This window comes from Anomaloglossus baeobatrachus, chromosome 4 (assembly GCF_048569485.1).
Source record: "Anomaloglossus baeobatrachus isolate aAnoBae1 chromosome 4, aAnoBae1.hap1, whole genome shotgun sequence".
NCBI classification, from domain to species: Eukaryota; Metazoa; Chordata; class Amphibia; order Anura; family Aromobatidae; genus Anomaloglossus; species Anomaloglossus baeobatrachus.
The window spans coordinates 588663321-588735409 of NC_134356.1; positions in this window are offsets into that span (position 1 = coordinate 588663321).

The following is a 72089-nucleotide window of genomic DNA, read 5'->3' on the forward strand; positions in this document are numbered from 1 at the left end:
CTCGTCCGCCGACACCTCCTGTGACTTTTCCTCTCCCAGGGGCGGTGTTGGATGGGAATGGGGAATGCTTTGCAGCGCCACTCATGATGTACGGCCAGGAATTAGCCGCCGCTGTGAGATGTTGCTCTCCTCCTGGGCTGGTATTATTGCAGCACAGATAGTCCAGCTCCAAACAGCCCCAGGGAGGCTGAGGACAATGGGGACAGCTGATGGCGCCGAAGCGCGGGGCGGCGGCGCCGGCAATGACAAGGACGACACAGGGGGCTGCGGTTAAAAGATCCGTTTACTCACAGTTCTTAAAACTCCCCGGAGGTGCCGTTTTCCGCCGCCATGGATGGACTCCAGCCTGTCCCGGGTGGTTCGGAGGCAATCACCGGTGTCTGTGGAAATGTGTGAGACCTTCCTTCTTGCACTGACTCGCGGCTACCCGTGGCCTGAAGCAACTTGGGGGCTCTGCTGTCTGTGTTAAGTGTCCCGTCCCATATGCAGGTGGTCCTACCAGTGGGGCCTGGCTGTACACCCGACCCCGGATCTTTATGTGACTGAGTTCTAGGAAAGTGGGTGGTGAGTGATGGGACATGAAATCCCCATCCACTACAGATTTGTTAGAATCAATGAAGGTTTCCCCAACTTAAGGACTGCAAGTGGGAGGGGGAAGCACTACATATGCATGAGGGATAATGAGCAGTCCTGGAAATAGCATTAGAGCTGCATGGGAAACTCAGTAAGTATAACGCACTTGCTCCAATCCCCCATCCCTTCTACCACCATTTTTAAGCACCGGATTCTGGTCCCCATAGACGTATAAGCATATTGAAGTCCGGCCAGATATCTGGGATGAATTCTGAGCCCAAACCAGGTTTGCTTTTTAAAACTGCCCATCTTATATCACTGACCACTAAAACTCCTAAAGGATCGTGCTTTTACATATAATGAAATATATAAGTAATTGCATACATGTGTGGAATCCCAATAACAGGCATTTTCTTCTTTTTCAAGCTTTCTAGCCTCTAATTTATCAAGCCACCACAAGTAAATATGATACTGATGGTCGACGACTCATGGGCCATTACTGTGTGCTTCCCCCTAGACTAACATTTTCCAGCCAGCCCCTGATTATCATTATACTGTGACATCACTGTGTTTATTTCCGTACAGTGACATCACTGTGTGTATCATACCTGTAATGTGACATCACTGTGTGTATTATCCCTATACTGTGACATCACTGTGTGTATTATCTCTGTACTGTGACATCACTGTGTGTATTATTCCTGTACTGTTAAATCACTGTGTTTATTATCCCTGTACTGTGACATCTCTGTGTGTATTATCCCTGTACTGTGACATCACTGTGTATTATCCCTGCACTGTGACATCACTGTGTGTATTATCCCTGTACTATGACATCACTGTGTTTATTATCCCTGTACTGTGACATCACTGTGTGTATTATATCCCTGTACTGTGACATCACTATTATTATTTATTATTATAGCGCCATCAATTCCATGGCGCTTTACATGTGAAAGGGGTATACATAATAGGGCAAGTACAATAATCATAAACAATACAAGACACAGACAGGTACAGGAGGATAGAGGTTCCTGCCCGCGAGGGCTCACAGTCTACAAGGGATAGGTGAGGATACAGTAGGTGAGGGTAGAGCTGATTATGCGGCGCTATATCAGACTGTGGGTTACGGCAGGTTGTAGGCTTGTCGGAAGAGGTGGGTCTTCAGGTTCCTTTTGAAACTTGTCAAGGTAGGCAAGAGTCTGATGTGTTGTGGCAGAGCATTCCAGAGTATGGGGGAGGCACGGGAGAAATCTTGGATGCGATGGTGGGAAGAGGAGATGAGAGGGGAGCAGAGAAGGAGATCTTGTGAGGATCGAAGGTTACATGCAGGTAAGTACCGGGATACTAGGTCAGAGATGTAAGGAGGAGATAGGTTGTGGATGGCTTTGTAGGTCATGGTTAGGGTTTTGAAGTGGAGTCGTTGGGCAATGGGAAGCCAGTGAAGGGATTGGCAGAGAGGAGAGGTCAGGGAGTAGCGTGGGGACAGGTGAATTAGTCGGGCAGCATAGGTTAGAATAGATTGGTGGGGTGCGAGACTGTTAGAAGGTATTATCCCTGTACTATGACATCACTGTGTGTATTATATCCCTGTACTGTGACATCACTATGTGTATTACCCCTGTACTGTGACATCACTGTGTGTATTACCCCTGTACTGTGACATCACTTTGTGTATTATCCCTGTACTGTAACATCACTGTGTGTATTATCCCAGTACTGTGACATCACTTTGTGTATTAACCCTGTACTGTGTCAGCACTTTGTGTAGTATCCCTGTTCTGTGACATCACTGTGTTTGTTATCCCTGCACTGTGACATCACTGTGTTTGTTATCCCTGTACTGTGACATCACTGTGTTTGTTATCCCTGTACTGTGACATCACTGTGTTTGTTATCCCTGTACTGTGACATCACTGTGTTTGTTATCCCTGTACTGTGACATCACTGTGTTTGTTATCCCTGTATTGTGACATCACTGTGTTTGTTATCCCTGTATTGTGACATCACTGTGTTTGTTATCCCTGCACTGTGACATCACTGTGTTTGTTATCCCTGTACTGTGACATCACTGTGTTTGTTATCCCTGTATTGTGACATCACTGTGTTTGTTATCCCTGTACTATGACATCACTATTTAGCATCCTTGTACTGTGACATCACTATTTAGCATCCCTCTGGTGATACATAATTATGTGAATTGTCCAGGTTCTGTGATGTGACTGTAAGAACTATTCCTGGGATATCATTGCATCATTGAATCTTTCTTACTGTATTAGAAGACATTCTCTCATTGTACACAAACTATTCTGAATAACTTGCTTCTGTGACAGGACAATTATATGACCATACTAATATGTCTGTTGACAACGCTCAGACATTTCTACTATGAAGGACAGGCTGGTGTCAGAAGAAATCAGGACTTGTAATTAGTAGGTGGTGCCTTCCCTGTTTAATGTGATATTATGTGATCTGGCAGCTACTTGGATGAAGAGAAATGAGGAGCGGAGCTAAACTGAGAAATGAAATCCTCACAAAGAAGCAAATGCATTCATGAATAATATTGGGAACAGAGCAGATGATAAGAAGGTTCGTGGCTATCTACTGTGCTACAGCCCGAAGCCGGATTCTAGACTCAAAGCTCCTGCAAATTTAAGTGTCCATCTACATCCTCCTGGGTAAAATTCATAGAAAGTGAATTTGTGTTCGCGTAATATGAATGGAACTCACTACTGAGATTTGCAGTACTGGGGTCCTGGGTTTAAATCTCCCAAGGACAACATCTGCAAGAAGTTTATGTGTTCTTATGTGTGGGTTTCCTGCAGGCTCTCCAGTTTCCTCTGTGATGTTCTGACTCGCTCGGTTGCGGGTTGGAGGCAAGCACAGGAACAGTTTTCATTTATGTCCAGAAGGTTTATTATATCCTCATAAACCGCTCCAGGAAAATTGAAAACAAAGCAGCCTTTTTGAGCTCAAAGTAATCAACCGAAAGTAAATAGTCCGTATGTATCTCTGTTGGTTTGCCCGCACAGGATGTCCCAAACACATAGGAGTAGCTCCAACCTCCCCACGCAGACCATGTGTGTGTTGCGGGGGTGGTGAGGGTCTGTTGTAGTCGCGGGCAAGGGTGAATCCTGGCTGCTGAGCAGCCCTGCAGTATCAGTCCACGCCCCGGCCACACCTCCATTGTGCAAGGGATCAGATTTGGGGACGTGTGGTGCATGGTACTCGCACATGGGCCAGAAGCCTCCGCTGTCTCCATCTCCTTGACCACTTTTAGGCTTCCGGTTGCAGCTGTCTTCCATTCCTTAGCTTCGGTAGCTGTTGCACAAAATTCAGCAGGCACCAAACACTTCTCTTCAACTAGAACTTTACGAAACATTCCTGTTTCATCTATCTTCACAGCATATGAGGCATAACATCTTCCAGCAACAAAGTTCATGGTGCAGTGAATGTTCATATTGTTCCTGCTTACTACCTGAACTATTCCTGCTGCTGAGAGAGAGAGATCCTAACCAGAAAGGAGTTTATGACTCGCCCACCCCAGGGCTATGGGACACCCGGTGCCGGGCCGGACTAGTTCGGTGGTAGTCAGTGGTGGCTGGGCCCGGCTCCGTGGCCCTGGTGGGTGTCAGTAAAATATGTGGCTAGATGAATAAAGTTTGTGTTTGTGACGCCACCTGTGGTATGCGGCTAATAGGCCGCCGCTGCTGTATGAGGCCTCCGGGGGATGTTATAGCAGCAATGGTGGTACTGCTCCCCACAGGTGGAGCAATGCCCGGGGCACTGTTGGTGCTTGTGAATGTCTATGCAGCTGAAATGACTGAGACCACTCCAAGGGTGCAGTTCAAGTTCTTTACTCACAATTCTTGTCGGGTCCCGGGAACCCTTGGACTGCTGGGACCACTGTCAGGGACCTCCACCGTTTCTGAGTGATTCTGAGAGTAAAAGCCGGTACCCTTCTCTTAGTGTCTCTATCTTCTGCTGTCTTCCTTAGCCTTGCCTTTGATAGGATAAACCTGGCTTGGCCTCCACTACAGCCTCCAGGCTGGGGGGTCACCTGTCGGCTGATTACCCCTTTTCTGGAAGTTCTGCTATGGGTTCTGGCCCGGGGAGCCTGCAACGTTCCCTGGGCCTCGGTTTTTACTGTTTGGAGATGATCTTTGCACTCCTCCAGTCTCTAGGGACCGTCCCCTGTAGCAGCTTAATCCCTCCACCGATGTTCTTGTGGACCAGGCCACCGCAGCTCTAAACTGCCCTGGACAGCTATACAGACTGCCCGTGGCCCTGCGGCTCCTTCTGTTTTCTACGTGGTGTCACCTGGACATCTGGGTCCCAGGGTCTTCACCAAGAAGCGTCTCTTTTCTTCTTTCTAGCCCCTGACTGACTTGGGGCTTTTCTCTCCTCTTTACTTCTCCTCCTTGCCTGCCTCCAGCAGGCCTCCTTCTCCTTCCCCTCCCTCTCTTCGACTAACTACACTTGACCTTCCTCTCTGTGTCTGCTCTCAGATGGCTCCTCCCACCTCCCCAGTTGCTCTGATCTACCCTATAGGAGCAGGGATGGGTCTTATGACCCCCCTCCCAGCATGCAGCATGGGAGGGTTGTCTGCCACTTTCCCTGGTCCCAGTGTGTTCCTAGCAATGGGTGTAGTGTGGATTTACCAGGGGACCGGAGTTCACTCTCTTCCTCTCTCAGAATGGGGCATCACACCACTGGATGGGGTGCAATGGCCTGTGGCGACGGAAGCCTCAGGGGCGCCACATTTACACATCTGAGCATGCTCGGTTGCTAAAAGACGGATCCGTCACTGGAATCAGTCATTTCACAGATTCCAATGGATCCGTCGCCCATAGGCCTCCATTACAATAGACAATAGAGGCCGACGCATTCGTCGCTGTCCATTTTTTGCCGCACACAAAAAACGTTAGATTTTGCGCTGCTTCCGCCCAACGGTCAGTCACTTCACGACTGATCCGTCGCGCGGTGGGTGCAAAATAATTTACAGGATACCGTATTTTCTCAAGGCGACGGATTGTGACTGATGGAAAAAGACGGAAGTGTGAAAGTAACCTTATCCGGCAACCTCTGGTTTCACTACCAGTGTACAGAAGGGGGTTATCAGGTGACCTTCTAACACCAGCCCCGAGCCCTACGCTCCAATCATCCAAAAGTTTTCACACCCAGGAATTTCAGGGTCCAGTCCACCAGAATCGGACACACCCGGCACGACAAGCCAGTTTCATAATTCTCTCCTTCCCAGGCCCGACAAGCCTGTCTCTGCATCTACTCCATACACTAACAAATTTTCTAAGATGGCTGCTGCCTGCAGCCTCTGCTCTGTCTACACCCTCATTGACTATTTGTCATCCTATAAGAATACCCGAAATACAATAACCGACCACTGGATGGCGACATTACCATGCTAAACACTCTAAAGCCTTATCTCACACTATAGCCTTCATAACATATACTCTTATGTTTCTATGCAAACATGACTGACTCTGCCACATTAATACATACTGTACATTCTTATGCTCTATAATCTTATTACTCTATGCAAGATATTAACATAACCAGCTCTGTTGGTGTATTGGGGCAGGAGCTTGTAGTACCGACCACCCCCTTACATGTGAGAAAAAACAGTTGATAAGTCTTTGGCTTTACCCAGAAAGAAACAAGATAGGATGATGAAACTTTACATTAATTGCACATACTCTCCACTGATGTCAACACACTTCTTACATCGGTATTCCAAGTTCTGTAAGCCTAGCAAAAAGAAGGATTTCGGTTGTGCCTCAAACCAGGCATCCATAGCAGTCAAGGCATCAGAAATTGTGTGACATTTGGTACACTTGAGGTGTTTCTTCAGGTTTGGAAACAGATGATAGTCGGGGGGGCGCTAGATCTGGTGAATAAGATGGGTGGGCAACCAGCTGAAAGCCCAGCTCTGCCAGTTTTCCCATGGTCGCTTGTGCAGTGTGAGCGGAAGCGTTGTCCTGCAGGAACAAGATTCCTTTAGACAGCTTGCCGTGCCTTTTGGCCTTCAGTGCTGTCTTCAATTGGTCCAAAAGTTCAATGTACAGTCCCTGACAGAAGTTCTGTCGCTTATCCATGTTATGTAAATAAAAGCTTATAACCTGACTTTAAATTCATCCATTGGTTTTATAAATTACTCTTTTGAAAGCTGAAACTCTCCCAAATTTGGTTTAGGTTATAAAAATAAAGTTGCTACAAAGCTGAAATATTGATCATGTAATGAACACAGAAAGGTCAGATTTTTGGCAAGACAAAAGTTTTGTCTCCCACAGAAAGTAATGTGAAATTCAAACAAATTATTAACTTCTAAATATAAAGGTATGTTGCATAACAATGGTGAATGAAGTTGTGGTGCTATTAGAGCCATATTTAATATTTTGTGTGACTTCCATGAGCTTGAAGGACTGCATCCATGCGGTTCAACAATGATTCTTACAATTTATTGATGAGGTCATCAGGAATAGCAAAGAATGCCGTCTTACATGCCTCCCAGAATTCATCTAGATGCTTTGGTTTTGTCTTCCAAACTTCCTCTTTCATCCTACCCCAAACATGCTCAATGACATTCATTAGAAAAACCACAAAGAACTATATCAAAAAACACCAAAAAGGAGCCAAGACAAATGATATGTGCACACACAGAATGTGGTGAGCCTTCCTCATAAAGATGGCTGCAGCCAAGGTGCAAGATGCTGATGTCACAGCCACTCAGCCTCCACACTAGAGGGGAGGGGCTGCTGCTTAGCATAAGACATGCACACTAAGAAGGCTTGCACTGGGAGCGTCTCGTGTATCCATGCAAGATGCACCTATATAGTGCTGTTTAGCCCGCCTGACCTGGGTTTCTGGCGTCATTTATAGGTTACAGTTCAGACACTGTGCATTTCACTCATTATATGATGGGCTCCCAGTGCAAGCCTTCTTAGTGTGCATGTCTTATTTATTATTATGTTTTTCTAACTAATTCAGTGTAGGGATTCGCAAGTGTGAGAATCCTTGACGAACGGATTGCGAGCTTACATATTTTGGGCCAAAATATAAACTAATATCTCACTATTTGAGGTATGGCACATTTTATCCATTTTTGCAGGATGTGTGTGGACCTTTTGAATTCAGGTGGTTAAATGGTGAGCCTGTCATGTGTTATGTACTCATATAGTGCTAACTGACCCGCCTGGACCTGGTGTTGTGCGTCATTTATAGGCCTTAATTCAGACACTGTGCGTCTCGTGTATCCGTGCGAGATGCACCTATATAGTGCTGTTTAGCCCACCTGACCTGGGTTTCTGGCGTCATTTATAGGTTACAGTTCAGACACTGTGCATTTCACTCATTATATGATGGGCTCCCAGTGCAAGCCTTATTAGTGTGCATGTCTTATGCTAAGCAGCCGCCCCTCCCCCCTAGTGTGGAGTTAGAGTGGCTGTGACATCAGCATCTTGCACCTTGGCTGCAGCCATCTTTATGAGGAAGGCTTACCACATTCTGTGTGTGCACATATCATTTGTCTTGGCTCCTTTTTGGTGTTTTTTTCAATGACATTCATGTCTGGTGACTGGGCTGGCCAGACCTTGAGCACCTTGATCTTCTTTGCCAGGAGGAACTTTATTGTAGAGATGGATGTATGAGATGGAGCACCATCCTGCTGCAGAATTTGACCCCTTATGATTGAGAATGTAAGAGGTAGCTAATAATTCTTGATATTTTAGGCTATTGATATTGCCTTCCACCTTGGAAATGTTTCGCACACCCCCATACTGAATGTAACCCCAGACCATGATCTTTCCAGCACCAAACTTAACTGTTTCCTAGAACCATACGGGCTCCAGTAGGCTCCTGCAGTATTTTCGGTGGCTTTGGTGTTATTAAGCTGAATATTCATCAGAGAAATCCATCTTCTGCCACTTTTTCAGCGTCTATCTGTTTAGCAGGCTGTGGGACTTGGCAAATGCCACACGTTTTTTTAATTGCCTTTTGTTTAGTGCTGGCTTCTGGGCACTGATTCGACCATGGAGGCCATTTTGAGACGGAATCCTACAAACTGTTCTAGTTGACACAGGGACTTGAGGTGACCAAGCCTTTTGGAGCTCTGCTGCAGTGGAAGAGGGGTTGGCTTTGGATTTTCTAACCAACAAACGTTTCTCCTGAGCAGTTGTCTTGCGGGGTCTGCCGAACCTGGGCTTGTCAAAAACATCTCCAGTCTCTTCAAATTTTTTTTAATTCTTTGTACTTAACGCTGAGACACATTAAACGTGCCAGCCACCTCTGCAGTGGATCTGGTCTTCAGCCTCTTGATAATCAAGGCTTTGGGAGCAGGGTGGATTTTTGGCATGTTTTCAGGGGTCAAGTTGTAGTTCAGCTGAAGGTCTGGGGTGCTGGATTTCTTTTTATATACACCCACTAATTAACCGATCATTTAGTGAGCACAGGTGAGGATGTAAACTAGGATTGGGTGCATTATATGACAAGGCGATAAAACTTGTGTCTTGCCAAAATCTGACCTTTCTGTGTTCATTAAATTATCAATATTTCAGCTTTGCAGCAACTTTATTTTCATAACCTAAACCAAATTTGAGAGGGTTTCAGCTTTCAAAAGAGTAATTTATGAAACCAATGGATGAATTTAAAGTCAGGTTATAAGCTTTTATTTACATAACATGGATAAGCGACAGAACTTCTTTCAGGGACTGTAATACCTTGCATTGATGGTGGAACCCATTTTGAAGGTAGTCTACTAGCAGCACGCCCTCATCATCCCAGAACACAGACGCCATCACCTTAGTGGCTGAATTTTACCCCTTAACTTCTTTGAATGAGAAGAACCACTGTGCCTCCACTTTTTTGACGGCTCCTTGGTTTTCAGGGTCATACAAATAATTCCAGGCTCATCCATTGTGACCGGTCGATCCATGAAGTTCTTATTAGTTCAGAAACACTGACAAATGGACTGGGAAGTTTTCATTCGCATGCTTCTCTGATCTGTTGTCAACCATTGGGGGTCCACTTTGCAGATAGTTTGGGGGTAAGTGACATATATAACTGCAAAGGGGCCCACCGGAGGATTCTCCAGTTCTCCTGTGGGCCAGTTGCAGTCCAGTGTACCACCCCAGCAGAGGTCGAACCACTTGGATCCGGGTGTCACTACTTGTTGGATCGAGGGTCTCCCGACTGGAGGCTCAGGGTCACTCTAAAATGTAATGGGGGAATTATTTACAGGGGATTAGATAGTTTATGACGCCACCCGTGGTGTACGGTAACGGGGAGTACCATCGCTGCCGTTGGGAATACCCGGGGTGATTGAATGGGGGCAGCCAGATGACGTTACCCTCCACGGATAGGGAAGGCCCTGGGACTCTGGATGGTGAGGTGGGATTGCAGGAAAGCGCAGGCTCGCTGGGAGCAGGGGGTGATCAGGTACTTACTCAAAAGGAAAGCAGACTCTGACAACGTAGTAAACCAAGTCTCTGGGTGCTGATACCCTCCTGGGGGAGCCCGTCCGGGTCTCCGTTTCCTACAGTACTGCCTGATGGTCCGGAGCCTGCCTCAGTGCACAAATTTTAGTAGTGTCCAAGTGGCCCGTAAGCTTGAAGCTGTCCAGGCCCCAAGCCCCAGTCCCCACTTTTTGTGTGAAGGAGCCGTGCTCTCAGGAGCTCACGCTTGGGATTTTAGTGGGCTGCTTTGGTTGAAAAGCCCTATCCCCCTCGTTGCACTAGTGCCCCCGATCTCTGAGCTTCGTGGGGACAGTCCATAAAGGCCTTATCCTCCACAGGTTAACTGCTGGGTTGCTTGAAGCCTCTCCCCGACCTAGGATCCAGTACCCCGACGTGCATTCGGTCCCAGACCGGCTATTGTACTTGCTGCTGACCGTCCTCCGAGACAAAAGGGTGCTTTACATGCTGCGACATCGCTACCGATATATCATCGAGGTCACGTCGTTAGTGACGCACATCCGGCGCCGGTAGCGACAACGCAGCGCGTGACACCAAGGAGCGACGATCAACAATCGCAAAATCATTCAAAAACGAGGATTGTTGCCATGTCGCTCCTTTCCTTAATATCGCTGCTGCCACAGGTACGATGTTGTTCGTCGTTCCTGCAGCATCACACATTGCTATGTGTGACACCGCAGGAACGATGAACATCTCCTTACCTGCTGTCCACTGGCAATGCGGAAGGAAGGAGGTGGGCGGGATGTTACATCCTGCTCATCTTCGCCCCTCCGCTTCTATTGGCCGGCCGCTTAGTGACACCCCAGTGACGTCGCTGTCAAGGTATGTGCGTGTGACGCTGCCGTAGTGATAATGTTCGCTATGGCAGCAATCACCAAATGTTGCACGAGCGACGGGGGAGGGTGCTATCGCGCACGACATCGCTAGCTATTGCTAGCGATGTTGCAGTGTGTAAAGCACCCTTAAGCCAGGCACCCAGTCCCAATATCCCGCAACCGGGTCTCCGACTCCTCCAGGTCTAGACCACTGTCTGCAACCCAATCTTCTCCTCCCCGGGAGCTACAAGCTCCCTCCTAGCTCCTCGCTGCTTGAGGGCTACCACTCAACTGACTTGTCACCTCCCACCTCCCTGTCTGACCCCTAGGTGGGCGGCCATATTCCAGCTTAGCAACCCACTGGTGTGCCTGACAGGGTGTGGTGCGAGGTGTGATTGGGATTTTTGGATGCTGATGGAGGCAGTGCTGCAAGTTGGGAACCCAGAACCAAGAGGGGTTGAGTCCTGCACTGAGAGATAAAGAGCGTGCAGTACCCTGTGACAACCTGACTAGTCCAGGGGCATCACATTAGCAAGTGTATTGTGCCAAGTACTCATAATGTTTAAGGGTAAGTAACATATCTTCAAAGGGGCTCACCGGAGCATTCTCCAGTTCTCCTGTGGTCAAGTCCCAAGTCCCAGCCTGATAGCAGGAAAACAATCCCTTGTGGCATGTTCAGCTGAAAGTAAAGTCTTCCACCAAGCAAACAAACCCAGACTAACGGGTACTTTACACGCTGCGACATCGCTAGCGATTGCTAGCGATGTTGAGCGCGATAGCACCCGCCCTTGTCGTTCCAACGATATGTGGTGATTGCTGCCGTAGCGAACATTATCGCTACGGCAGCGTCACGCGCACATACCTTGCCAGCGACGTCGCTGTGACCGCCGAATAATCCCTCCCTCAAGGGGGAGGTGCATTTGGCGTCATAGCGACGTCACTGTGGCGTCACTAAGTGGCCAGCCAATAGAAGCGGAGGGGCGGAGATGAGCGGGATGTAACATCCCGCCCACCTCCTTCCTTCCGCATTGCCAGTGGAGGCAGGTAGGGAGATGTTCGTTGCTCCTGTGGTGTCACACATAGCGATGTGTGATGCCGCAGGAACAAGAAACAACATCACTACGTACGAGAAAACGATTTTTGGTATTTGGACGACCTCTCCAAAACCAACGATTTTTTGTCTCTTTTACCATCATTTAAGGTCGCTCGTACGTGTTACATGCTGCAATGTCGCTAACGACGCCGGATGTGCGTCACTAACACCGTGACCCCGACGATAAATCGTTAGCGATGTTGCAGCGTGTAAAGTACCCCTAAGAGAAGCTAACACCACCCAAAGATGAGTAAGCAGGGTTTAAGCAACATTTAAATGAAAAAGTACAAGTAAATCAAATATACATAGCTAACTAAATACCTGCAATTTCAGCAATAAAGTGGAATTTATCTTATTATAGCAATTAAGCAGCGACAGTACCATTATTTCAGGAGACTAACCATAGAAGCTTCTCCACACTGTCATCACTGAGATCACACAGCCAGTACCTGATACTTGCTGCCTGTGGATCGGGCAGCATGTTTCAGCTTTCACGGTGTATTTACATATGAAATGCCTTCCAAGTATTTTTCCTAAACCCTCAAGTTTTCTCAGGAAGAATCCAGCACCTCGGCAGAGATTATACAAGTGGAAGTGGGTTCTATTCATTGCCAGCAAGCGGAATTGTTTCTCGTTTTTTGCAATCCATTACTATCAGCCAGCATCAACACACAATTATGTGTTCCTGTAAGCTCCATTGTTTAAAGTCTGCTAACTATACCATATTTTGTTTGCTTCATAAACAGAGCTCTTCTCTTTTCAGTTTATCACGCTAATTGGGTAGAGGCTCCACAGAATTTTTTCAGCTGGGTAATGGCCTCATGAAAAGGCTTTAAATAGCAGCCCGCGAGTGTTCATGCCAGTCAGTAAATGGGCAAAGTGTTTGCTAGTCTCAACGCCCAGGTGATAATATGTACTCCTACATTGGAGTGCTTCTGGAATAGAAATGTAAGGTCCTGGCGGATTCCATAGCGGAATTTAACAGCTTGTGTGCTGCTACCATCTAGTGGTTCCCTTAGGGTATGACAGCCATACAAAACGTCAAAGGTCAAACAATAATTTCTTTGAAATAAAGTGTACTTTTTGACAGACAAGCAGGATAAAATATTAGATTTAAAAAATATGTAATATTAGATGTAAAAAATATTCGCTGCATTTTACAGCTTGACAGTTTCTTTCATTTTCAAGAGGATGCGACAAATAAATGAATGGTAATATTGCCAAAGATGTGTTAGGTTAATGCCACATCAGGCTCAGCAGTGGAGGAGAGTGACATGAGAGGAACACAGCGGGGCTTGTTAAATGTTAACATCTCAGGTGCGGCACACAATCGGCTGTTTATCTCATTTAAGCAGAGCTTGTCTTTTAGAAAGGGGGCAAAGTATAAAGCAAGCTGTTTAATGAAATGATGTGATCCTCAATAAGATAAGCCGGATAAACAGGATGCCTCATCTAGTACAATCTGTAAAAAAACAACCAAATATAGATCGGTGCTATTCACACTGCATGGATTATGATAGGAAACAAGACTGAACCCTCTGTAAGGGATTAGGTTCTTGAGATCGTTGTCAATGGTCAAGTAATAAGAGTCATCCGTGCTGTCTATACACAGGGTTTCTTCATTTATAAAGGTTAAAAAAGAGACAAAACAGAACCAAAAGGACTGAGGACTGAAGGCATTTTATATTCATACTATACATAAAAATAGAAAATCCAAAACTGCTATGATGTTCCTCCATGCTCAGGAGCACTGCACCGCAGCCCAAGTCCAATATTCTGTACACTCAATGACCCAGAAAAGGGTTGTGATCAGTGTCCGGGATGATTTCCCCATGTTGTCCCATCCTCAATACTGTACTTTGATCAATTTTCTGCTTAGCATGTGAAATGAGAGGTGATAACACAGTTACATAGGTTGAAAGAAGACCTAGGCCCATCTAGTTCAACCTTCCTTCACCAATTCTACCTTTTTGTCACTAAATCATTTGTAACTGACAATGATTTTTGTACTGAGGAAATCATCCAGCTCTTTTTTAAAAGTTGTTATAGTGTCGGCCATTATTTCCTCATGTGGTAGGTGTCACGCTCCCCGGGTCCCCTGCCCTGCTCCCCGGCTCACCTGCCACGCTCCTCGGCTCCCCTGCTTCGCTCCCCGGTTCTTCGGTCCGGTCTCCGCCGCTCCCCGCTCTCCAGCCTCCATTGCCTGCGCTTCCCAGGCGTCCTGGTCCCCGCTCCCGGCGCCCGTCGGCTTCTCAGCCCCAGCCCGGCTCTGCTGCTTCCTCCTCACAGCTTCCTGCTCTGGCTTCTGGCACCCGGGCCGCGCGCATGCGCATTAGGGCGCGCGCGCGGTCATTGACCCTTTCTTAAAGGGCCAGCGTCCACTGACAGGAAATGAAGCACACAGGTACAGGGTATAAAGGGGTTTAGTGTCCAAGTGGGCGGGGCCTGTTCTTCGTGTTTCCCAAGCTAGGAGTCAGGTCTCCTTGTGTTCCTGTGAGATACTCACCTCTCTCTCTTCTAGAGCCGATCCTGCCTTGCCATCCGGTCCTGCCGAATCCCGCACCCCGAACGCTGCCTATCTGCCATCCTGACAGTCCGTACCATCTCTGATCCCTGTGGTGACCCGTCATCTCGCTCCAACGGTTCCGGACTCCGCCTGACATTATCTCGGCTTCCGAACCTGAGCTCCGTCACCCGGACTACCATCAGTGACTCCGTGGTTCCAGGGACTTCTCCATTATACTCTTGTGCACGGACTGTCCTGCTACCTGTAGTGCTCCAGCTACCGGACCCCTTACCATCATCAAGGAGTTCGGCCCAGTGGATCCACCTCCTGGGTCTGCCCGTCCACCTGGCCCTAACAGTAAGAACAGGCCATGGATCCCGCTGAAGCACTAGCGGCCTTGCAGGAGGAACTCCAACGCCAGCATGAGACCCAGACCCGCATGCTGAACTTCATGACTTCGGTGGACGCCCGCCTGAACACGCTACAAGCGTCAATTACATCTTCTGCATCTCGGGCTTCCACTAGCCAATCCACGGCTCCAGCCCCCGTGGCAGCCTCTTCGGGTGCTTCCAGACTTCGTTTGGCCTCACCACCCCGGTACGCCGGAGATCCCAAGACCTGCAGGGGTTTCATAAACCAATGCTCCCTCCATTTCACGCAGCTGCCGCATTTGTTTGTCTCCGACCAAGCCAAGGTCGCGTTCATCATGTCCCATCTAGAGGGTGAGGCACTGGCGTGGATGAACCCCTTGTGGGAAAAGGAGGATCCTGTGACCACAAACATCCAGGAGTTCCTGCAGGCATTTCGTGGCACCTTTGACGAGCCCGGACGCGGCTCCGCGTCTGCCTCTTCTCTTTTCCGGTTACGTCAGGGGACTCTGACGGTGGGTCAATACGCCATCCGTTTTCGCACCTTGGCTTCGGAACTCGGGTGGAACAACGAGGCTCTAACCGCCGCCTTCTGGGAAGGACTCTCGGGTCGAATTAAAGATGAGCTGGCTGGCCGTGACGTACCGTCCACCCTGGATGCCCTGATTACCCTAGCGACTCGAGTGGACATTCGCTTTCAGGAGCGATCCAAAGAAGTGTCCCGTGAGAGACGTCCGGTACGGCATTCCTCTCCTCCGCAGAAGCCCGCCGTACTTCAGTCAACGGCATCTGGTGTCTCCGTCCACGAGCCCATGCAGATCGACCGTGTGCGGCAGTCTGAACAACGCCGAGCAGAGCGGCTCGCCAAGGGCCTCTGCTGCTACTGTGGAGAGGGCACACACCTGCTACGCTCCTGTCCAGAAAGGCCGGGAAACTCCAAAGCCTAGGGTTGGTAGGAGAGGCCACCCTAGGTGCTGGGACTCTCTCAGACCCGGTTATGTGGACTGTACAAGTGACAACGGGAGAGACGCGGTTCACGGCTGAGGCGTACCTCGATTCTGGGGCAGCAGGCAATTTCATCCAGCAAGCCACGGTGGACAAGTACCAGGTGCCTGTTACTCCACTCGACAAACCCCTCGTGATTGCCTCTGTGGATGGGAGACCCCTCTCTGACACCATCTCATGGATCACCAAGCCGGTCGAACTGCGTATCGGTGCCCTGCACACCGAGACCATCGCTCTCTACGTCCTTCCACACATGTCCCATCAAATCCTGCTGGGACTTCCCTGGTTACGGACACACGAGCCATCAGTCAGCTGGGGCACTGGTGAAATCACCCGATGGGGCTCTTCTTGCCATGAAAACTGTCTGAAGACCATACAACCCATCCGACGACCTCCGGTTCCAGAGTCCCTACCAGGACTGCCCTCGGCCTATTGGTCCTTCGCGGATGTCTTCGATAAAAAGGAATCAGAGGTACTTCCGCCACATCGTCCATACGATTGTGCCATCGACCTGCTCCCGGGAACTACACCTCCTCGAGGACGGATATATCCGCTGTCTCCAGCCGAGACAAGGGCTATGTCTACCTACATCACAGAGAGCCTGGCAAGGGGATTCATTCGGAAATCCTCCTCTCTTGCTGGAGCAGGCTTCTTCTTCGTTAAGAAGAAAGAAGGCGACTTACGCCCATGCATAGACTACCGGGGATTGAACCAAATCACCATGAAAAACAAGTATCCCCTGCCGCTCATCCCCGAATTGTTTGATCGGCTTAGGCAAGCTTTGCACACTACGACATCGCAGGCCGATGCTGCGATGCCGAGTGCGATAGTGCCCGCCCCCGTCGCAGCAGCGATATGTGGTGATAGCTGGCGTAGCGAAAGTTATCGCTACGCCAGCTTCACACACACACTCACCTGCCGTGCGACGTCCCTGTGGCCGGCGACCCGCCTCCTTGTTAAGGGGGCGGGTCGTGCGGCGTCACTGCGACGTCACACGGCAGGCGGCCAATCAGAGCGGAGGGGCGGAGATGAGCAGGATGTAAACATCCTGCCCACCTCCTTCCTTCCGCATATCCTACGGAAGCCGCAGTGAGGCCGGTAGGAGACGTTCCTCGCTCCTGCGACTTCACACACAGCGATGTGTGCTGCCGCAGGAGCGAGGAACAACATCGGACCATTGCGTCAGCGTAATTATGAATTACGCCGACGCTATACCGATGATACGATTACGACGCTTTTGCGCTCGTTAATCGTATCATCCAGCCTTTACACACTGCGATGTCGCATGCGATGCCGGAAGTGCGTCATTTTCAATTTGACCCCACCGACATCGCACCTGCGATGTCGCAGTGTGCAAAGTGCCTCTTAGAGGAGCTCGTGTGTTCACCAAGTTGGATCTTCGGGGTGCCTACAACCTGGTCCGCATCCGCTCTGGGGACAAATGGAAGACCGCGTTCAATACTCGCGATGGGCACTATGAATACTGCGTGATGCCCTTCGGCCTGTGTAACGCACCAGCAGTCTTTCAGGAATTGGTGAACGACGTTTTCCGGGACCTTTTCTACGTCTGTGTGGTGGTGTATCTGGATGATATCCTTGTCTTCTCTCCGGACCTCAAGACCCACAGAGAGAACGTGCAGCTGGTTCTACAAAGACTGAGAGAGAATCGTCTGTACGCCAAGTACGAGAAGTGTGTCTTTGAGCAGTCTTCTCTCCCCTTCCTGGGTTACATCATCTCCGATACCGGACTGCAGATGGATCCAAAGAAGGTCTCCTCCATTCTCAACTGGCCTCCTCCTTCTGGACTGAAGGCAATCCAACGCTTTCTGGGTTTCGCCAACTACTACCGCCAGTTCATCCCTCACTTCTCTGCTCTGACAGCTCCTCTCTCCGCCTTGACCAAGAAGGGGGCTAATCCAAAGGACTGGTCACCTGCGGCCGACGCCGCGTTTGGCTCTCTGAAGCGGGCATTTGCCTCCTCTCCTGTACTCCACCGTCCGGAGTTAAACCACCAGTTCACCTTGGAGGTGGATGCCTCCTCCTCGGGAGCCGGAGCAGTGCTCATGCAGAAGTCCTCCTCCGGGAAGATGGTGACTTGCGTTTTTTTCTCCAAGAGCTTCTCAGCGCCTGAACGCAACTACACCATCGGTGACCGAGAACTATTGGCAGTCAAACTGGCTCTGGAGGAATGGCGCTACCTTCTGGAAGGAGCAGTGTACCCCGTGATTATTTACACAGACCACAAGAACCTGGAATACCTGCGGTCTGCTCAGCGACTGAACCCACGGCAAGCCAGGTGGTCCTTGTTCTTTGCCAGATTCGATTTCCAGCTCCATTTCCGACCCACGGACAAGAATGTACGCGCTGATGCCTTGTCCAGGTCTTTCATGCCCATGGAGCAGGAGGAGGAGACATCTCAACCCATCATCTGTCCTAGTAAAAATCATTCCGGTGGCTCCTGTCACCCTGGCCCAGATACCGCCCGGGAAGACCTATGTCTCTGAGACTGACAGGCAAAAAGTGTTACACTGGGGCCATGCCTCGAAAACAGCCGGTCATGCTGGTCAGAAGAGAACATGGAGTGCGATTGTACATCATTACTGGTGGCCATCCCTTCGCACGGACGTCGCTTCTTTTGTCTCTGCCTGCTCCTCTTGTGCCAGGAACAAGACGCCCAAACACCTGCCATATGGCCGTCTTCTGCCTCTGCCTATACCCTCAGTTCCGTGGCAACACATTGCGATGGACTTTATTACGGACTTGCCATTGTCCTCCGGACACACAGTCATATGGGTCGTGGTGGATCGATTCTCTAAAATGGCTCATTTCGTCCCTATGACTGGACTGCCCTCTGCCCAAGAACTCGCGGACGCCTATATACTTCACATCTTCCGCTTGCATGGCTTTCCATCACACATTGTGTCCGACAGAGGAACTCAGTTCACCTCCCGCTTCTGGAGGGCTCTCTGCAAACATCTGGGAGTGACTCTGGACTTTTCTTCAGCTTACCATCCTCAGTCGAACGGCCAAGTGGAACGGGTCAATCAGATCTTGACCTCCTTCTTACGTCACTACGTCAACGCCCATCATGACGACTGGTCCACGCTTCTTCCTTGGGCTGAATTCTCCCATAACCACCACGTCAGTGAGTCCTCCTCCAGCTCTCCCTTCCATGTCGTTTACGGACTTCAGCCTTCCGTCCCTTTACCTGTATCCTCTTCCTCGGATGTTCCTGCTGCTGATGCTGTAGTCCGTGACTTTTCTACGATTTGGGACTCTGTCAAGACGTCCCTTGAACGTGCTTCCCTGCGGATGAAGAGACACGCGGACAAGAGACGTCTGGACCCTCCGTGTTTCTCTCCTGGAGATCTCGTCTGGCTTGCCTCCAAGTACGTCCGATTGAAGCTACCATCCTACAAGCTGGGTCCTCGCTACATCGGGCCGTTTAAAGTCCTCAGCAAGATCAATGAGGTCTCCTACAAGCTACAGCTCTCGGCCACGATGAGGATACTCAACTCCTTCCACGTCTCCCTGCTCAAGCCGGTTGTCCTTGGTCCCTTCTCCGCTGCTGCCAGTTCGGCTCCTCCTCCTATTGCCGATGACGACATCTATGCGGTAAGGGATATCGTGGCCATGAAGACCGTACGGGGTCGACAGTTCTTCCTGGTGGACTGGGCAGGGTATGGTCCTGAGGATAGGTCCTGGGAGCCTCGGGAGAATGTGGGCACTCCTCTGATCCGTGCCTTCCTGTCCCGGTTGCGGGGATGGGGGTGGGGGGGGGGGGGGTACTGTCACGCTCCCCGGGTCCCCTGCCCTGCTCCCCGGCTCACCTGCCACGCTCCTCGGCTCCCCTGCTTCGCTCCCCGGTTCTTCGGTCCGGTCTCCGCCGCTCCCCGCTCTCCAGCCTCCATTGCCTGCGCTTCCCAGGCGTCCTGGTCCCCGCTCCCGGCGCCCGTCGGCTTCTCAGCCCCAGCCCGGCTCTGCTGCTTCCTCCTCACAGCTTCCTGCTCTGGCTTCTGGCACCCGGGCCGCGCGCATGCGCATTAGGGCGCGCGCGCGGTCATTGACCCTTTCTTAAAGGGCCAGCGTCCACTGACAGGAAATGAAGCACACAGGTACAGGGTATAAAGGGGTTTAGTGTCCAAGTGGGTGGGGCCTGTTCTTCGTGTTTCCCAAGCTAGGAGTCAGGTCTCCTTGTGTTCCTGTGAGATACTCACCTCTCTCTCTTCTAGAGCCGATCCTGCCTTGCCATCCGGTCCTGCCGAATCCCGCACCCCGAACGCTGCCTATCTGCCATCCTGACAGTCCGTACCATCTCTGATCCCTGTGGTGACCCGTCATCTCGCTCCAACGGTTCCGTACTCCGCCTGACATCATCTCGGCTTCCGAACCTGAGCTCCGTCACCCGGACTACCATCAGTGACTCCGTGGTCCCAGGGACTTCTCCATTATACTCTTGTGCACGGACTGTCTTGCTACCTGTAGTGCTCCAGCTACCAGACCCCTTACCATCATCAAGGAGTTCGGCCCAGTGGATCCACCTCCTGGGTCTGCCCGTCCACCTGGCCCTAACAGTAGGGCATTCCACAGTCTGACTGCTCTAACTGTAAAGAACCCTTTCCTATTTAGCTGCCGGAATCATCTTTCTTCCACTCGCAGTGAGTGCCCCCTGGTCTTTAGTATTGTCTTTGGAAGGAATATCTATATATATAATTGCCTTATTCTGTCTGTCTGTCTGTCTGTCTGTCTGTCATGCTCCAAAATTGTGTCCTTACGGTGACACAAAGCTGATTGGCCGCTGGGCTCGCCATGGCCCCGCCCCCCCCACACGGATTGGCCTCTCGCCCCGGCTCTCTGCAGGCCCCGCCCCCCTCACGCAATCCACGCTCGCTCTTGCCCAACTGACACGTAGCTCCGACTCCCAGGTGAGTACACACACACACATCAAATCACACTCACTCTCACACACACCTCACACATCACATCCACACACTCACAACATCCTGGGATATCGCTTGCTTCTACACCGGCTCCGTCACGATCCCAGCAGCGCCAGACATAACCTTGCGATGCTGGGATCTTCACGGAGCCCGTGAACGCTGTTAACCATTATACACATCGGGTAACTAAGGTCCCTTGGTTACCCGATGTGTATCATAGTTAACAGTGTACACCGGCTCACACTCACTCTCACACACACCTCACACATACATCACATCGCATCCACACACTCACAGCATCCGGCGATATCGCTTGCTTCTCGGCCTCGATACTGTGCTGTTGTGACCTTCCAGGACCTGTCGGAGGATCACATGGCCAGAAGCATGTGGTATCTCCGGATGTTGTGAGTATGAGCGCGTATGTGCAATATCGTCAATGTGTGTGTGCGTGAGTGTATGCGATCGGGTGTGTGTGGGTGTGTGTGAGTGTATGTGATCGGGTGTGTGAGTGTCGGCAGAGGAGCATGACGTGCTGGAGAAGGCTGGGAGGAGAGAGGCTGATCCTGGGGAAGGCTGGGATGGAGAGGCTGATGCTGGGGACAGAGAGGCTGATGCTGGGATGAGAGAGGCTGATGCTGGGATGAGAGAGGCTGATGCTGGGGACAGAGAGGCTGATGCTGGGGACAGAGAGGCTGATGCTGGGGACAGAGAGGCTGATGCTGGGGACAGAGAGGCTGATGCTGGGATGAGAGAGGCTGATGCTGGGGACAGAGAGGCTGATGCTGGGGACAGAGAGGCTGATGCTGGGGACAGAGGGGCTGATGCTGCGGGGAGAGAGGCTGATGCTGGGAGGAGAGAGGCTGATGCTGCGGGCAGAGAGGCTGATGCTGCGGGTAGAGAGGCTGATGCTGGCGCAGCATGGCGGATAGAGCACGTTTGGGAGTGCGCAGCATGGTGGATGGAGCACGTTTGGGAGTGCGCAGCATGGTGGATGGAGCACGTTTGGGAGTGCGCAGCATGGCGGATGGAGCACGTTTGGGAGTGCACAGCATGGTGGATGGAGCACGTTTGGGAGTGCGCAGCATGACGGATGGAGCACGTTTGGGAGTGCGCAGCATGGAGCAGGATGGGGAGTGCGCAGCGTGGCGGATGGAGCACGTCTGGGAGTGCGCAGCATGGGGGATGGAGTACGATGGGGAGTGCGCAGCATGGCGGATGGAGCACGTTTGGGAGTGCGCAGCATGGCGGATGGAGCACGTTTGGGAGTGCGCAGCATGGCGGATGGAGCACGTTTGGGAGTGCGCAGCATGGCGGATGGAGCACGTTTAGGAGTGCGCAGCATGGGGGATGCAGCACGTTGGGGAGTGCGGAGTATGGCGGATGGAGCACGTTTGGGAGTGCGCAGCATGGCGGATGGACCACGTTTGGGAGTGCGCAGCATGGCGGATGGAGCACATTTGGGAGTGCGCAGCATGGGAGATGGAGCACGATGGGGGGTGCGCAGCATAGGGGATAGAGCACGATGGGGAGTGCGCTGCATGGGGGATGGAGCACGATGGGAGTGCGGAGTATGGTGGATGGAGCACGTTTGGGAGTGCGCAGCATGGTGGATGGAGCACGTTTGGGAGTGCGCAGCATGGCGGATGGAGCACGTTTGGGAGTGCGCAGCATGGGAGATGGAGCACGATGGGGAGTGCGCAGCGTGGTGGATGGAGCACGTTTGGGAGTGCGCAGCATGGGGGATGGAGCACGATGGGGAGTGCGCAGCATGGCGGATGGAGCACGTTTGGGAGTGCGCAGCATGGCGGATGGAGCACGTTTGGGAGTGCGCAGCATGGCGGATGGAGCACGTTTGGGAGTGCGCAGGATGGGAGATGTAGCACGATGGGGGGTGCACACCTCCCCCCAACACACACACACGCGCGCGCGCACTGCACAACACACCACACACACACACACACACACACTGGGAACCACAAACAACTGCCCTACACAGACACCCACACACAGACAACGCTGCACACACAAATATACGCACATACCGCACAACACACACATTGCACAAAACATACCTCCCCCCAAAACACACCACACACACACAAACCGCGCAACACACACACACAACGCTACAGACACACAGCGCTCAACAAACAACGCAACACACAAACAACACCGCTCTCACCCCCCGCCACACCCAGACAAGGCTGGGATGGAGAGGCTGATGCTGGGGACAGAGAGGCTGATGCTGGGATGAGAGAGGCTGATGCTGGGATGAGAGAGGCTCAAGGGGATGCAGCACGATGGGGAGTGCGGAGTATGGCGAATGGAGCATGTTTGGGAGTGCGCAGCATGGCGGATGGACCACGTTTGGGAGTGCGCAGCATGGCGGATGGAGCACGTTTGGGAGTGCGCAGCATGGGAGATGGAGCACGATGGGGGGTGCGCAGCATAGGGGATGGAGCACGATGGGGAGTGCGCTGCATGGGGGATGGAGCACGATGGGGAGTGCGGAGTATGGCGGATGGAGCACGTTTGGTAGTGCGCAGCATAGCGGATGGAGCACGTTTGGGAGTGCGCAGCATGGCGGATGGAGCACGTTTTGGAGTGCGCAGCATTGGAGATGGAGCACGATGGGGAGTGCGCAGCATGGCGGATGGAGCACGTTTGGGAGTGCGCAGCATGGGGGATGGAGCACGATGTGGAGTGCGCAGCATGGCGGATGGAGCACGTTTGGGAGTGCGCAGCATGGCGGATGGAGCACGTTTGGGAGTGCGGAGCATGGCGGATGGAGCACGTTTAGGAGTGCGCAGCATGGGGGATGCAGCACGTTGGGGAGTGCGGAGTATGGCGGATGGAGCACGTTTGGGAGTGCGCAGCATGGCGGATCGACCACGTTTGGGAGTGCGCAGCATGGCGGATGGAGCACGTTTGGGAGTGCGCAGCATGGGAGATGGAGCACGATGGGGGGTGCGCAGCATAGGGGATAGAGCACGATGGGGAGTGCGCTGCATGGGGGATGGAGCACGATGGGGAGTGCGGAGTATGGTGGATGGAGCACGTTTAAGAGTGCGCAGCATGGTGGATGGAGCACGTTTGGGAGTGCACAGCATGGCGGATGGAGCACGTTTGGGAGTGCGCAGCATGGGAGATGGAGCAGGATGGGGAGTGCGCAGCGTGGCGGATGGAGCACGTCTGGGAGTGCGCAGCATGGGGGATGGAGTACGATGGGGAGTGCTCAGCATGGCGGATGGAGCACGTTTGGGAGTGCGCAGCATGGCGGATGGAGCACGTTTGGGAGTGCGCAGCATGGCGGATGGAGCACGTTTGGGAGTGCGCAGCATGGCGGATGGACCACGTTTGGGAGTGCGCAGCATGGGGGATGCAGCACGTTGGGGAGTGCGGAGTATGGCGGATGGAGCACGTTTGGGAGTGCGCAGCATGGCGGATGGACCACGTTTGGGAGTGCGCAGCATGGCGGATGGAGCACATTTGGGAGTGCGCAGCATGGGAGATGGAGCACGATGGGGGGTGCGCAGCATAGGGGATATAGCACGATGGGGAGTGCGCTGCATGGGGGATGGAGCATGATGGGAGTGCGGAGTATGGTGGATGGAGCACGTTTGGGAGTGCGCAGCATGGTGGATGGAGCACGTTTGGGAGTGCGCAGCATGGCGGATGGAGCACGTTTGGGAGTGCGCAGCATGGGAGATGGAGCACGATGGGGAGTGTGCAGCGTGGCGGATGGAGCACGTTTGGGAGTGCGCAGCATGGGGGATGGAGCACGATGGGGAGTGCGCAGCATGGCGGATGGAGAACGTTTGGGAGTGCGCAGCATGGCGGATGGAGCACGTTTGGGAGTTCGCAGCATGGCGGATGGAGCACGTTTGGGAGTGCGCAGGATGGGAGATGTAGCACGATGGGGGGTGCACACCTCCCCCCAACACACACACACGCGCGCGCACTGCACAACACACCACACACACACACACACACACACTGGGAACCACAAACAACTGCCCTACACAGACACCCACACACAGACAACGCTGCACACACAAATATACGCACATACCGCACAACACACACATTGCACAAAACATACCTCCCCCCAAAACACACCACACACACACAAACCGCGCAACACACACACACAACGCTACAGACACACAGCGCTCAACAAACAACGCAACACACAAACAACACCGCTCTCACCCCCCGCCACACCCAGACAACACCCAGAACATGTACAGCGCCCTACACAAACACTTGGTAACTACACACAACAATATCTATATATATATACATATATATATATAACAAAAATCATACATTAACTACACAATACGTAAATTCTAGAATACCCGATGCGTAGAATCGGGCCACCTTCTAGTGGTTACATATCACCTGTCTCCAGATTCCTCTTTTCCAATAGAAAAGTGTTCATGGTGTTCAAACGATGATATTTAGTAAACTGATGAATACATTTAAAGAAGTAAGTGAGTGTTATTCTATGAAAACTTTCAGCCATTCAAGTGAACATGAAAGCGGGCTTTACACGCTACGATATCGGTAATGAATTATTGTCAGGGTCACGTTGTTTGTGACGCACATCCAGCTTCATTAACGATATCGCAGTGTGTGACACTTATGAGCGACCTTAAACGATCGCAAAAGTGGTCAAAATCGTTTGCCGCGGAGTGGTCGTCCTGAAACAAAAAATCGTTTTCTGTTTATTAGCGATGTTGTTCCTCGTTCCTGCGGCACCACACATCGCTATGTGTGACACCGCAGGAGCGACGAACATCTCCTTACCTGCCTCCACCGACAATGCGGAAGGAAGGAGGTGGGCGGGATGTTATGTCCCACTCATCTCCGCCCCTCCGCTTCTATTGGATGCCTGCCGTGTGACTTCGCTGTGACGCCGCACAAACCGCCCCCTTAGAAAGGAGGTGGTTCGCCGGCCAGAGCGATGTCGCAGAGCAGGTATGTGCGTGTGACGCTGCCATAGTGATAATGTTCTCTACGGTAGCGATCACCACATATCGGCCGTACGACGGGGGCGGGTGCTATCGCGCTTGACATCGCCAACAAATGCTAGCGATGTCGCAACGTGTAAATGCCGCTGAAGTCTGTGGAAATGCCTCTGAGATGAGCCGAAGCCTGGACAGACAAGTCAATACTGACAAAGTAGAAAGGATGATAAAGCCACCACAAGCAAGATGAAGCCTGGAGAGAATAATACTACAAGATGATTGAGAATGATCGAGAAACAGGAGAACTATAGTATCTCTCCATGTATAAAAGTGCTTTCAGGCAGCTCCTCTTCCTTTCACATAGTGTCTCTACAGTTCTATACTATAGAGGAAAAACCCAAGGTCACAAGAAAAATCCATCAGCTCATTGGATCCAAGGAATTACTGGGTGCGGTGCATAAAGAAAAGCTGTGAGACGTAGCTAAAATGATAAGTAGGCATTGCAATACAGTCAGCAAGAGACGTAAAGGGGGGCTCAGAATAAATGTTTGGACGATTTTAAAAAGATTGTGACTCCGAGACTGGGTATTATCTGCCATCCAACTGGAAACCTCTTTGCACTGTTCGGCCTTCAGGAGTGGTGTCGCGCCCCCCTGCAAAGTGGGACAGGAAGCTACCGTATTTTTCGGACTATAAGACGCACCCTGGTTTTAGAGGAGGAAAATAGGAAAATAAAATTTTAAGCAAAAAATGTGGTCATGACACACTTATGGGGCGAGGATCTGCTGCTGACACTGTTATGGGGGTAATATCCCCAAATTCTCTTCTCCTGATAATGATCCTCCTGCCTTGTATATGATCCCCATCCTTGTATATATGTCGCTCATCCTGGTATATATTCCTATCTTGCTATATACCGTCATCATGGTATAGCCCCCATCCTGCTACATAGTGACATTCTGGTATATGCCCTTATCCTGCTATATACTGCCATCCTGCTATATACTGCCATCCTGCTATATACTGCTATCCTGCTATATACCACCATCCTGCTATATACCACCATCCTACTATATACCGCCATCCTGGTAAATGCCCTCATCATGCTATATACCCCCATCCTATTATATACTGCCATCCTGGAATATACACCCATCCATCCTGCTATATACTCCCATTCATCCTGCTATATACCCCCATCCTGCTATATACTCCTATCCATCCTGCTATATACCCCTATCCTGCTATATACCCCATCCATCCTGCTATATACCTCCATCCATCATGCTATATACCCCCATCCATCCTGCTATATACCCCCATCCATCCTGCTATATACCCCCATCCATACTATTATATACCCTCATCCATCCTGCTTTATATACCTTCATCCTGCTATATGACCCGCTACAGGTGGCACACAAAAAAAAAAAATGTTTATACTCACCTTTCCTCGCTCCATGCAGCATCGCTCTTCCTCCTGTCTGTGCCGGCAGTAGCGCTGCTGGAGTGTGGAGCCGTCCCCGTTCCCCTGCAGCATCGCAATCTCCTCCTGTCTGCCAGTCAGCTGACCTGTGTGGAGACTAGTGGTGCACACAGGAATTACGTAAATCGCTGTGCTCCCCGATTCTACACAGATCAGCTGGCCGGCAGAAAAGAGGAGATCGTGATGCTGCAGGGGAACAGTGACAGGTGAGTATACTGATTCACTGCCCCCCGAGCTGATGATCATGTGCAGGGAGTAGTGAATACAGCCGCACATGATCACTTCAGGTTGTAATTGCCAGGGGTGATCATGCGGGCCAGCTCTTTACTATGCGCGTGTGCCGCCCCCACATTAGTAGCAGCTGGGCTTCTCGGATCCGGACCCGCAGTGTGGCTCGAGGGATTCTCCGGACCCGGGGGTCACGCGGACACTCCAAATAAAAGGGGGATGTATTTGTACAGGATTTGCCGTAATCAGTCTGTGACGCCACCCACGGTGTGTGGTGAAGTATGGCACCACAACTGCTGCTGTGGGACACCCGGGGCGATAGGATGGCAGCTGGTTGTTAACCCCTCCGTGGATAGGGATGGTTGCCCCGGGACCCGGTGACTTGGTGCAGGGGACGGTGATGGCAGGGGTGTGGTGGACTTCCCGGTGTCGGTACCGGCGGGCTCCAACCCTGCCCTGGTCCACCTCGGATCTCCGGCTGCCGTCTTCCCGTCTCCTGCTAGACACGGACCACCATCTGCCACCTAGCCAATTCACCAAGGCTCCAACCCCGGCGCCTGTCAAATTCAACCTCCTATTACTCCACTCCACTCTCAACTTGACTCCAAACTAGACTGACTGTTTTCCCGCCCCGGGCTCTCCAGACCCCTAGGTGAGCATTCTCCATCCGCCTGGTCATGCCCACTGGTGTGCCTGTCTTTCCCGGGGGAGGTGACTAGGGTTTCAGGTCGGCTGGTGTAACCCTGTGAGGGAAGGTGTTATGCAGGGGCCTATGTGTGACTATCTGGTTTTGCCATGGCATCACACGCGCACCCCCACCCATCATTCCGCCCACCTGTCAGCACCGGCTTCAGCGCTGAGGGATGATGGGTGGAAGGATGGGCGTACATATGAAATGAGCGGGCCCACGTGGTCCTACAGCCTGCTCATGCCACAGATGACCCACTCCACCGCAGCACCCTCATTCCCCGCAGCCACATTCAGACTATAAGACGCACCTCCCACTTTCCCCCAATATTTGGGGGAAAAAAGTGTGTCTTATAGTCCGAAAAGTACGGTAGGTCTCGTAGATGAGTGTGTTTGTTGTGCTCATGCAGCAGGCACAGTTTCACCTGGCCAACGACCTCAACCTGTCCGTAGCCTGTCTTGAGCCTTGTGACGCCACATGCTCTTCTCACACGTGCGCGTCCGGGTATCCAGGGAAGCCACTGGCTGGGGCCCCTGGATACAGACACCAGCTCCTGACTGCACTACGTTCTTCCTACGGGGTTAGCATTTACCCCTTGAAGCCCGCCCCGCAGAACACCGAGAACGTACCGGTACTAACTAAATCATCAAGGGGTAATCCCCTTCGGCTGCTGCGATCCACCCATGCCTTTTAACCCCTTAAATCACGCTGTCAAAATGTGACAGCGCAATTTAAATGCCCGCAGCGGTAAATGCGCACTTACCCGCCTCCATTGATGGCACCATTGCCATGGTAGCGCAGGGTCATGTGATGACTCCTGTAGCTATCATGACTCATTTCCTGAAACAGCCAGCAGAGCAGTCTCTGTTACACTAGATGAGCATTTCTGGTGATCTGAGTTGTGTAGCTGTGATCAACAGAAATGAATGAGCGATCATACTGCTGATTCCTATTGCCTCCTAGGGATACTAGTAAATTTAAAAAAAAGTAAAAAAAAAAGTTTTAAAAATTAAAAAAAAAAACTAAAAGTGCAATTCTTCCCCCTTTTGCCCAATTGAAAATTAAAGGGTTAAAAAAAATAAAACATATACACACATTTGGTATCGCTGCATTGAGAAATGCCCAATCTATCAAAATGTAAAATCAATCAATCTGAATGGTAAACAGCATAGCGGCAAAAAAGTTCCAAATGCCAAAATTACATTTTTTTGGTCGCAGCAAAATTTGTGCAAAATGCAATAACAGGCGATCAAAACGTAGCACCTGTGCTAAAATGAGACCATTAAAAATGTCAGCTCAAGACGCAAAAAAATAAGCTATCAATGAGCCATAGATCCTTTAAAATGAGAACACTATGGGGTACTTTGCACGATGTGACATCGCTACTGCGATCTTGTCGGGGTCAAATCGAAAGTGACGCACATCCGGCGCCAGTAACGACGTCGCAATGTGTAAAGCCTAGAAGCACCGATAAACAATCGAAAAAGCGCCGAAAATCGGTAATCTGTGTAGTGTCGGTCATTTCCATAATTTTGCTGCAGCGACAGGTACGATGTAATTCCTCGTTCCTGCGGCAGCACACATCGCTGTGTATGAAGCCGCAGGAGCAAGGAACATCTCCTTACCTGTGTCCCGCCTGCAATGAGGAAGGAAGGAGGTGGAGGAGGATGATTACATCCCGCTCATCTCCGCCCCTCCGCTTCTATTGGCCGCCTGCCGTGTGACGTCGCTGTGACGCCGCACGACCCGCCCCCTTAGAAAGGAGGCAGGTCACCGGCCAGAGCGATGTCGCAGGGCAGGTAAGTGCGTGTGAAGCTGCCATAGCGGTAATGTTCGCTACGGCAGCTATCACAAGATATCGCATCTGCAAGGGGGCGGGGACTATCGCGCTCGGCATCGCTACAATCGGCTAGCGATGTTGCAGTGTGCACAGTACCCCTATGAGATGCAGAATATGGCACAAAAAGTGAATCACTTGTTTTGGACAAACATCTGATTTTTTTTTAACCTTAGGTAAAAGTAAACCTATACATGTTTGGTGTTTACAAACTCATACTGACCTGAGGCATCACACCAACAGATCAGTTCTACCATATAGTAAACACAGTAAATAAAATATCCCCAAAACAATCATGCAATTGCACTTTTTTGCAATTTTTCAACACTTGGAATTTTTTTTTCTGTTTTTCAATACAATGTATGGTAAAATGTATGGTTTTATTTAAAAGTACAACTTGTCCCACAAAAAAACAAGCCCTCATATCGTAAGATTGACGGAAAAATAAAGTTATGGCTTTCGGAAGAAAGGGGAAAAAAAAAGAAAAACAAAAAATTATCTGGGAGTGAAGGGGCTAAAGAAACAATAAAAAATAATGACGTGACCGCATTCACAGTAACTAATGAAGAACAGAGGATCAGAGCTCTTCAGTTGAAGACTGTGAATGTCAGTGCATTCGCGGACTGGCACAAAAATAAGGAGGACCTACACCAGCAAGAAGTGTGTGGTGATTCACTGTCAATGGAGATTTTTTCAAAGACTCATGTCCGGAGAGTGAAGTTTAAAAACATTGAGTCTCCTACACTGCTAAAGTCTAGGTAATTAGTGCAAGGCCTAGGAAATATCTAAAGGAGGCATTGCAGTGCACCCTGGAAGAGACATAGAGGAGGGTCACAAAAAATAATAATAATTCTTATTTATATAGCATCAACATATTCCGCAGTGCTTTACAATTCAGAAGGGAAATGTACAGACAATATGAGACAATACAGAATAACAAAATTCAGGTACTAAGAGGAGTGAGGACCCTTATTGTAAGTTTACAGTTTATGAGGAATTAGGGAAGGCACAAAAGGTGCCTATATATGACAGGCCCGCACGGGGGCCATGGGGCACTCGTTACCAGGCCGCAGTGCTGTTTCTAGGATGCTGCGGTGACAAGGTCCGGTTCCGTGAGCCCGGGGGTGTCAGTTAAAAGGGGAGTAGTAGGGATGGTAATTCGTGACACCACCTGTGGTACTCGGCCAGTGTTAGCCGACGCTGCGAGATGGGACCTCTGGGGCAGATGGTGATGCAGTTTGGTTGGTATAGCTCTCCACAGGTAGAGATGGGCCCCAGGGCGGATGGGAGTAGTAGTAGGTGATGGCGGGGGTGCAGGTCCGGAGGCGCAGGCAAATAACGGAGCGGCACAGGGATGCAGTTGCAAGGTTTTTACTCACTGTAGCAGGTTCTAAGGTAACACGACTAATCAGTGACCGCCTTTGGAGTGCTGGGTTCCACTGTGATGGGCTCCAGTCTAACCCGGGAAGTTCAATAGTCAAGACCGGTGCACCTTTCTTATGTTCCTTCCCTGGTCATCTTCCCGTGCTAACTTCTCTCCCGCCTGTCCCGCACCTACACACACAGTGCCCTCAGCCAATGCCCACGGACCCTGTCGGGTGGCTTGGTAGCTCTATCCCTTGGCCCTATGTGGACACCTTCCAGCGGATTCGTGTACGGGTTTCGCTTCGGCCCTTGTAGTGACCTAAGCCTCCAGTTTAACTAGATGAGCACGTTGGTTCTTCTCCTCTAGTCTAGGGACTGAATTCCCATCTGCGGATAAGTCCCCCCACTCCAATATGTCGTATGTGGAACGAAACCATGGGTATATGGCGTACTTTCCCATGGACTCTAGGACCCCTTCTGTCTTGTGCCTGTGTTGAGCTGCACTCCACTGCTCCTTCTCAACTCCGCTCTGTCACTACAGTGTCCCCTACTAACTAGACTCCACCCCCCAGTTTGGTCAGATTAGGGGGAGTGAGATGCCATCACCAGTGGTGGCTATACATAGCTTTAATGACACCAAGCCCTAACCCTGACCCGGTGGGGAGCTGCTAATTCAGAGTGTTGTGTGTTTTGTGTGCATACCGGTGGATGACCTCTTCCTTACCCAGGATGGGGCACTCTGGCTGAGATGCAGTACCTCTGTGGTGACTGAAGCCTCAGGGGCGCTACATATACATCACAGGGGAGGCTGGGGCTAGAGTATATACAGTACATCACAAGGGAGACTGGGGTCACAGTATATGCATCACAGGAGGAACTGGGGGCTACAGTATATTCATCCCAGGAGGGGCTGAGGCTACAGTATATACAGTGCCTTGCGAAAGTATTCATCTCCCTTGAATTTTTCAACCTTTTCCCACATTTCAGATTTCAAACATAAAGATAAAAATTTTAATATTATGGTGAAGAATCAACAACAAGTTGAACACAATTGTGAAGTTGAATGAAATTTATTGCTTATTTTAAACTTTTTTTAAAAAAATAAATAACTGAAAGTGGGGCATGCAATATGATTCATCCCCTTTACTTTCAGTGCAGCAAACTCACTCCAGAAGTTCATTGAGGATCTCTGAATGATCCTATGTTGTCCTAAATGACTGATGATGATAAATATAAGACACCTGTGTGTAATCAAGTATCTGTATAAATGCACCTGCTCTGTGATAGTCTCAGTGTTCTGTCTAAAACACATAGAGCATCATGAAGACCAAGGAACACAACAGGCAGGTCCATGATACTGTTGTGGAGAAGTTTAAAGCCGGATTTGGTTACAAAAAGATTTCCAAAACTTTAAACATCCCAAGTAGCAATGCGCAAGAGATCATATTGAAATGGAAGGCGTATAATACCATTGCAAATCTACCAAGACCCAGCCGTCCATCCAAACTTTCATCTCAAACAAGGAGAAGACTGATCAGAGATGCAGCCAAGAGGCCCATGATCACTCTGGATGAACTGCAGAGATCTACAGCTGAGGTAGAAGAGTCTGTACATAGGACAACAATCAGTCATACACTGCACAAATCTGGCGTTTATGGAAGAGTGGCAAGGAGAAAGACATTTCTCAAAGATATCTATAAAAAGTGTCATTTAAAGTTTGCCACAAGCCACCTGGGAGACACACCAAACATGTGGAAGAAGGTGCTCTGGTCAGATGAAACTAAAATTGAACTATTTGGGCACAATGCCAAACGAAATGTTTAGTGTAAAAGCAACACAGCTCATCACCCTGACCACACCATCCCCACTGTCAAACATGGTGGTGGCAGCATCATGGTTTGGCCCTTCTTTTCTTCAGCAGGGACCGGGAAGATGGTTAAAATTGATGGGAAGATGGATGGAGCCAAATACAGGACAATTCTTGAAGAAAACCTGTTGGAGTCTGCAAAAGACCTGAGACTGGGACGGAGATTTGTCATCCAACAAGACAATGATCCCAAACATGAAGCAAAATCTACAATGGAATAGTTCACAAATAAACGTATCCAGGTGTTGAAGTGGCCAAGTCACAGTCCAGACCTGAATCCAATCGAGAATCTGTGGAAAGAGCTGAAAACTGCTGTTCACAAACGCTCTCCATCCAACCTCACTCAGCTCGAGCTGTTTGCAAAGGAAGAATGGGCAAGAATTTCAGTCTCTCGATGTGCAAAACTGATAGACAGATACCCCAAGTGACTGCAGCTGTAATTGCAACTAAACATAGCACTACAAAGTATTAACTTAAAGGGGATGAATAATATTGTACGCCCAACTTTTCAGTTATTTATTTATTAAAAAAGTTTAAAATAAGCAATACATTTTTTCAACTTCACAATTGTGTCCCACTTGTTGATTCTTCACCATAACATTACATTTTTTATCTTTATGTTTGAAGCCTAAAATGTGGGAAAAGGTTGAAAAATTCAAGGGGGCCGAATACTTTCGCAAGGCATTGTACATCACAGGAGGATTTTGGGGCTACAGTATATATATCACAGGGGACACTGTGGGCTACAGTGTTTACATCACAGGAGTGGCTGGGGGCTACAGTATACACATCACAGGAGGATCTGGGGGCTACAGTATAGACTTCCCAGGAGGGACTAAGGCTACAGTATCTATATCATAGGAGGGGCTGGCTGTTACAGTATATACATCACAGGAGGGTCTGGGGGATACAGTATAGACATCAAAGGAGAGGCTGGAGGTTACAGTATACAGTATATAGCATAGGAGGGGCTGGGGGCTACACTATATACATCAAAGGAGGGGTTGGGGCTCCAGTATGTACATCTCAGGGGGTGCTGGGGTCATACAAATTACTGGGGTGTGTGCACATTACTGGGGGGCATAAACATTACTGGGGGAGCATATGTACCGCCCCGTGCTTGGCAGCCGAGCCGCTTGGATCCAGACCTTCAGTGGGTGGCTCGAGGGTCTCCGGACCCGAGGGTCCTGCGGTCACGTCGATCAAAAAGGGGTTGGTGGTTTGGGGACATAGGTGTACGGCCGGAGCCGTGGTCAAGTTCGTGACGCCACCCACGGGATGTGGTAAAGGTGGACACCACCGCTGCAGTTACGGGGCACCCAGAGAAGATGTAGCGCAGCAAGTTGTTAACCCCTCCTTGGGCAGGAGACACCTACAGAGAGGTGGCCGAGTACAGGGACCGCTGGTATTCCGGCACGCACGGGGATACAGGTTCCCAGAGTAGAAATCTAATCATCTGGAGCTGCTCAACCTGTCGGTGAGGTTACTTGTGGTACCTCACCAGAAACACAGAGTCCGAGCCCAAGCAGCAACAAGGGGACCCACAAGGGGACAGGGCCAGAAGCCATCTCACCAAGGTCTACGCTGCCGGCAGACGGGCCAGGGAGGGGAGCAGAGTCAGAAACAGCTTCCCTGGAGGAATCCCACCATACTGCAAGAAAGGGGTCCCCCAAACAAAAGGAGTGCAAGGAAGGCGAGTTGATAGTTACCCTCAGAACGGCCTGCAGGAATTCCTGGTTCCACCTGGTTATCACAGTATCGCCAGGGCATCTCACAGAAACAACCAAAAAGTGAGTAAACAAGTTAAAAGACTTTCTGGACTGTGTTTGAGTCATTCTGCGACCTGTGGTTCCACGCATATACACCCGAGCCCCTGGGGCCAGCCTCACTCTCGGCAAGCCGCACCACCCGACTGCAATACCATCAGCCCCAGATGCTCGTTAAACTGCAGTGGCGGTCACCCATCCCTGACCGCAAATACCGAGAGTGGCGTCACGACTTCATATAAAGAAAACCTGACTGACTTGTGGCCAGAAGGTATCCCCCAAGAGCTGTCCCCGCAGTGTCACGCTGCAGCGCTGTTGTGGGCGACTCAAAGGCAAGATGGAAATCTCTTCTTATAGCATGAGAAGGGTGCATAACCAATAATCAGTGTTAGGCTATGTGCGCAAGTTGCGTACAGTCACTGCAGAAATTTCTGCTGCGATCTGAAGAGCACACGTGCGCTTCAAATCGCTGCAGAAAATGTCCATAGTGAAAAAAAAAAAAGCCGATTCCATGCGCTTTGCCTGCAGCTCCTGCCATAGACAGAGCAGGGGCTGCCGGCAAAGTGCACAGAAAAAGTGACATGTCACTTTTTAGAACGCGCGCTTCGAGCAGCAGCCGAAGCGCTGCGCTCTAAGACGCCACGTGCGCACGACTCCTGCATAATCTTCATAGACTGTGCAGGGGACGCGGGACGCATGCAGTTACGCTGTGCTACAAAGCGCAGCGTAACTGCATGTAATTACGCAACGTGCGCACATAGCCTTAGAAAAAAAGCATATAACGCAAAGGTCACAGGAAAGGCAGTAGGACATAAAGTCTGCCATGTGTGACGCACTCCTAACAGGCAAGACTTCCGTCCCCATCAGAAGGGCGACTCTCCATATGCTCCTCCTCCCTCTGATCCTCCAGCTCCTCCTCTTCAGGCTATCCATGCTAAGCAGACGAGAAGCTGGTTTTGGTACTACCTTCTGTAGTGCAGGCAACAATCTCCTGTTCCTCCTCCTACTCCTCATTATAATCTAATCTGTACTGAGAAGATGAGATGATGCTAGGTAATATCATCCTGTGTACCTTCTTCCTCCATCTCCACCTGGTCTGCACGCAAAGCTTCCTCTTTCATTGTGAACAACTGAGTAGACACAAAAGTGTGATGTTTACTCTTATTATAGCATCAACGCCACTCACCATCTTGGTTGATTCCTCAATGTTTTGGAGAACTGCAAAGATGTCAAACATTCATGACCACTCATCGGCTCTAATGTACAAAGGCTGACCGGAATACCAATGGGCATGTTGTAGCTGGTATTCAACTACTGCCCTCTGCTGCTCACAAAGCATTGGCAACATTTGTAATGTTGAGTTCCAGCACAAGAGCAAGTTGCAAACCAGTCGGTGAGCTGACACTTGCAAGCGCTGCTGCAGCACTTCCAGACTGGCGGCAGCTGTAGCTTGCAGAAATGAGCTCACATGCTGCATACCTTGACAAGTATCTCAGGCAAATCTGGGTAGATTTTCAAAAAGTGCTGAACCACTAAGGTGAACATGTGAGCCAGGCCTGGTACATGTGCTAGCTTGCCAAGCTTCAGACCAACCACTAGGTTAAAGCCATTATCACACACGACCATGTTTGGTTGGAGGTACAACGGTAAGAACCACAGATCTGTCTGATCTGTTAGACCTTTCAACAACTCAGTGGCAGTGTGCTGTTTGCATACCTCCCAACATTTAAAGATGAGAAAGAGGGACAAGGCAATTTAAGCCACGCCCCTAACCACACCCATTTTGCAATCTGTCACGCCCACACCCAATCCTTTTCAGCACTGTTGATCACATTGTTTAAGGCTGCGTGCCCACGATCAGTATTTGCAGCATTTTGGATGTAGCATGTTTTTGCTGTGTCTAAAACTCTGCATTGTACAGTACAAGCACAGTGGAGGGATTTCTAGAAATCTCCTGCTCATTGTGCTTGTTTTTTCTGCAGAAAAAACACTGACCTGCGGAGCGTCTTTCCAGACTGCAGCATATCAATTGTTTGCTGCAGTTGCATGCGTCCTCCGTAGGGAGAACACAACAGGAGACTGCAGCGCACTGAACAATGATCATGGGCACAGGCAGCTGCGTTCTCCTGCAGATGAGACGTGCAGCCCCACAGGTCAGGACCTGCTGCCTCCAGGACACAGCGAGTCCTGATCGTGGGCACAAGCAGCTGCGTTCTCCTGCGGAGGAGACGTGCAGCCCCGCAGGTCAGGACCCGCTGCCTCCAGGACACAGCGATTCCTGATCATGGGCACAGGCAGCTGCGATCTCCTGCGTTCTCCTGCGGAGGAGACGTGCAGCCCCGCAAGTCAGGACGCGCTGCCTCCAGGACACAGTGAGTCCTGATCGTGGGCACAGGCATACGCACATATACGGTACATATTTGAAGACAAATTCCCTAAAATACATATAAACAGACAAATCTATACACAGTCATCTGCACTGACATGCATAGATACATACATCATACATATACACACATTGGAGGTAATAACATGGGGAAGCCGGCAGCAGCCGCACTCACCTACCCCGCTTGTCTCTATCCAGCTCCTCGTCGGCATGTGATCACTTGGCAACACTTTAACAGACCTAGCCTCGCACAGTGCACACTGACACCGCTGTGTATGTATCACAAGGGAGGATGGGGGTCTTATATACTCTAATATATATATATATATATATATAAAATTTTATATATATATATATATATATACACACTGTATATATACAGTATATACAGCACAGGAGGGGCTGGGGGCTACAGTATATACAGCACAGGAGGGGCTGGGGGCTACAGTATACACAGCACTGGTGGGGCTGGGGGCTACAGTATACACAGCACAGGAGGGGCTGGGGGCTACAGTATACACAGCACAGGAGTGGCTGGGGGCTACAGTATATACAGCACAGGAGGGGCTGGGGGCTACAGTATATTCAGCACAAGAGGGGCTGGGGCATAGACAGTACTTGAGGGGCATACATATTAGGCCTGTTTCAGATGTCAATGATTCTGGTATGTATGTGCTAGTTTTTATACATACCAGAATCACTGACCTATGCAGACCCATCATAATCAATGGGTCTGCACACACATGAGTGATTTTTCACTGACTGTGTCTCCGTGCGGCGTACATGCATATCCATGATTGCCGCACAGAAACATGTCTGGTTTTTTTCTGGCATCACTGATGTCCCACGGACCACACTATGGTGTGATCCGTGAAACACGTACCAGAAAAACACGGACATTTAAAATAAAAAGCTTTTTCAACTCACCTTCTCCAGCGATGCTGAGTTCGGCAGCTGCTCTCTGCTTCTTCCTGCCCGGCTCATTATGGCATGCATATTCATTTATGCAGCCAGAGCCGACCCGGAAGTAGCTGCAGAGGTGAAGAGCGGTGGCTGGATGCTGAATCGCAGGACTCTTCAGCACCACGGAGAGCAGAAGCGGGGGCAGGTGAGTATATGTCCATGTGCAATCACAGAGTACGGATCACATATCACGGATTGCACATGGACAACCACTGTGTGCCGTGAATCATGGAGTATGAAGGGACATATGCGTGTTTAACACGTCAGTGAAGAACGTCTGTGTTTTTCACTGAGGGTCATACATGTTACTAAGGGGTACACACATTACTGGGGGAAATACACTTTACTCTGGGGCATATAAATAACTGGTAGCATAGATATTACTAAGGGGCATATAGCTCTGGTGTTGGGGCTTATACAGCTCTGGGGGCACATACAGTTCTGATGGGGGGGCTGGAGGCACACAGATCTGATGAGGGGGGGGTGGCTGGAGGCATATAGCTCTGTGAGGAGAGGGCTGGGGCATACAGATCTGGTGAGGGGGGCTGGGATATTTCTGGTGGGAGGGGGCTGCAGGCATACAGAGCTGGGGGTGCTGGGGGGCATATAGATCTGGTGGGGGGGCTGGGGGGCATACAAATCTGGTGTGGGGGCTAAGGGGCATACAAATCTAGTGTGGGGGCTGGGGTATACAAATCTGGTGTGGGGGTTGGGGGGCATACAGATCTGGTGAGGGGGGGTGGCTGGAGGCATATAGCTCTGGTGAGGAGAGTGCTGGGGCATACAGATCTGGTGAGAGGGGGCTGGGGGATACAGATCTGGTGGGAGGGGGCTGGAGGCATACAGAGCTGGGGGCATATAGATCTGGTGGAGTGACTGGGGGGTATACAAATCTGGTGTGGGGGCTGGGGGGCATACAAATCTGGTGAGGGGGGTGGCTGGAGGCATATAGCTCTGGTGAGGAGAGGGCTGCTGGGGCATACAGATCTGGTGAGAGGGCTGCTGGGGCATACATATCTGGTGGGAGGGGGCTGGAGGCATACAGAGCTGGGGGGTGCTGGGGGGTATATAGATCTGGTGGGGGGCATACAAATTTGGTGAGGGGGCCATACAGATGTGGTGAGTGGGGTGACTGGAGGCATATAGCTCTGGTGAGGAGGGGGTTGGGGCATACAGCTTTGGGTAGGTGGGGGGTCACATACAGCGTTCCTTGGTGTTCAGCTCCTCTTCCTGCAGTCTCTTTATCTGTGGACAGAGCTCAGCATGTTGCTCGGTAGATCCACCCACAGATGCACTTCCGTACACAAACAGCCCAGCAGTGAGCAGTGAGTGCACGCTGAGCTGCAGGTGCCGATTTAAAGTGTCGGTAGCCAGAATGCTGCTGCCGCCCACCCATAACAGCGGCAGCACAGAGCCAGAGCAGCGAAGCAGCGCTCGGCTCTGCTCATGTGCATTAGGAGGGGGAGAAAGTCAGACGGGGAGAGAGCGGGTGGGCGGAGCTACGGGACAAAAGCCTCACGATCGTGACACCGGGACACCCGCTGAAATCCGGTACAGTACCGCTGTATCCGGGACGGTTGGGAGGTATGTGTTTGTCATCTAAAGATATCAGTTTCACAGGAGCCTGTTACCGCTTGATTGCTGCAGTGCTTCCAGCTTGCAACTGATAGGGATGGCAATTCAGAGATGAGGGATGAAGAGGAGAAGGGCAGGGTGCAGTAAATAGTGTAATAGTTTATAGTGTAAATAGGCCTGCAATTCTAGGTGTTTTATTTTGAGATTCAGTTTTTGTTTTTTTTTTCTTCACAGTATATATATACATATATATATATATATATATATATATATATATATATATATATACTATATACTATATATATACATATATACAGTCAGGGCCAGAAAAATTTGGACAGTGACACAAGTTTTGTTATTTTAGCTGTTTACAAAAACATGTTAAGAAATACAATTATATATATAATATGGGCTGAAAGTGCACACTCCCAGCTGCAATATGAGAGTTTTCACATCCAAATCGGAGAAAGGGTTTAGGAAATTAGGAATCATAGCTCTGTAATGCATAGCCTCCTCTTTTTCAAGGGACCAAAAGTAATTGGACAAGGGACTCTAAGGGCTGCAATTAACTCTGAAGGCGTCTCCCTCGTTAACCTGTAATCAATGAAGTAGTTAAAAGGTCTGGGGTTGATTACAGGTGTGTGGTTTTGCATTTGGAAGCTGTTGCTGTGACCAGACAACATGCGGTCTAAAGAACTCTCAATTGAGGTGAAGCAGAACATCCTGAGGCTGAAAAAAAAGAAAAAATCCATCAGAGAGATAGCAGACATGCTTGGAGTAGCAAAATCAACAGTCGGGTACATTCTGAGAAAAAAGGAATTGACTGGTGAGCTTGGGAACTCAAAAAGGCCTGGGCGTCCACGGATGACAACAGTGGTGGATGATCGCCGCATACTTTCTTTGGTGAAGAAGAACCCGTTCACAACATCAACTGAAGTCCAGAACACTCTCAGTGAAGTAGGTGTATCTGTCTCTAAGTCAACAGTAAAGAGAAGACTCCATGAAAGTAAATACAAAGGGTTCACATCTAGATGCAAACCATTCATCAATTCCAAAAATAGACAGGCCAGAGTTAAATTTGCTGAAAAACACCTCATGAAGCCAGCTCAGTTCTGGAAAAGTATTCTATGGACAGATGAGACAAAGATCAACCTGTACCAGAATGATGGAAAGAAAAAAGTTTGGAGAAGAAAGGGAACGGCACATGATCCAAGGCACACCACATCCTCTGTAAAACATGGTGGAGGCAACGTGATGGCATGGGCATGCATGGCTTTCAATGGCACTGGGTCACTTGTGTTTATTGATGACATAACAGCAGACAAGAGTAGCCGGATGAATTCTGAAGTGTACCGGGATATACTTTCAGCCCAGATTCAGCCAAATGCCGCAAAGTTGATCGGACGGCGCTTCATAGTACAGATGGACAATGACCCCAAGCATACAGCCAAAGCTACCCAGGAGTTCATGAGTGCAAAAAAGTGGAACATTCTGCAATGGCCAAGTCAATCACCAGATCTTAACCCAATTGAGCATGCATTTCACTTGCTCAAATCCAGACTTAAGACGAAAAGACCCACAAACAAGCAAGACCTGAAGGCTGCGGCTGTAAAGGCCTGGCAAAGCATTAAGAAGGAGGAAACCCAGCGTTTGGTGATGTCCATGGGTTCCAGACTTAAGGCAGTGATTGCCTCCAAAGGATTCGCAGCAAAATATTGAAAATAAAAATATTTTGTTTGGGTTTGGTTTATTTGTCCAATTACTTTTGACCTCCTAAAATGTGGAGTGTTTGTAAAGAAATGTGTACAATTCCTGCAATTTCTATCAGATATTTTTGTTGAAACCTTCAAATTAAACGTTACAATCTGCACTTGAATTCTGTTGTAGAGGTTTCATTTCAAATCCAATGTGGTGGCATGCAGAGCCCAACTCGCGAAAATTGTGTCACTGTCCAAATATTTCTGGACCTAACTGTATATATACTATATACTATATATATATATATATATATAGTATGGACAGCCTCCTATTCTGACTGCTCTCAGGCCATCAGCCACTGGGTGGTTTTAATTAGTGCGAGATTCTACCTATCGATATATTTGTAAACTGTTAGTCTAGGAGAGGAATGACGCTAGGATAGGGTCCAATCAAAGAAAGGTCACCTTGTCGTGGTCGATGGGCGCACAAAAATTGGCCAATTTTTGCTCTAAGAACCTTCATTTTTCTAAATATATTCTACATAGCATTAATGCAGTTTAAATTTTATATATTCTATGTTTCCATATATTGGTGCTTTTAGAGTGCTGCTGAATCCTTTTTTGAGTGTGTTTCGAATAGTTATAGCAGTTAGCACCTGTTCATACTTGCCATTTTATTTGGAGATAAAGTTTTTTGTTTTTTGCAATTCTATGTGTCGGTAGTATGTATGCTATCTCAGGGTCCGAATCTGTACTGGCCTCCACAAGGTTCACCCAGAGTGCCGTTAGTGAAATATAGCGTACCTGGCCACAAGCACTTGTCCACATATTGGTGGTTAAGTGGACCTCACCAGTAACTGTGTTGGTCAGGGTATGGGTAATGCTATGGGACACATGCTTTTATAAGGCAGGGATGACACAACGAGAAAAATAGTGGCAGCTAGGAACTGAGTACCGAGGGATGGTCGAAAGCATCAAGTTGTGGAAAGCCTCAGTGTCCACAAGTCTCAATGGCAACATTTCTAGGGCAAACAATCTAGATATGTATCTGTGACGCCCCGGACTAGTCGGGTCGTCCCAGGTAGTCACACACAACACCACACCCCCCTCCCGATTAGGTAACACCAGCCAACCTAAAAACCTTGTCGCCACCCTCCAGGTTTGATGTCCACACCAGGGGGGCGGAGCCAGACAGTTGGCTCCACCCTCCAGGCGTTCACACGCCTGGAGGCGGGAACCCTAGTAGTCAAGGTCAAGTTCTAGAGGAGAGTGGTTTTGACAGTGAAGGAGAGAGGTTAAGTCCTGAGGCAGACCTGTGCCAGGCCTGCCATAGACTACTCCGGTGGCTGGGTCAGAGCCCAGTCACCATTGGCAAGGAGGCAGACGGTGGTGGCCGCCTGCAGGAGACCGGGAATATGACTGGTGGAACCGTAAGGGACCGGGACAGGGTAGTGGCCCACCGGAACCAAACCGGGGAGCTAACTGGATACCGGAGCACCAGGCAGGGTACTCCGATCCAGTACAAAGGCCTGAACCGACAGGGCCGAGTCGAATCAACTGATTGCAGACTGGACTTAAGGACCTATCCCACACAAGTCCCTTTAGAAGATAACAGCCCACCCATACAGGGTAAAGCCACCGCCAAGGCATAGAGACCCAAAGGGCCAGCGTCTGCGGGCAAACGGGCTCCTACGGCATATACAAGTCGGGGAGCGGACTACCGGTGTCTAGGCACAGGAGTCAAACATTCACACACAGAGGTGCAGGAGAAAGGAGGAAACCACCAACCTATTCTGGGAGAAGCTGCAGCCGACTGCGGGCCACGTTCATCACTTCGTTTCGTTTACCAGAGACTCCAGTGTCTTGTGCCAGAGTGAGTACACCAGTGCCATCAGGCACAGCAACGCACTGCACCGCAACACTTCACCCTGCACCCCGGCCCTCGCCTACCGGGCCCCGGGACCAACACCCCCTACCCTCGGAGGGGTCAACACCTAGCTGCGCCATTACATCGCTCCCGGGAGCCCCATACCGCAGCGGTGGTGTCCACAATCACCACAACCCTTGGATGGCATCACGAACTATCATCCCAAACCAAACACCCAAATCCCCGCGTGTAGCGCCAACTCCCTTGCAGAGCGACATGAGAGGCTCGAGCCACCACCCGCAGTATCTGTTTAGTGTTTGGCCCTGTGGGTGGGTGGCTGTGTAGTTGCGCTTGCATCCAAAGCCTAGATTCAAGAGAGCTGAACACTGCACTGAGACAAGGAAGGTTGTGGTTGCTGATGGTAATTTCAAATGTGCAACGACAGGTGCAGGGCAAGAAGCATTTGCACCTGTGGCTTGAACAGTTGATTGCCCAGCACGTAGAACATCGGAAGAGGCCCATATAGTTAGATGCTTGGATGATGTGCCTGAGCATGCTGGTGGTTGTCAGGATGGTAGTGTTCTTACCCCTGCTGAGCTTGGTAGAGCACAGGTTGTAAATCATTGTTTGTTTGTTTTTTTCTGCATTTTCAGTTCCAGACTGGGAAACATCTAACCCTTGTCCTGGACTTTGGCCAATTGTAAGTGCTCTGAGAGACAGTTGACTGCCTTCTTCCTCTGGCCACTCTACTTTTCCTGCCTGTTGCAGTGCTGCAGACTAGTCCCCCTCTGTGGTGCTATGCTCGCTCTGCATACCAGCTTGCCACGTTAGGTTATTGACTTCATCATCCACCACCTTGTTTTCCACTTCTGCACTCTGGTCCTTCTCTTGGCTTGTTGATTTAACATGAGTTATTAACAACTGTGTCTCATCTTCATCCACCTCTTGAGACAGTATTTGCCATTCCCCACATTAAGCTTCTTCTGACTGCGGCAGCTCAAATAGTTGGGCATCACCACACACAAACTCCTCATGTATCGCTTCAATCGTGCACGGTAAATGTGGCGCCCTGGACAAGCCAAGACGTCACAGGTACTGCAACAACACACCCTACACCCCGGTTAGGAACACCAAAGTCAAACACAAACCCTTGTTGCCTTCCTCCAGGGACTGATGTCCACACCAGGTGGGGCGGAGCTAGGCGGTTGGCTCCACCCACCGAGGAGTTCACAGTCCTGGAGGCGGGAAAAGGAGAGGAGAACAGTTGGAGGAGTTGTAGAGTGAGGACGTAGTAGTGGAGGAACTGACTGACCGTGTCCGGGTACGTGGCCAGGGCACCTGACAGCAAGGTTGGCAGACGGTGGTGACTGTCTGCAGGAGAGGCCGATTGACGTACAACCGTAAGGACCGGGGACGGGCGGTGGCCCGCCGGTACCGGATCGGGGAGCGAAGAGAGGCCAGCACCATCCAGCAGGGCCTACGGACCCCGACCAGGCTAGGAGTCGCCGTAAAACCGGTCAAATCCGTCAGCGACGGGAACCTCCGGGGTTTTCCAGCAGTAAAGACCCGACTGAAGGCAACCGTCCAAACCGTGAGGGAGATAAAGCTACCGCCAGAGCTAGAGCTCCCAGGGCCAGAGCCTGCGGGAAAGGAAGGGCTCCCTTAGCCAACATACCGCTGGGGAGCGGGCTATCAGTGGGAAGCCATTGGGGCCGAGAACAAAACACCGGTGCAGGGAGACACTGTTACCGCTAACCTACCGGGAGTGACCGCCGCAGCCGTCTGTGGGACTCGTCCATCCAGCCGTTTGTTTTACCAGAGACTCCGTGTGCGTTACTGGCTGATTAAGTACCACCGTGCCGTCTGGCACTGCGCTGCCCCGCGACCCTGCACCCGGCCAGGCCCCACATCCCACCTTCCGACCTCCACCACCGGGCCCCGGGACCACCAAAAACCCCCCCTACCCACGGAGGGGAGAAAACATCTCAGCTGCTCCCTGTCAACGCTCCCGGGATCCCCGTACAGAGCAGCGGTGGTGTCCCAACCTCACCACAAACCGTGGGTGGCGTCACGGACAATATCCCTACACCAAACCACCCCTTTCACTCACAGGCGAGGAGCGCCGCTCAAGTCCCTGGGATCCGGCCCACCGCTCGAGCCACCGACTGAGCGAGCAGCAGCAGCAGCCGGACCCGAGCAGTGGGTGAGCGCAGCGTCCCCTCCCCGCCCGCGACATAAGAGTTCAGAAGAAGCCATAAATTGAAAGGTAAAGAGCTCCTCAGAGTGTCCAAGTGTGGGGTCACTTGTTTCCAGAGAGTTGAGATTGTGGGAGGTAGGAGGACCATGGTGATGATTATGTAGTCCAAATATCACGCTTGCCACCAGGTGGTGGTACTGCGGTGAGCAGAAGTGGACATACTGAACCACAGGGGGACCCCACGCCTGCCCTTTTAGTGGGATGGCGAGGCGGATGCCAGGTGCTACTCCCAGGGCAGGAACCGGGACTGTGGCAGCTGACTCCCAGGGCAGGGGCAGAAGCAAGAGTAGACAAGGCTGGATCTCAAGTGTAGACAGGGATCACAGGAGTGGCTTGGGCAGATGGCATGGTCAGGGCAGACAGACAAAGTCACTAGCAAGGCTGGGACCACCGGAATGGCCGGGGCAGAGGACACGACTGGGTTGGACAGGCACAGTCTCTGATGTGGAGAGGGCCAGCAGGATAACTGAGGCTTGAAGCATGGCCGGGGCGGACAGGCACAGTCTCTGGTGTGTCAAGGAGGACCACCAGGGTAGCTGAGGCTGGAGGCACGGAAAGGGCAGACAGGCACTGTCTCTAGTGTGACAAGGACAACCAAGGTAGTTGAGGCTGGAGGCACAGCCGGGGTGGAAAGTCACAGTCTCTAGTGTGGCAAGGGCCACCTGAGTAGCTGAGGCTAGAGGCATGGCCGGGGTAGACAGGCACAGTCTCTAGTGTGGCAAGGGTCACCAGGATAGCCGAGTCTGGAGGCACAGCTGGGACAGGCAGGCACACTGGCACTAACAGGACAGGACCGATAGGCAGGGAACAAACAGGACGGGAGCCAACAGTACCAGAGCCAATAGGATGGGAGCTAGTAGGACGGGAGCCAACAAGACAGACAAGGGGACCTGACAACTAGCTAGCTGGAATACTGGAACCTAACTAGCTAAACTAAGGCATTGATCGGGCAACTCCCTAGTGGGAGCTCTCCCTAAATACCCAGTGCCTCTCAGCAATAGGCTGGAAGGCACTTCCTGGGAGTGGCACACTGGCCCTTTAAGAGAGGGGCAGCGGCGAGCACATGCACTCCTTAGGAGCGCTCCCAGAGAAGCTGTGATCTGCACATAGTCTCTGTGAGGTGGGGGAGGAGTACCCACATGGAAGAGAGGCAAGATACGCCAAGGAGCGCGAAGGGACTCGGCTGCAGCAGTGATTTATAGCGTATATGTGGCGCCCCTGAGGCTTCCGTCGCCACAGAGACATTGCACATCATCCAGAGGTGTGATGTCCCATCCTGGGTAAGGAAAGGGGTACATGCCAGTTCCCAGGTAAATCCGCACTACAGCCATTGGTAGGCACACACAGGGACAGGGGACTGTGGCAGCAACCCTCGAGGCTGGCTCGCCTCGGAGGACCGGTAAGTCCCATCCCCGTTCGATTGGGTGGTAGCTTAGCAACTGGGGAGGTGGGAGGAGCCACCAGAGAGTAGACAGAGAAAGGGAGGTCAAGTTTGAGCAGTCTGAGAGAGAGGGGAGAAGGAGGAGGAGGTCTGCGGGAGGCCGAGGAGAAAGAAGAGTAGTGCTCTAGTCAGTCAGGAGCAAGAGAAGAAAGTGACGCTTCCTGGTGAAGACCCTAGGACTCAGAGGGTCCAGGTGACACCAAGCAGGGAACGAAAGGATTCCAGGGCCACAGATAGCTTTTGAGCTGGTGGCCTGTTCCACAGGAACATCGGTGGAGGGATCAAGCTGCATCCAGGGGACGGTCCCTAGTCACTGGAGGAGGAGAAGTCAACTCCAAAGGTTAGAAACCGAGGTCCAGGGAAGCTGCATGCTCGCCGGACCACAGCCCACAGCAGAACCTCTAGAAAAGGGGCAAATAACCGACAGGCGAGCTCCCAGCCCGGAGGCTGCAGTGGAGGCCGAGCCAGGTTCAGCCAACAAGGGCAAGGCTTGAGGAGTCAGCTGAGAAAGGAACACATAGAGGGGTGCACTGGCATTTACCCCCAGATCTACCCGGGATCAGCGGAGGTCCCTGACAGGGGATTCCAGCACACCAGTGGGCAACCGGACAGCTGCCGTGTCAAATAACCAACTGTGAGTAAACATCTTGAAACTGCAGTCCTTGGTGTTGCCTCTGTTATTTCATCTGCATAGACTTCCATCACTGCATAGACACTCACGAACACCAACTGTGCCCCGGGGTACCGCTCCACCTGTGGAGAGCAGGACCTTCCAGGCTGCCATTCCATCGCCTCGGAGGCCCCATACAGCAGCGGCGGCTTAATAGCCGCATACCACAGGTGGCGTCACGACAACTATAAACTTTATTCACCCCCAACACTGCAGCCATATTAGTTGACCCCACCAGGGCCACGGAGCCGGGCTCCGCCACCACTGACGACCCCCGGATTAGTTTGGTCCGGCACCGGGTGTCCCATAGCCCTGGGGTGGGCGAGTCATATACCTGCAAAGAGTGCAGGGACACAGCTTTACACCAGACCCTTGGCTAGTGAAACTGGGCTATGTGGAAGTCAGGGTGTTGCTGGGAAACAGACTGGAAGCATTAGCTGCCATCCAACCCACAATCTGCTCACACGAATTCCAGCTTCAACAAGGGTATCCCGCACTCCTTTGCAAAGTGTGACAGGAAGCTAGGTCTAGATGATGCACGTGCTTGATGTGCTGCCAAACCAGGCCCAGTTTGTCCTGGCCCACAGCCAAGGCCTCTTCTTGTACCCCCATCAGTAGGAAGTCCCCTTTTCCATCCCTTACTGCATGCCTTGTGCATTTTAAATTATGTATGCAGATAAGAACAGTATTATTAAAAAAAAATAATCTATTTAAATTAGCTCTGAAAAGAACTGTTGGTTGTACATGGCAGTGTGCCGCCCCCACGTTAGCAGTCGAGACGCCCGGATCCGGACCCGCAGTGGCTCGAGGGATCTCCGGACCCGGGGGTCGCGCGGACACTCAAATAAAAAGGAGTCGTGACTTGTACAGGGAATTGTTGTGCTTTCTTCGTGACACCACCCACGGTGTGTGGTAAGATGGAGTACTACCGCTGCGGTTGGAGAGCACCCGGGGGCGATGGAGTGGCACCTGGTTGTTTAACCCCTCCGTGGGTAGGGGTGGATGCCCCGGGCCTCAGTGTCCACGACACGGGAGACGATGGCTGCCGGAGGTGGCGCGCCAGACCAGGGGATGTTGGTGTACTCACTGTTGAATAATTGCACACAAGTCTGCTGGTAAACCAAGGAGTCAGTGACCGGCTGCCGTGTCCGGGTGTACTCGGTTCCCACACCCGGCTGATGTACCAATGTCCCTTCCTCCGGCACTCTGTACTATTCCTCAATTCTGGACAACCTTGCATGGAACGGGGAAGTCTGCTCCCAGTGCTGTTCTGGTTGGGAGACGTGCTCGCGAAAACTGACCCTTGGGATCTCAGTGGGTGTTTGCGGATACCCTATCCCCCGCGGTGGGCTGCCGTTTCGCTCTATCTGGGCTAACACACTGGAACAACGTCTGGAACCTTGCTCCCGGCCTGGTTAATTAGAGAAGGGGCTTGCAACCGTCTTCTAACTAGGGTCCAAGTACCCTGCCTGTGCACGGTTTCCGGACCGGATCTCCGCTGTCGGTACCAGCGGGCTCCAACCCTGTCCCGGTCCAGTTTGGATTTCCCGCGACCACATTCCCGTCGCCTTTGGACACGGTCCACTGCTTGCCACCTAGCCAGTAGACCAGGGCCACTACCCTGGCTACCCTTCACTAGGCTCAGCCTTGACTTCCCACTCTTCACTACTCAGAATCTGAACTTCAACTCCACTACTGTGTTCCCGCCACTGGATCCTCAAGACCCCTAGGTGGGCACTCCCAATCCACCTGGTCCTGCCCACTGGTGTGTCCTTCTTACCCTGAGGGGGGTGGCAAGGATTTTGGTGGCAGATGGAACCTGATGTGGGATGGTGTTGTGTCGGGTGAATTGTTTCTCTGTGACCATCTGGCGGCGCCAGGGCGTCACAGCAGCACCAAGGACTATAACGCTGTGAACCCTGCCTAAAAGCCTCTGATACACTATCCCTATTCCAGAACCTAACCCTACACTAATTGGAGACTAAGGCGGGCTTTGCACGTTGCGACATCGGTAACAATGTGTTACCGATGCTGCAGCGATAGTCCCGCCCCCGTCGCACGTGCGATTTCTAGTGAAAGCTGCCGTAGCGATTATTATCGCTATGGCAGCTTCACATGCACATACCTGCCGTGCGACGTCCCTCTGGCCGGCAACCCGCCTCCTTCCTTAGGGGGCGGGTTGTGCGGCGTCACAGTGACGTCACACGGCAGGCGGCCAATTGAAGCTGAGGGGCGGAGATGAGCAGGATGTAAACATCCCGCCCACCTCCGTCCTTCTCATTGCAGCCAGCGGCAGGTAAGCTGATGTTCCTCGCTCCTGCGGCTTCACACACAGCGATGTGTGCTGCCGCAGGAGCAAGGAACAACATTGTACCTGTCGCACCATCGGCATTATGGAAATGTCGGAGGCTGCAGCGATGATACGATAACGACGCTTTTGCGCTCGTTCATCGTATCAAAAAGGTTTTACACGTTGCGATATCGACTGCGACGCCGGATGTGCGTCACTTTCGATTTGACCCCATCGACATCGCACGTGCAATGTCGCAACGTGCAAAGCCGCCCTTAGAGCGGTATTATTAGAGAATAGATTGTATTTAAGTTAGCCCTGAAAAGGACTGTTAGTTGTATGGTGCAGCACCAAGGACTGTAATGCAATGAACCCTGATTAAATGGTATTGATATTGCCTTGCTCTTCTGCCAATCCCTTCATGTTTAGTGGCTGAAAAACACTTGAGCACTGCGCCAAAGTACCAGGATCAATAATTGAGCGTCTCAAGCACCCCGATAATATCGATCGAGTACCGAGCAGTGCCAGGCTCACTAGCTCATCACTAGGTATATGGAAATGATCACCTATGCATAGGATAGATTATAGCACTGGGAATCAGTGGTAAGCCATGTGCTAAACCCATTACTGAACTCTGCAGCAAAAAAGCTGCCCCGAATTGGCAATATGCAGCTATAACGACTTGCACTTAACTCCACATGTAATGTAATTGGATGCAGAATAGACCTGGACTGACAATTTGTTCTAATGGACAGATTTCCATAGACATTTTTGCAGCAGTTTTCCTGTTTTTTTTTCGCAGCAGGGTTTTTATTTTTGTTTTTTTTTCCACTATATAAACCAGCCAGTCATTTGCAATGAAAATCTACAATATACATTTACATGCAGCAATGTACATTTACATGCGGCAAATTGAAAATCTGTATCATTCTAATTTACTCTGCAATCTTCTAAGTACGGTAGGTGGGATGTGGTATAGTTGAACACAATGTGGCTACTGTTATCTCCTAATCTATTTCCATAAATTAGCAAAAAAACTGGACATATTTGGTGCACCTGTAATCATAACCGCGCAAAGAACAGAGTGATCAGATTATTTATGGTAATCGGTAAATGGCGTAAAAACGTGTTCTGTTCCTACTTAAAGGCGATTGGAAGTAGGTAGATGGGCAGTAATGTGAGGAGTCTTACCTTCGTTTCCACTAAGTGAGGCAGACAGGGTGGATGGATTCAAATGTACACATGATGGGATGAACATCGGTGGCATGTTTTCCTCCATTAATGAAAACATGCAGCAGTACAGTGGTCCAAGTGGTTGTTACCGAGGTAGTCTTGTGATGGTAGTGTACACAGTTGTGCAGTATTTGTGCCACACGTCTCTCCATTCCGATAATCCAGAGGCCTGCAAACCGTAATGTGCCCACAGTGATTTGCCTGCCTTGATTTACAGTTTTTTCATGGCGGTGTCGGTTCAGCAAGACTGTAACATGGTGTTTATTGGGAATGATGAGAGGATTTTGTTCTGCAACTCCGAAGTGGGCTTGATTTAAATGACCACCAACTCTCAGTAAGCCAGAACTGTCAATAATTGGGTTTAAATAGCTGAGAGGGCTTCTTAATGAAATCTGCTGTTTCTTGTATAAACACTTCCATTCCATGGCAAATTCTCTCTGTTGGAGGTGGTGTATTATGGGGGACTCACTATGGGAGATGTCCTCAGCAGAGAGGGGCTTGCAGAAGACATGCCAGCCATGACAGTCTTTATCTTCAAGGTCATTACAATAGCATCTGGCGATATACACTAACCTTGATAGTCCTGACGAGTCTCATCCAGCTGGAGAAACATTCAAATGTTGGCAACTAAGGATGGAGGTTTTCTCTGCACCAGTGGCCAGGGTGTCGACTTCAGCTCGGACTTCTGGATCGTTGTCTGGATCTAGGATGCTGAAGGCTTCTTGGACACTGTCTTCTGACTGTCTCAGCAGGAACTCTGGACCTGTAGGCCAAGAAGAGTTAGCAAAAAAACGTATAGACATAAGTCCAGTTGCGTGATCTACTGGATTCAGTTCAGTGGGTACAGGTTCTGCGAGGTTGTTGCAGACTTCCTTGTCCATAAAGGAGACACTGTCTTCTTTCATTTCAGGCTTGCTGTTCATGGAACGCTGAAGAGAGTCACACCTAGTCTGAGGTTGTTCTCGGTTATTTGGGAGTCTTACCCTAATAGATCGGAAGGGTAATGGAGAAACCAGTGGTTGGTTTTGTCTTTTGAAAATTCACAGTCTATTATTTTGACAAATTCTCTGTCCTCTACTGACGAGGCTACTTTATCGTTATCCTTGGTTATGTGGAAGTCTGGTCTTCCAAAGTTGTTGATATGCAGAGAAGCAATGTCAGGTAGCTGTATGGAGTCTGGAGACTTCTCTTTCACCACATAGTGATGAAGACATAGCTTTAAGAAGGATGTGAGTCCATCTCCACGCACATGAGTCTTGAAGGAGTCGATTCCTGATCGATCAACGCACACGTTTCCTATGACTACCCATCCCAAGTCCAGTCTCTGGGCGTATGGTGCATAGTCAGGCCCATTACACTGTTATCGCACACCTTGTGTACCCTTAGATTGTTTCTGCCGAGCAGGAGTAGAATCTCGACATTGTTGTCCATAGGTGGGATAACACTAGCCAAATGCCTTATTTGTGGTTGATGAAATGCAGCTTCTGGGGTAGGAATCTCATCCCTGTGGTTGGGTATTTGGTCACATTCAATGAGCGTGGGTAGAGGTATTTCAGTCTCCCCATTGATAGGAGAAGCAATGAATCCCTGGGCTCTTCTGCTGCTAGTTTCTATGCAACCTGAGCAGGTGTTCAAGGTGTAGGATTCTGACGGTTCTTTAATTCCAAAGGCTTCAAAGAATTTGGATCTGCTAGGGATTAATTGCCTTTTTTGGATGTCCTTCTGGATAAAACTTGATTAGGCATATTTGGGCACAATATTTCTCCATTTGGCCCTCTCCACATACCTTTGAGCATGAGCAGGAGACTGCTGTGGTGGTGTTAGTCGGATTCTCCCCACCATGACTTGGAGTGGGAGCGGTGGTGACTGCAACCAGGGTGTGTTGACAGCAAGCTGGGTTGGGTGCATGGCTGAGGCGTGCTTTTTGCTATGACACTCCTCACACTTGACGATGGATTTACAGTCCTTGGCCATATGAGCCAGTGAAGCGCAGCATTTGAAACATACCCCAAGGTCGGTGAGGACTTTCTTGTGGTCTTGTAGGGTTTTCCATCTAAACCCTTTGCACTTGTTCAGTGAGTGTGGTTTTCTATGGATGGGACATTCCCAATTGAAAGACTTGTCTCCTGATGAGACAGCGTACTGTTTACCTATGGGTACTGCTGGTGATAGTAGCTCAGGCTTCCTAACACTCACAGTGTTCTTAATGTCTCTGCATTCATGTATCATGTCTTCATACCTTGATGATGATGATGTTGTTGGAGCTGCAGTGTTGAACTGCAGGAAATCGAGGCTGTGGTCATTCCTCATCTGGGACTGCTCGTAAATGAACCTGCAGAAGTGAATAAATGAGGGAAAGGTGACGTCATGCAGTCTTTTGTACCTTGAAACTGACGTTGCCCACTTCTCCTACAGACTGTATGGCAGCTTCACCATGATTGGGTTCCCTCCATGGGCTGTATCCAGGTAGCACAGCTAAGACAGATGAGGGTCTCTTTTGGTGAGCTCCAGCTCCATGAGCAGATCACTTAAGTCTAGAAGCTTGGTGACTTCCTTAAGTTTAATCTTTGGGTCATTCTGCAGTCTCTTCAATAGGGCTTCTCTATTGCTTCTGCACTGCCAAAGGTGTGTTCCAGTCTTTGCCAGGTAGCAGCGAGACCTGCTTCTGCTTGTCCCACATAGACGGTTCTGAGGCTCTTGATATGGTTTGTACAGATGGGCCCAACCACTTTATCATAAGGTTGAGCTCCTGTTTTGCGGTTAGGTTGAGATTGGCGATGTCTGCCTTGAAAGTTGCTTTCCAGGCTTTCCTGTAGCACTCTGCACGATCATCAAATTTTGTGAGACTGGTGTTGATTAGCACTCTGCTCACCATGAACCTGGTAAACTGAGACATATCCGATTTCTCACTACTTTTTGCCACGACGACTCGTGATGCCCCTTTGGCATATGGGCTGCCTGGCGTGAAAGGGTAAGATGTTTTCTGGGTGAAATGATGTTGCTGCAGGGTTGAGCTGTGGTTTAGCCTCTGTAGAGTCTGAAGACTGCTGCTTGAGCTGTGGAGGAGGGTCAGGTAACAATAGATTGCCATCTCGCTGCAGTGACTGTGTTTGAGAAGGCACCTCTTGGTGACTGTTATTAACTTGCTCAGGTGCTGTGGATGGCACTGGCGCTGGCACTGGTGGACCTGAGTTGGAAGTTTCAGTGTTGTTGACTTGGACGGTATTGCAAACTGCGGTTGGCGTAGGTAACTGATTCAGTACATAGTCTCTGATGCGATCAACTGGATTGTCTGTTTCCAGTGGTGGCGAATAAACTGGATCAGGACCTTGGCTCAACGCTTGCTCAAGCAGTCTTACTTTAGCTAGCGCAACTGCCTCTTCCATCTGAGACCAAAGGATCTTCATTTGATCCTCCGCTTCTGCCCTCTCAGCTTCTACTTCTGCTCTCTTGGCTTCTGCTTTTGCTCTAGCAAGGGCTTCCGCTTCTGCCCTTTCGGCTTCTGCTTTTGCTCTCTTGGCTTCTGCTTCTGCTCTAGCAAGGGCTTCCGGTTCTGACATCTTGGCTTCTGCTTTTGCCCGTTTGGACTCTTCTACTTCTCTTTCTGTGAAGGAACATCTCACCTTTGATCCTCTGCTCTTATGCGGGCCTCTAGTATTCTGTCGCTCAGGGCTGAGCTTCTTGAGGACGATGACCCGGATGACCGAGAGGAACGTCTAGATGAGGTTGATCGGTGTAATCTAAGTTCTTGCTGGTGAGAGATGCAGTGTTCTGCTTTGTCTATCGCAACTTCCACCTTGGCGTCTCTTTCCCTGTCCACTACCTCTGCCTTGCTCAGGTCTGAAATGGCTTAATCAATTTTAGTCTTTTAAAAGTTTCTTATATCTTTCTTGAGCTGTGTTCAGCCATTCCATAGCGGCTTGTAAGCTTGCGGGGTTACCTGATGAGGTTTCAAGTCTTGACATGTGATAGGTAACTCGTTCCCACTATTCTTCCAAGTGTTCACATAGCTCATCTATCATAGTGTGATAGTTTTCAATGGCTTTTATTGTTGGTTTGGAAGCGCTTCTTGGTCGGACAACTTGGTCTGCTGGAAGTATGGGATCTGCTTCCTGGGTTTCATAATGGACAGTATCAGGTTGTATTTGCTCTATTTCTGCAGTGGGGAATTGCATAAGTTCTTTTTCGGATATTTTGATTTAAGGTGTACTGTCTCTTTAAAATCTCACCTTTCGAATTGGGGTCCAAAAATGACGGTGCAGCTCCGTTAGGACTCCCTGATGAGATTTTCAAGGTGATTTAAACGAATTGTGAGGTTTTGCAGTTCAGCAATTTGCAGCGATGATGTATAATATACTGCAAGTCTATAGGAGGGTATGGCTAGAGGGAAACCCCAGGTGCATAAACGGTTCCTTCATAATGCGGGCAGAGGTGATTCAGGACGTGGCAGATGGGAGAGCTTCCCCTTAGGCTTGTCCAGGCATGCACTGTTTCAGGGCAGATTACTGCACAAGGCCTGTTGGTAGGCAGATTCCAGAGGGAGTTACATGGTTCTTAGGGATCTGTAGCTGGGGTATTGGGATTAAAGTAGTCCTTTGACTTTGGGCTGTAAAGGAGTTTTTGACTGCTCTGTCCCCAATTAAAGGCAATTGGAGGTAGGTAATTGGAGTAGTGTGAGGAGTCTTACCTTCGTTTCCATTAAGTGAGGCAGACAGGACCAGAGCGCTCCAGGGTGGATGGATTCAAATGTACACACAATGGGATGAACAATGGTGGTTTATTTTCCTCCATTAACAAAAACATGCAGCAGTACAATTGTCCAAGTTTCTGTTACCGAGGTAGTCTTTTAATGGTTTCCCCTAGAGCGGCTACTGATCAAAAACTTTGCTTTTCAGAAGCCCAAAGGAGAGGGATGTGATCCTCACACGTGCACTGACTAAAACTAAAGATGGATGCCAGGATGTGAGGTCACGTATAGGGCTGAAAACACTCCCACAGGTTGTACTAAAAAGAACCAGGGGAACAGAAGGCCCTGACCAGTAGGTGGCAGCAGAGGAAGAAGCATGAAACAACATAAATTACAAACAGTTGACATGAACATTAAACATGGTGGAACAGCACAGCGTGATTGATTATTTTTCACCATTAAATCCATTAAAAATGTAATGCTGATGCCATGTTCACATTTAGTGTAAATACTTTGTTTTTTCTACTGCTTTTTCATCGGTTTTTCTGCAGGTGTTCCAGGTTTTCATTGCTTTTTTTAATACCAATAAATGCTGAGGTTTTTTCTGCTCTTTTTTTTTTTGGAACAGAAATTCTGCTGTGTTTAACTGTCCAAAGTGGATGTGATTTAAGGTACCGTCACACTAAGCGACGCTCCAGCGATCCCACCAACAACCTGACCTGACAGGGATCGCTGGAGCGTCGCTACATGGGTTGCTGGTGAGCTGTCAAACAGGCAGATCTCCCCAGCAACCAGTGACCAGCCCCCAGCCAGCAGCGACGCGTGGAAGCGATGCTGCGCTTGGTAACTATGGTAAATATCGGGTAACCAACCCGATATTTACCTTTGTTACCAGCGCACACCGCTTAGCGCTGGCTCCCTGCACTCCTAGCCAGAGTACACATTGGGTTAATTACCCGATGTGTAGTCTGGCTATGTATGCAGGGAGCAGGGAGCCGGCATTGACAGTGTGAGAGCGGCGGACGCTGGTAACGAAGGTAAATATCGAGTAACCAAGGAAAGGGCTTCTTGAGGAGAGCAACAAACTAAAAAATGGTCCAGGACATTCAGCAACAACCAGCGACCTCACAGCAGGGGCCAGGTTGTTGCTGGATGTCACACACAGCAACATCGCTAGCAATATCGCTGTTACGTCACAAAAATCGTGCCTCAGCAGCGATGTTACTAGTTATGCTGCTTAGTATGACGGTACCTTTAATGAAAACTGTTTCCACTGTGTGTCTATAAATGCTGCTAAAATGTCCAGTTTTGGTGTGTGTGTGTGGGGGGGGGTTCTCTAGAGGTTTTTATGTGGAGCCTAAAAAAATACATGTAAAAAACTGCAGTTACTTTTTGAACTGCAGAATTAAAGCTTTTCTGTACTATAAAAAAACCACTTAAAAACTATATAAACTTACACTGTGCACATTCTAAAAAGAACAAGCAAAACCATTGCATGAACATGTCCAATCTTTTCACTGGTACTGTATGTCTCATATGTATATTTGTCTTTCCATCTTTATCCCTTTCAAATTCATCTGTCTATATTGGCCTATATTATATAATTTCTACAGTATCTTCCGCATTTCTTAGAAAAATAATAAAAGGTAATAGAAAAGTCCTTTATACTAAAACATCCAGCTCTGCCGTTATTTTTAGCTCACTCTCTGTTCTACAGAATATCACAGGAGACAATCCCCAGATGGTGCTCTCTGCGTCTCCCAATTTTATATTTGATACAGCCCAAATGTGAGAAATATCATTAAGTTTAATGGTTACCTTGGAGGCATTTTACACCTGTGTTTAAAATAAGTAAAGGTGTAAAATAAAGTAGACTTAGCAATTACAATGTGTGTGAGGCACGACGCAGGAGGATTGGGAAATGTCTTGAAGGAACTAGACATGAACTACAGTTCACTGTTCACCTGTGCTATTCACATCTGCTAGAGACAACAAAGATGTATCATTGGCCTGATATACTTATTTTACTGCAGAAATATAATGAGTAAAAGCACCATGTTAGCCTGATAGAGTCACATGTCAGAGATTCCGATATGTATGACGACCGTTTTTATACATACCGGAGACACGGATATATGCACACCCAGTAAAATCAATGGGTCTGCGCACACATTAGTGTTTATACAAGGAATGTGTGTCTGTATGGAGCACACGCATGTCTGTGTGTCCCGCACGGAGTCAAGTCCGTTTTCTCCGGCATCACTGATGTCATCCGTGTGATACCACTGTGACCGGTACCATATAAACATGTGTCTTTGAAATAAAAGGATTTTCTATACTCACCTGCGTCCAGCGATGCTGTCACTTGCTTCTAGGTGCCGCTCATTATGCTCATGCATATTCACTGGACCGCAGACCTGAAAGCAGCAGCGCCGGAGACATCTGGTGGACAGATGCACCGGGGACAGGTGAGTAAAAACATCCTGCTCTCCATGTGCTATCACGGATAGCACACGGTGAACACTAGTGTGCCAAAATCACAGCACAAAAATGGGCCATACGCACCTTTAAAACGTCAGTACAAAACACAAATGTTTTTTCACGGATGTGTGAAGGGTGCCTTAGTGGCTGCAGTAGTGTGTCGCCCGGCACTCCCAGGGACATCTAGCCACCTGCAGGGACGCTGCGGGGACCCACCTTGTTGGTATTTCTGGCGACAGGTCAGTCAGGTTTTCTTTATTTGGAGTCGTGACGCCACTCACGGTTTGTGGTCAGGCTATGGGTGACCACCGCTGCTGTTTGCAATGAGCTTCTGGGACTGATGGTGGTAGCAGCTGGATGTTGTGCCCTCCCGTAAGTGAGGTGGGCCCCAGGGACTCGGGTGTGTATGTGGAACCACAGGTTGCAGAATAACTAAGTCGCAGTCCAGAAAGTCTTTTAACTTGTTTACTCACTTTTAGTTGGTTGGTGAGATACCCGGGCGATGCTGAGATTATACCAGGTTGAACCAGGAATTCCTGCAGGCCATTCTGAGGGTAGCTATTAACTTGCCTTCCTTGTACTTCTTTTGTTTCGGATAACCCCTGACTTGCAGTATCGTGGGATTCATCCAGGGAAGTCGCTACTGCCTTTCCTCCCCTTTCTGGCCCATTTGCTGGCAGCGTGGACCAGGTGAGATGGCTTCTGGCCCTATCTCCTTATGGGTCCCCCTGTTGCTGCTGAGGCTCGAACTCTGTATCTTTGGTGAGGAACCTCTAGTCACCTCACCGTCAGGTTTAGCAGATCAGTAAATCGATCTCTAGGGATCTGTTTCCTGTGCGTGTCCAATCACCAACAGTCCCCGAACTCAACTGCCTCTCTTCAGGTGTTTTTCAGACTGACTTTCTGGTCACTGTACTCCCCCGCTAACAGCTACCACACATGCAGGGTCTGACTAGTGTGGCTGTACGTCTGCTTCTTTCAGCAACTTCTGTACACCGCTCCATACTGGCTTGCTCCTCCTCCTTTTCTGACTGCCACTGCAACCTAGCTTCCAGCCCCTCCACTACACCCCTTGCTGAGAATTGAAAGCTAACCTCTCCAGGGCTACCAAAGGGTCCCCTCTAAAGGTGTGGGAGACCTGGTTGCTATGTGTCTGTGTGTACACACCTCATTCTGGCCTTTTGGAATTACCTGGTAGCACTGTCCCAGCATGGGTGCAGTACTCTGTGGTACCTGATCCCGGGTCAAGGGTGCCACAGTATCAGGTCAAGAGCAGCACCCCTAACTTTTTAGAGAAAGACTATATAACTGGGGGAATGCACAGACCTGCGTGCAGCTCACTCTTCCGCATTACACAACCATAAATGTATGTTTGGGAAAGCTCCTTTAATACAGCCTATTTATTTATTTGACTCACTTATATAACCATTATAGTCTGCAGCACCTTACAAGCATTATTATCACTGTCCCCACTGGGGCTCACAATTTAATTAAAAAAGAAACCAAATATGTCTAATCGTGCAGGCTCCAATTAGGTAAAGACTGAACTAATAGACAAAATCTTAAAAAAATAGCTTTTATTAGTAAATATCTAAACATGTCCATATTATGACCACTCTCAAGGTTAAAATACAAATATGTATGGTAGTAGTGTAGCCAGGCAAAATAGGAAGGGCTGTTACTCCCTAGTAAGTCTTAACCCCTTAACCCCGGGCGAGTTTCCATTTTTCCGGTTTTTGGGGTTTTTTTGCTTTCCTTCTTCCGAGGGCCGTAACTTTTTTATTTTTCCGTCAATCTTGCCATATAAGGGCTTGTTTTTTGTGGGACGAACTGTACTTTTAAATGAAATCATCAATATTGCCATATAGTGTACTGGAAAACAGCAAAAAAATTTCAAGTGCGGAAAAACTTAAAAAAGAAAGTGAGATTGCACAATAGTTTTTGGGATATTTTATTCACCATGTTCACTATATGGTAAAACTAATGTGTCAGTGTGAGGTCTCATGTTGGCACAAGTTCATAGACACCAAAAATGTATAGGTTTACTTTTATCTAAGGGATTAAAAAAAATTTGTCTAAATAAGTGGCACATTTTTGCGCCATTTTCCGAAAACCGTAGAGTTCTCATTTTTCGGGATCTATGGCTCAGTGATGGCTTATGTTTTGCGTCTCGAGCTGACATTTTTAAAGGTACCATTTTTGCGCAGATGCTACGTTTTGATCGCCTGTTATTGCATTTTATGCAAAATTTGTGGCAAACAAAAAAATGTAATTTTGGCGTTTGGAATTTTTTGCTGCTACACCGTTTACCGATCAGATTGATTGATTTTATATTTTGATAGATAGGGCATGTCTGAACACGGCAACACTAAATGTGTGTATATTTTTTTGTTTTTTTATTTTTTTTAACCCATTAATTTTCAATGGGCTGAATGGGGAGTGATTTGAACTTTTAAGTTATTTTAATTTTTTTAATTTTTTAAAAACTTTTTTAAACTTTTTTTTTATTTTACTAGTACCCCTAGGGGACTATAGGGATCAACTGTCTGATCACTTTTCCATTTCTCCAGATCACAGCTACACAGCTGAGATCTGGAGAAAAGCTGCTTTACTCTCACACACGGCAGTCTTCCGGCAGTGAGAGAAAGTGACTCATGATTTTGATAGCTACAGGAGTCATCACATGAACCTGTGCTACCATGGCAACCACCGGAAGTCACGTGATCACGTCACGTGACTTTCAATGGCGCTGGGTAAGTTAATGCTTACCTCGGCACACTGTTACATATCGCTGTAGATTTTGACAGCGAGATGTAAGGGGTTAATAGGTGTGGGTGGAACGCGATTCCACTCGCGCCTGGCAGGCACACATGTCAGCTGTTCAAATTAGCTGACATGTGCTCGGATCGCCGCAAACTGCCCACAGCAGGTGGCGGGGTTTAACCTCACACGATCCATGACATACCCAGTACATCATGTGTCGTGAAGAGGTTAAAGAGGACCAACCACCAGGATTTTCATAAATAAACTAAAGCCAGTGCTATACTGGCCCTATCATGCTGATTCTATACATACTGTACCTTTAGTTGTGAGATCGGATGTATAATTTCTGAAATATAGGCAAGTAAAATTTGTGAAATGCACTGTTAGTTGATTGATAGCAGCTACAGAATATCTAATCGGTGGGAAGGGTTTTACTAGTTATTCCCACCCCTGTCTTCTGCCTGTCCTTCCTCCCCCTGTCATTGTTATTACAGGGAGAGGAAGGACAGTGTGGAGGAAGGACAGGGGGAGGAAGGACAGGCAGGCAGACAGGTGCAGGAATAACTAGCAAACTCGACCCACCTATTAGATATTCTGTAGCTGCTATCAATCAAATAACAGTGTATTTCCCAAACTTTACTTGCCTTATTTCAGAAAGTATACATCCGATCTCACAACTAAAGGTATGTATGGAATCAGCATGATAGCGCCAGTATAGCATTGACTTTAGTTTATATAGGAAAATCCTGGTAGTTGGTCCTCTTCAAAAACTTTACCTCTACCTAACCGCGCAAGTTGGCACCCTAAATAAACTGTATGGTGCCCCCGGTTAACGTTGCCTGTCCCTGGAAACCCTAATTTCCACCTACACTATATATACAAATGCAGTTCAATAACTACACAACCACCCTGCATTTGTTTATATAGTGTAGGTGGAAATTAGGATTTCCATGGACAAACGACCTTGAAAGGAATGCAATATCATATATTTAGGATGCCAACCTCCACAGCTAGGTAGGGGTAAAGTTTGTTAGTGCTTATTAGAAATTTACAGCCCCTTCCAATTTTGCCTGGCTACTCCCCTACCATACTTTTTTTGTATTTTAACCTCAAGAGTGGTCCAAATATGAACATTTTTAGATATTAACTAATAAAAGCTATTTTTTAAGGTTATTTCTATTGGTTTAGTCTTTACCTAATTAGAGCTTATAAGCAATTTTTCTAGTGCTTTGGTCTTGGCTCACAATCTTATTCCCTCTCATTATGTCTGTGGAGTTTGGAGGAAACCAGAGAACCCAGAGGAAACCCACAGAAACACTGTGAAAACAAATAGGAATCACTGAGCCACTAAACTACGTCTCACAGAGAAGATTCTTAAAGGGGCTTTACACGCTAGCGATATCGGTACCGATATCGCTAGCGTGCGTACCCGCCCCCATCGTTTGTGCGACACGGGCATATCGCTGCCCGTCGCACACAAAATCGTGCTCCCCCGTCACACGGGTTACCTGCCCTGCGACGTCGCTCTGGCCGGTGATCCTTCTCCTTTCTAAGGGGGCTGGTCGTTCGGCGTCACAGAGACGTCACACGACAGGCGTCCAATAGAAGCGGAGGGGCGGAGATGAGCGGGACGTAACATCCCGCCCACCTCCTTCCTTCCGCATTGGTGATGGAGGCAGGTAAGGAGATGTTCCTCGTTCCTGCGGTGTCACACATAGCGATGTGTGCTGCCGCAGGAAAGAGGAACAACATCGCTAATGAGAGGTAAATGATTTTTAGTTTTCGGATGACCTCTCCGCGGCAAACGATTTTGGCTGCTTTTGCGATTGTTTTAGGTCACACATAAGTGTCCCACACTGCGATATCATTAATGACGTCGGATGTGCATCACTAACGACGTGACCCCGACGATAAAACATTAACGATATTGTAGCGTGTAAAGCCCCCTTTACTGTCAAGCAATGCTTTACAATACTAAGATCCAAATCATTGCAACTTTCACTTATATACAAAGTTAATGGGGTTGTCCAAGATTTAAAATGTCTAACAGCATGGAATATGCCACTTCAGCATTAATACTCTGGTTGTTGTTTATTTGGCCTAATGGATCAATTACCATACATTCACATGATCGCTGCAGCCAATCTCCAGTCCCATCAGTCTCCTCTCATACATGCAGGCTTGTAAAAGTGATTAACCCAATGGACATAAAACAGACAGATTATCTTTTCATCCCCTTCGATCACGAAGAGTGCTACATTTAAACCTTCACTACCTAAGACCACGGCCTTGAGTACCTAAAACTACAATAGACTTCCAGAGATGTTGGCATTATCTATAGAGATGAGTGGACCCGTTGAAGTTGGGTTCGGTGGGTTCAGCTGGATTTAGCAAAAGTTTGGTTTGGGACATGGACTTGACCTGAACCTCATTGGAAGTTACTGATTAAGCAGTTCAGGTCTCCATTCACATGCAGCTAGCCATAAACAGATCACTTCCGGGGTCTGGTGGATGGGGGTTTTGCATTTTTAATTGTTTTGCTGTGTTTTGTTGATTTTGCAAACTTTGTTGATTTTGATATATGTGTGAAATGCATATATGTGTTCTGAGCTGTAATATTGTGTTATTTGGTCACATACTGGCCAAGGTTTAGCATGACTCCTCCCTGGGATTCTAAGGGTTAAGGTTCTAGGTACACACCCTCTAGGAGGTGGAGTTTTGTGGGTAAAATTAGGCAGCAGCCATTAGAGTAGGAGAGTGTAATAGAGTCTAGAGAAGAAGCTGCTCCAGTGAGAGTTGCAGCAAAGAGTGGTCCCACTGCAGATTCAGCCAGACCCTCAGGGTCATTCCTGAGGAAGGCAGAGTAAAAGGGAAAAAAGATCTTTGCCATCATCGGGTCATAGCGGCCTGTCTATCCGGCAACGTGAGTATATTCCCCTACTCCTCGAGAGGATTCCTGGGTTGCAACTAGCTCACCTTGGTACAGTCTGAAATATCCCAGCAAGTAGTGTTCGAGCCTATAGCCTAAAGGAACCACATAAGTGAATGAATTATTTCACTTCATTAGCCCCTGCAGTAACTGTACAGACAATTTTTTGAGAGTGAAGATGGTGAAATCGGTGAGGAATTGTTGAGCAAACTGAATGCAGCAAGTTGTATTAAATGGATGGAAACAGTTGAGAATTTGGGCTTTAAAAGGTCCAGTAGAAAAGCATGGTCTCTTTTAAGAAAACTAGAAGGAAATCGTAAAGTAAAGCACAAAACGAATGCTGTAACTCCAAATCAAATTGCAGCACACATTGTGAACATCTCAAGAAGCCCAAAAGACCAAGCTCACACCATAGAAGTTCAAAATAAGTTTAAGCTACTAAAATCATCAGTGGCGCCAACTGAAGAATACTCACGTGCTTTTATAACCTGTGACATTGAAATTGCCCTTGCTGAAACTAAAATTAATAAAGCTCCCGTCTCTGATGGGATCCATCCTGAATTTCTCAAAAACTGTGGACCTTATGCGAAAAAATGGATTGCAAAGTTCTTCTCAGATATTATGAAGAATGCGCAAGTCCCTAGTAAATTAAAACAGGCCAAAATAATTGCATTGTTAAAACCTGGGAAGCCTGAAGATAATCCATCAAGCTATAGACCCATTGCCTTGTTGAGTTGCTTATATAAGCTCTTAGAATGCTTAATATATAACAAAATCAGTTTAAAGATTTTCGACTCAATACCTATAGAGCAAGCCGGCTTCAGACCTGCTCGAAACTGTAGTGCCCAAGTCTTAGCTTTGACAACTCTCATTGAAGCTGAATTCCAGAAGAACAAGAAAGTTTCAGTGGTGTTTATCGATCTCTCTGCCGCATATGATACTGTGTGGAGGGAAGGACTTTTATATAAATTTTTGAAGGTGATTCTATGTAAGAAAATGATGTACCTCTTAAACAATATGATTGCAAATCAAACTTTTCTGCTTAATATAGGCGATGCAAGCAGTTGTAAGAAATCTTTAAACAACGGACTGGCCCAGGGATCAGTGCTGGCACCTCTCCTGTTTGCCCTGTACCTAGCTGATATTCCTAAAACAGTGTCACGGAAATTTGGATATGCCGATGACTGGGCACTTGCTATGGTAAGCAAAACAATGGAGGAAGCAGAGGACGTTCTTACAAAAGATCTTAGTGTAATGGGAAAGTATTTCCGACAATGGAGATTAAAACCTAACCCATCAAAAATGGAAGTTTGTTGCTTTCATTTACACAATGCAAGTGCTAAAACTGAACTTAAAGTACAATTTGAAGGCCAATCTGTTAAACACAATTTCAATCCTAAGTACTTAGGTGTAACCCTTGATAGAAGTCTAACTTTTAAATCCCATCTGGATAAATTGGTGCTGAAACTGAAAGCAAGTAATAATATTATTCAGAAACTTTGTGGATCCTCCTGGGGCTCGACAACATCTGTTTTGCGAACATCTACTCTTTCCCTGGTGTACTCTGCTGCAGAATACTGTGCTCCAGCATGGTTAAATAGCTGTCATATAAACTTAATTGACACTCAGCTGAACAACTCTTTGCGTCTAATATCTGGTGCTATTAGACATACACCTGTTCACTGGTTACCTGTGCTGAGTCATATCGCACCCGCAAATCTAAGAAGACAAAAGCTCCTACTTAAAGAATACACTAAAGTAGTGAATAATGAAAAACTTCCAATACACCAAAATATCAGAGATGTTACAATTAGTGATGAGCGAGTACTAAAAAGCTCGGGTGCTCGAGGCTCGGGCCGAGCATCCCAAGATACTCGTGTACTCGGCCCGAGCACCGAGCCCAATGTTATCCTATGGGAGACCCGAGTATTTTTGTGAAATGACCCCCGGCAGCATGTAGAAACCCTAAAAATGGCACAAAAGTCTCAGAAGAGTGCTCAAATGACATGGCAACAGCATGGGGAAGACCCCTTGAAGCATTTATCACTCAAAAGTCACAGCTGTGAACAATTTTGTCCGCGTTTTACGCCATTTTTACGGACTCACCAGAAAACCTTCCAAAATGACACCAAAATGAATTTTCATGGCGGAAATGTTAAGGGAACATACCCAATAGTGAGATAGAGCTAATGTATGTTACTTTTTGAGATCAATACATGAAAGATTTTACGTAAAACATTGTGTGGCACTCCGATGTCCCTGAGAAGAGACGTACATAAAGGCCTCTGAGTCTAATGTGCCCATTTTGAGGAAGTGAGTCTTTGTAGTATTTTCCTTTGCCAGGGCAGTCCAAAATTGTGAGGTTCACCAATGCCCCTGCATACAGACGTGCATGATGGCCTGTAAACCTGAAGTGCCCATTGTAAGGAAGTGGGTCTATTGTAGTATAGCCCTTAGGCAGGGCAGCCAAAAATTGGGAGGCTCCACGTTGTCCCTGGATAGAGACGTGCATGAGGGCCTCAAAACATTAAGTGTCCATTGTCAGGAAGTGGGTGTATTATAGTATAGCCCTTTGGCAGGGCAGCCAAAAATTGGGAGGCTCCACGTTGTCCCTGGATAGAGACGTGCATGAGGGCCTCAAAACATTAAGTGTCCATTGTCAGGAAGTGCGTGTATTATAGTATAGCCCTTTGGCAGGGCAGCCAAAAATTGGGAGGCTCCACGTTGTCCCTGGATAGAGACGTGCATGAGGGCCTCAAAACATTAAGTGTCCATTGTCAGGAAGTGGGTGTATTATAGTATAGCTCTTTGGCAGGGCAGCCAAAAATTGGGAGGCTCCACGTTGTCCCTGGATAGAGACGTGCAAGAGGGCCTCAAAACATTAAGTGTCCATTGTCAGGAAGTGGGTGTATTGTAGTATAGCCCTTTGGCAGGGCAGCCAAAAATTGGGAGGCTCCACATTGTCCCTGGATAGAGACGTGCATGAGGGCCTCAAAACATTAAGTGTCCATTGTCAGGAAGTGGGTGTATTATAGTATAGCCCTTTGGCAGGGCAACCAAAAATTGGGAGGCTCCACGTTGTCCCTGGATAGAGACGTGCATGAGGGCCTCAAAACATTAAGTGTCCATTGTCAGGAAGTGGGTGTATTATAGTATAGCCCTTTGGCAGGGCAGCCAAAAATTGGGAGGCTCCACGTTGTCCCTGGATAGAGACGTGCATGAGGGCCTCAAAACATTAAGTGTCCATTGTCAGGAAGTGGGTGTATTATAGTATAGCCCTTTGGCAGGGCAGCCAAAAATTGGGAGGCTCCACGTTGTCCCTGGATAGAGACGTGCATGAGGGCCTCAAAACATTGTTCCCATTGCAAAGGAGCGGGTCTCCTGTCGTTGTAATGTCCATTCTGCAAAGAATGGGCGAAAAAATGTACCACTGGGGGTATACCTGAAACAAAGGCCTAACTATTGTAACGGTCATCATGGTGGCGCATGAGGAGAAGGAGGAGCAGTCCAGCGATTATCCAAAGTCCAGAAGTGTGTACCCATGGGTGACTGGAGGTACATGGCAAATTCCCGTTACAAACTTTAAATTCCGCTCTCATTTGCTGGTGGTGTGGTGAAGTCTGGCCCAATCCAACCCTTGTTCATCTTGATCAGAGTCAGCCTGTCAGCATTTTCAGTTGACAGGCGGGTGCGTTTATCTGTAATGATTCCACCTGCGGCACTAAAAACACGCTCTGACAAAACGCTAGCGGCAGGGCAGGCCAGGACTTCCAAGGCGTAGAGAGCCAATTCATGCCACGTGTCCACCTTGGATACCCAATAATTGTAAGGCACAGAGGAATGTCGGAGTACAGTTGTTCAATCTGCAAGGTACTCCTTGAGCATCTGGGCAAACTTAGGATTTCTTGTGGCACTACCCCGCACCTCAGGGGCTGTGGTACGTGAGGGGCTGAGAAAACTGTCCCACATCTTAAAGACTGTTCCCCTACCTCTGGCGGATTGGACTTGTGCCTCTCTCGGCTGTACGCCTTGGTTGTCCACTGATTCCTGACCTATGCCGCTAGCGTTTTGTGAGGGGAATGCTTTGCCTACTTCCGTGACTATGGCCTTCCGGAACTGCTGCATTTTGGTTGACCTCTCCGCCTCGGGAATAAGAGACATAAAGTTCTCCTTGTAGCGTGGGTCTAACAGTGTTACCAACCAGTAATGATTGTCGGCCAAGATGTTCTTAACGCGAGGGTCACGAGATAGGCAGCTTACCATAAAGTCAGCCATGTGCGCCAGACTCTTAACAGCCAGGACTTCAGTAGCCTGACCAACACGATGACTGAACATGCTGTCCTCCTCCTCCTCCTCCTCCTCATCTACCCTGTCCTCTGGCCAGCCACGCTGAACCGAGGATATGACTGGTGTGCATGTCATATCCTCAATTTGGCCGGAGAGTTGCTCCATGTCTTCATCCTCCTCCTCGTCATAGTCCTCCACTGCACGTTGTGATGAGACGAGGCTGGGCTGTGTGTTATCACCCACACCCACTACTGTTTCTTGCTGCAACTCATCGCGCTCCGCCTGCAATGCATCATGTTTGTTTTTGAGCAGAGACCGTTTTAGAAGGCAGAGTAGCGGTATGGTGACGCTAATAATGGCGTCATCACCACTCACCATCTTGGTGGAGTCCTCAAAGTTTTAGAGGATAGTACATAGGTCGGACATCCATCTCCACTCCTCAGGTGTTATGTGTGGAGTTTGACCCATTTCCCGACGGCTTAGGTGATGCAGGTACTCAACAACTGCCCTCTTCTGCTCACATATCCTAACCAACATGTGCAGAGTTGAATTCCAATGCGTGGGGACATCACACACCAGTCTGTGAGCCGGAAGATGCAAACGGCGCTGAAAGCCGGCAAGGCCGGCTGAAGCAGTAGGTGACTTTCGAAAATGTGCAGACAGGCGGCGAACTTTTACCAGCAGATCAGACAGCTCTGGGTATGACTTTAGAAACCGCTGAACCACGAGGTTGAGCACATGGGCCACGCATGGAACATGTGTCAGCTGGCCTCGCCTCAAAGCCGCCACCAGGTTCCGGCCATTGTCACACACGACCTTTCCTGGCTTTAGGTTCAGAGGTGTGAGCCAGTGATCTGCCTGCTGTTTCAGAGCTGTCCACACCTCTTCTGCATTGTGGAGTTTGTCACCTATGCAGATTAGCTTCAGCACAGCCTGTTGCCGCTTCGCCGAGGCAGTGCTGCAGTGCTTCCAGCTTGGGACTGGTGTGGAGGGTACAGTGGATGAGGATGCGCAGGAGGAGGAGGAGGCTGAAGAGCATGACATTCCGGAGCTGTAGAGTGTGGGTGAAACACTGACTGAGGTAGGGCCTGCAAACCTTGGTGTGGGAAGGACGTGTTCCGTCCCTCGCTCAGACTGGGTCCCAGCTTCCACAATATTAACCCAGTGTGCCGTCAACGAGATGTAGCGGCCTTGCCCACAAACACTTGTCCACGTGTCTGTGGTTAGGTGGACTTTGGGTGAAACAGCGTTGTTCAGGGCACGTGTGATGTTTTGTGACACGTGGTTATGCAACGCGGGGACGGCACACCGGGATAAATAGTGGCGGCTGGAGACCGAGTAACGTGGGACAGCTGCCGCCATCAGGTCGCGGAATGCTTCTGTCTCCACCAGCCTAAAAGGCAACATTTCCAGCGCAAGCAGTCGCGAAATGTTAGCATTTATAACTGTGGCATGTGGGGTGTTGGCAGTGTATTTGCGCCTGCGTTCAAAGGTTTGCTGAATGGATAACTGAACGCTGCGCTGGGACAAGGACGTGCTTGATGATGGTGTTATTTCTGCGTAGGCAACTGCAGGTGCAGGACCGGAGGAGGTGTAATACTATTGTATGTACTGAGGATTTCGATTGCGTTAGGGCAATGACAACCAGAGACGAGTTCTTGGTGCAAGATGTTTATAATATGCAACCAGCAATATGTACATAAACAGAACAAAACCACAGTAGAACATAAATACAGGAAATACCTTCCAGGGTCGGAGCGAAAGGGAATTCCCGGGACCTCGCACCGGACTCCCCCAGGGAGACCACCAAGAGCGAACCCCTATACAGGGACTGTCTGGCAATCACCCCAGAAGGCCTAAATGTGCAGCAGCCGGGACACAAAAGGGCAATAGGTAAGTCCAAAAATGTCCGTACGGTATGAGTCCAAAGCGGTTAAGAAACAGAAGGAACCGGGCAGAAGTACCGACCAAAGACGGCAAACGTAGTCCGGGCACAGCTAGATGAGACCAGATGAAGTCCAGAGTCGGTGTCGGTTGTTTTTCAAGGGGATCCAAATAACAATCAGGCACCAAGAGCAGCAGGGCAGGAGCACACAGGAAACAGTATACTCAGGCACTGGACTAAGCTTTAGGGGCGGCTTTTATGCAGATGGACAGGAAGTAGGGCAACAGAACAGAAAACTCCATGTTAACAAAGGGCAAGCTCTTTCGAAAGAAAACTGGAAAACCCGGAACTCTGACAGTACTCCCCCCCCCAAGAAACGGCCTCAGGACGGATCAGGGCCCGGCTTGTCCGGGTACCGCCGATGAAACTGAGCAACCTTCCGGGGCGCTTGAATGTTACCCACAGGTTCCCAGGAATCGTCCTCGGGGGAGTACCCCTGCCAACGTACCAGATACTGAAGCCGATGTCGATGGAGCCGGGAGTCAATAATGTCCTCAACCACGAACTGCTCCTCGCCGTCAACCATCACAGGCGGAGGAGGAGGCACGATACGACCATGAAACGTATTAGGGGAAACGGGTTTGAGTAGAGAAACATGAAAGACCGGGTGTACCTTTAAATGGTGCGGCAACCTCAGCCGACAGGCCACAGGGCTCACGATTCCGGTGATCTTAAACGGACCGATGAATTTTTGCCCCAGCTTCTGCGAAGGAACACCCAATCTCAGGTTTTTGGTGGATAACCACACCGAGTCCCCTACCTTATACATGGGTGCCTGTTTCCGGTGAGTGTCTGCCGACTTCTTGTAACGCTCCTGAGCCGAAGCCATAGTGTCCTTTAAAACCTCCAGATTCTGTCGTAGCTCTGTCAATCTGTCCTCCACCGCTGGCACCGAAACCGCCACCGGTGACCTAGGCAAAACATTCGGATGGTAACCCAAGTTAGCGAAAAAGGGCGTTACCTTAGTGGAGCTGCTCTGAGTGTTGTTATACGAGAACTCCGCCAAAGGAAGCAGCTTCAACCAATCGTCCTGCAGATGGCTGACATAACATCGTAGGTACTGCTCCAGGGTTTGATTAGTCCGTTCGGTTTGCCCATTTGTCTGAGGATGGTATGCAGAAGACAAACAGACATTAATCTGGAGTGCCGAACAAAACCCCTTCCAGAACTTAGACGTGAACTGCACGCCCCGGTCAGAGATGATCTCATCTGGTACCCCATGCAATCGGAATATATTCTGGATAACCAAATCCACTGTCTCTGCGGCTGAGGGAAGACCGATACACGGAATAAAGTGAGCAGCTTTTGTCAACCGATCCACCACCACTAAAATGGTATTGTGACCGCCTGAGACTGGAAACTCCACAATAAAATCCATTGAGATGGATCCCCAAGGGCGAGATGGAACGGGTAACGGTTGAAGGAGTCCCGTGGGAGCCACACGAGGGACCTTTCATCGGGCACAAACCACACATGAGTGGACATAGTCTTTCACATCCTTTAAACAGGTTGGCCACCAGAAAAAAACGACTCAGAAATTCCTGTGTCTTCTGTACCCCCCTATGACCTGCCAACACGGAGTCATGGATCAACTTGAGAACCCGAAGTCTTACGGCCTCCGGG